This window comes from Hypomesus transpacificus, unplaced genomic scaffold (genome assembly GCF_021917145.1).
Source record: "Hypomesus transpacificus isolate Combined female unplaced genomic scaffold, fHypTra1 scaffold_288, whole genome shotgun sequence".
In the NCBI taxonomy this organism is placed as follows: Eukaryota; Metazoa; Chordata; class Actinopteri; order Osmeriformes; family Osmeridae; genus Hypomesus; species Hypomesus transpacificus.
The window spans coordinates 29,139-91,299 of record NW_025813815.1 but is presented as its reverse complement, the minus strand read 5'-3'; the positions used below and the strand labels follow the sequence as shown (position 1 = coordinate 91,299).

At 48.7% G+C, this 62,161-nt stretch overlaps 4 protein-coding genes across 7 annotated transcripts in view; 1 reads left to right on the top strand and 3 right to left on the bottom strand.

Moving 5' to 3' along the window:
• Positions 1 to 10,157: 10,157 nt before the first annotated feature.
• On the bottom strand, positions 10,158 to 11,799 carry LOC124463498 (P2Y purinoceptor 13-like). Of its 2 annotated transcripts, none has more exons than XM_047015239.1 (2): positions 11,619 to 11,799; positions 10,158 to 11,388 (listed from the first exon to the last, which is right to left on the bottom strand). In XM_047015239.1, the coding sequence occupies exon 2, from the start codon at positions 11,359 to 11,361 to the stop codon at positions 10,387 to 10,389; it is 975 nt and encodes a 324-aa protein (XP_046871195.1). In that variant the 5' UTR covers positions 11,362 to 11,388; positions 11,619 to 11,799; the 3' UTR covers positions 10,158 to 10,386. The 2 variants fall into 2 exon arrangements, with proteins under 2 accessions (XP_046871195.1, XP_046871196.1); XM_047015240.1 differs by having other exon boundaries at positions 11,667 to 11,710.
• Positions 11,800 to 12,208: 409 nt separating this feature from the next.
• p2ry12 (purinergic receptor P2Y12) lies at positions 12,209 to 15,218 on the bottom strand. Its single transcript, XM_047015235.1, has 3 exons — positions 14,592 to 15,218; positions 14,051 to 14,312; positions 12,209 to 13,800 (listed from the first exon to the last, which is right to left on the bottom strand). The coding sequence occupies exons 2-3, from the start codon at positions 14,297 to 14,299 to the stop codon at positions 12,958 to 12,960; spliced, it is 1,092 nt and encodes a 363-aa protein (XP_046871191.1). The 5' UTR covers positions 14,300 to 14,312; positions 14,592 to 15,218; the 3' UTR covers positions 12,209 to 12,957.
• Positions 15,219 to 24,834: 9,616 nt separating this feature from the next.
• On the bottom strand, positions 24,835 to 40,260 carry igsf10 (immunoglobulin superfamily, member 10). 3 transcript variants are annotated; one of them, XM_047015244.1, is made up of 11 exons: positions 40,101 to 40,260; positions 39,152 to 39,426; positions 38,628 to 38,757; positions 37,077 to 37,467; positions 35,594 to 36,376; positions 33,513 to 35,399; positions 32,469 to 33,371; positions 31,677 to 32,345; positions 30,320 to 31,223; positions 28,093 to 28,459; positions 24,835 to 27,542 (listed from the first exon to the last, which is right to left on the bottom strand). In XM_047015244.1, exons 2-11 carry the CDS (start codon positions 39,346 to 39,348, stop codon positions 25,992 to 25,994), a joined length of 7,782 nt encoding a protein of 2,593 aa, XP_046871200.1. In that variant the 5' UTR covers positions 39,349 to 39,426; positions 40,101 to 40,260; the 3' UTR covers positions 24,835 to 25,991. The 3 variants fall into 3 exon arrangements, with proteins under 3 accessions (XP_046871200.1, XP_046871198.1, XP_046871199.1); XM_047015242.1 differs by lacking the exons at positions 31,677 to 32,345; positions 32,469 to 33,371; positions 33,513 to 35,399; ... (3 more) ...; positions 39,152 to 39,426; positions 40,101 to 40,260 and adding an exon at positions 31,600 to 31,607; XM_047015243.1 differs by lacking the exons at positions 31,677 to 32,345; positions 32,469 to 33,371; positions 33,513 to 35,399; ... (3 more) ...; positions 39,152 to 39,426; positions 40,101 to 40,260 and adding an exon at positions 31,440 to 31,453.
• A 21,197-nt stretch (positions 40,261 to 61,457) lies between these two features.
• aadac (arylacetamide deacetylase) overlaps positions 61,458 to 62,161 on the top strand; it is a 6,989-nt gene continuing 6,285 nt past the window's right edge. The window contains exon 1 of the mRNA XM_047015246.1: positions 61,458 to 62,161. This exon is cut by the window's right edge and continues 580 nt beyond it. The gene's annotated coding sequence lies outside the window, so the exon portion shown is untranslated.

The following is a 62,161-nucleotide window of genomic DNA, read 5'->3' as shown; positions in this document are numbered from 1 at the left end:
GGTGAAATAAAATATACATACAGGAAATATTAATCATTCCTTGACCTGTTACATTCACCCCTCTTTAATTTCGCCAAAATCCTTAAAACATAGAATGTAGAAAAAAAACTAAATATAGACAAAACAAAGCTCCTGTTCACATTGTCCAAGATAACCCTGGGAACTCCAATTCCCATACACAGCATTTAAAGCTACTTACAATGTAAGTTAAAAGAAAACAGCAGTTGATCAGGCTACTGCCTCTTCCAGTGTGTACGATGCCTTTTACACCATATAAAACCCTGGAACACATCTCATGACACAAGTCACACTGTACGCATTAAAACAAAATACACCACAGCGCCTAAGTCTCTATAATTTAACTCTCTAAAACAAGTTAAGTAAAGACTGTGACCTTCTATTGACCCCTTCAACAAAACCCTTGGCGAATGGTTTGTGCACCATGTTCTCTATCAGACGATTGACTGCCTTAACAACCCTGCCAGTACGTGTCCTAGCTACCTGTTCCACAGGCCCCAGTGCTTGTGTGGGTATCTGACTATCAAGTTATTGTAACAGGTGAGTTGACATTGGGGGACACTGTCTCGCCTAAATCGATAGCGTCATGTAGGGAGTCAGAGTCAGTCAAGTTTGAGTCGGGAGGCACACTGGAACCAGTTAAGTCTCTCACAGGTGACGATTCGTCTTCCCCTTGACCTCTGACCTCATCAGACTGGTTTCTCGTGGGTGTCAGTTGAACAGAATCCCTGGACAGAGAACGGGGCAGCTCATCCTCCACTTCGCACTCATCAGCATCTCCCATAGACTCACACACAGCATCTGATGACGTGCTTAACCACGAGTAAGTACGGTCCTCAGAAGCGTCTACTGCCAGGCCACTCAAGGCATCAACGGAGGGAGGCTGAAACTCACTGGCCACATCTGAGGCATCTTCATTCAGCTCCTCACTGCTTTGTTCTGGAACAGGTAAGAAGCTCACGTCCAACATCAGGTTCTGATGGACGACTTTGTTTCTTCCACCGTCATCCCTGACTTTGTAAACGTGAGTCCGAGGGTTCCGGTCTATGATGGTATACATCGTGGGCTCCCACTTGTCCGCTAGCTTTCTTTTCCCCCTCTCCGCTTTATTGGCCAGCAAAACTCGGTCGCCAACGTTTAGGTGGGTTCCACGGACTCTCTTGTTGTAGCCATCAGCTTGATGTTGCTGTTCTTTTCTCGTATGCTGCTGAGCTATGCTGACAGCCACATGGAGGTTCGCCATCAACTTCTCAGCATAGGTCTTGTAGTTCACCACGACTGGATCCTTCAGGACTTGTTTAAAGATCATATCTACCGGGAGTCTGGGGACTCGACCGTACATCAAGTAGAATGGAGGATATCCAGTCGTCTCATGTTTGGTGGCATTATAAGCAACGGTCAAAGTCTGTATCTGTTGGGCCCAGTGTTGTTTGGCTGCTAGTGGTAGAGCACGCAACATACTGCCAAGCGTCCTATTGAACCGTTCGGTTTGTCCATTCCCCATGGGATGGTATGCTGTTGTGTGTGTTTTTGTAATTCCTGTGAGGCTGAGGAGTTCGGCAATGAGTTTACTTTCAAAATTGGCTCCCTGATTGGAATGTATTCGCTCTGGGAAACCATAAATGCAAAACACGTTATCCCATAACTTCTTCGCTATTTGCTTTGCAGTTTGGTTGATACAGGGGAACGCATGAGCCAATTTTGTGAAGTGGTCTGTTATGACCAACACATCAACAGATCTTTGCTTACTGTCCTCAGCGCTCCAAAAATCAATGCACACCAGTTCCATGGGTGCTGAAGTGTGAATGCTCTCCAAGGGGGCTCGGGCAGCTGGTTCAGGGGTCTTTGCAAGGATACAGCGTTAGCAGCACTTCACATATTCCTTGATGTCTCTCCCCATTTGCGGCCAGAAAAAAACGCTGTCGAGCAAGGTGTGCTGTTCTAGCTTGCCCTTGATGCCCAGCGAGATCATGCACACCAGCAAGAGCCTTGGTCTTCAAGCTAACAGGCAGCACAAACTGATACCTCTTCTCTTTGCTTAATGGGTCTTTGGTTACCCTGTATAGGACTCCGTCCTGGACTTTCAGGTGATGCCACTGCTTGCACAGTGTCTGAGCCGTAGCTGTTAACTTACTTCTCCCTCGCCTAGGTGGTGGCCCACCCCTCAGAATGAGTGGCAGGACCTCCCTGATAACTGGATCCGTTTCCTGGCTGTGCCTTAGCTCGCCAATGGACAGGGCAGGAGTTGTCTTGTTCTGAGGGTACCGCCTGAGGAAGAGCCTTGAGAAACTGAGTTGCTCTTATCTCTGCTCCTTTTTCCCACTCTACGTGAGCTTCACAAACAGATCTCACATGTGAGGACTCTTGACTACCAGCCAGCATGTCTCGAGTGGAGTCCATGGTCGCGCAGCAGCCTGCATTTTCTGTCCGGAGACACTGGACTTTGCAGCGGAAGAGATCCTGGACTTTCTCCTCCTTTGTTCCCTCTGCTTCGGCCAACAGACCTTCATACGGCTCGCTGATCAACCGTTGGCTCACTGACTTTGCAAAAGGATCTCTACTTAGGGTATCCGCCACGATGTTCTTTATCCCAGGGATGTGTCTGATACTGAATGTGTATGGAGAAAGCTTTGTTACCCACCTTTGTTCGTAAGCGTCAAGTTTTGGTTTTGTCATTATATAAGTTAAAGGATTATTGTCAGTCCAAACTGTAAACGTGTGGCCCTTCAACCAGTGGCTGAATTTTTCACAAACACTCCATTTGAGTGCCAAGAATTCTAAGCGGTGGGCAGGATACCTCTTTTGTGAGCCAGTGAGAGTCTTGCTCGCAAAGGCGATCGGGCGTGCCTTAATTTCCCCCTCTGGTATCTGGGACAGAACTGCTCCAAGGCCGTCAAGAGAAGCGTCAATGGACAGAACCAGTGGCTTAGAGAAGTCTGGATGGGTGAGGACCGCACAGTTCAGGAGCTTCTCCTTGAGGCTGGCGAAGGCAGAGTCGCAGTCAAGGGTCCAGTCTGCAGGTTTGAGCTTTCTGTAAACTCCTGGATTCTGGCTGTACTTTTCAGCCTTTCCTCTCCGTTTCTGGCCAGCTGTGAGAGCAAACAGGGGTTTTGCAATGGAAGAGCAATTTGGTATGAAGTGCTGGTAATAAAATACCATCCCCAGGAACGACTTCACTCTTCGGACAGAAGGAGTGCAGCTATCGTTTTCCATCAAGTCCCTCTTCGACATTTTGACAATGACCTCAACTTTTTCCGGGTCAACAGCTACACCGTCACCGTCCACAATGTGTCCGAGGAACTTCACAGACCTCCGCAAGAGATGGCACTTTTTCGGACTCAACTTCAGGTTATGCTCCCGCAGTCTCTGAAAGACCACCTCCAACCTGCTGAGGGCCTGCTGTTCAGAGGGGGCAAAGACCAAGAGATCATCTAGGTAGCACAGAAGACTGCTGAAGTTTAGATCGCCAAAGATGCTTAACATCATCCTCATGAAGGACGCCGGGCTGTTGCAAAGCCCCTGCGGCATTCTGTTATACTCGTGCAGGCCTAGTGGTGATGTGAAGGCGGTGTATTTTTTGTCCTCCTCATGCATGGGCAGGTTATAAAAACCAGATGTGAGGTCCATGGTACTGAAGACAGTGTTACCACCAAGGGCAGCCAAACAGTCAGATTGATGGGGCAAAGGATGAGCATCCTTGATGGTTCTCGCATTCAGCCATCGGAAGTCTGTGCATATACGAAGATTGCCATTTTTCTTCCAAACCATCACGAGTGGGGAAGCATATTCGCTCATTGATTTCTGTATGATTCCCTGCTCTTCCATCTCAGTGATTGTTTGACGTAGCTTTTGATAGTGGGCTGGCGGCACTCTACGATACGGAAGGCGGAAAGGACGGTCGTCAGTGAGGCGAACTCTATGCACAAAGCCCCTGGCTTTTCCACAGTCTAGATGGTGCTTTGAAAATATGTCCTGATACTTCTCCAACAATGTCACGAGTTGGAGCTTGGTGGAGGGGCTCGCTTCACAATGATCAATGTCAACGTCTCCCAGACCAGACTTCTGCAGTCTGTCTTTTAGATCAGTGTTGTTGTCCTGTTTCACATGAGTCACTTTAACAAAGCCATCATCACTCTGAGAGGAACCCTGGAACAATGTGAAGTCTTCAGCTGCGACACAAGGAGAGACATCTGCCAGCTTGCTGTTCGTTTTAAGGGTGAGTGGTTTGTCGGAGATGTTGGTGATTTTCATAGGTGTCCAGCCATCTCCCCACAGCGGCGTAACCACTCTCCCCCCCATGATGCCCCGAGGCACACACCTGGAAGTGGTAGGCTCCACAATAACCGTGCTCCCAGGGGACTTGGGCACGTTACTCGGCAGTCTACCCCACAGTAGGTACTCTTGTTTGGGGAGGAGAGTCACGGCCTGAGTTAGCTTCACTGTCCCGACTTTTTCCGGCACATCTCCACCCCTCCATCTTGTGAGGCTTGCCATCATCTCCAAAAACTGTTCGCCGTCTGAAGACCCCTGTGTGTTGCGTGAAATAAGTGTCCAATAATTGTTGTCATTTTTCAGCTGATGTAACACGTATTTCAGCATGTTGGTTCCCACTATAACATCATCTTTCTGACCAGTGACCACGAGGACTGGGACCACGCACTTCACCCCATACAGACTCAGTTCCATGTCGTACATGCACTTGGGGCTCACCTGTACTCCTCCACAGCCGACAAGGATGATGCGCTGCGGGAGTTCTTGCTGTTGGTTCAGGACGCTATCTGATGGCAATCGCTGCTCCGCCTCTTCACTTATCGTGCAAGCCATTGATCCTGTATCAAGGAGCCCTTGTAACTGGGCACAGCCATTAACTGTGACTGGTGCGTGAAATAACTCACTGAACGTCTCAACTTTGTGAATATTCTGAACGATTACTGTACAATTATCCGACATTGCTTTACAAACATTGACATACATCTCCTGTAATTCTTCACCTTCTTCGAGGGTTGATGCTTCGATACTCACACATCCCCTCTCCGTATGTGAGCCATCTAGTTTAAACCTGCTCCACCTTGCTCATGTTCAGGCTGTGCTCGCACTAACTGTGGCTGGGTGTTCATTGTTTGCCGGCGCTGTTGGCACTCTCTCTTCCAGTGCCCAGGCTTGTAACAGCCCATACAGAGGTTTGCTTGTCTACAGTGTGCAGTAGTTGAGTGTTCAGCAGACTGACAGACTCTACATCTACTCTGAACAATGGCAACTGGACTTCTGTTCGGCGGCGCGGCTACTGCTGTCTGGGCCTTCTGCTCCAGCACACGGTTCAGCAAGCCAATGAGAGATTGGATACAGACGCTCTCGGTCTGAGTAGAGGATGGGGGCTCCATTGCTTTTGAGTAGCAGGTGAGGTCTGTGGTGTTAATCATAGTGACTGTCTCTATTGCTGATGTCTGAGCATGTGCACCAATGTTCTTTGACCGGTAAGACTTGGCTTGAGACATTGTTCTAGCCTCTCTCTGATGTTCAATGAGATGTTCCTGAATCTCATTTGCTGTCCACTTCTCTGCCGTTTTGCACTTCAGGACACTTGCAAGAGCAGGGTCAGGACAGTGTTTCACCAGCATCATTGTGACCTCGTGAGAGAGGTCGTCGATGTTTCGCCCCTGCCTCCTCAGACACTCATCTGCGACATCCACAGCCTTATTCAAGCGTATCCAGTAGTCCATGGGACTTTCTCCGGCCAGAGGAAGAGTGTTATAAAAATCTGCTAGAGGCATCGAGGAGTAGGTTACCTCACTGAAATGTTGTTTCAGGATATCAAAGACAAGCTTGGAGTCTTCAGCTGGCCGCAGCGATGGCATGCTGCGCAGTGTAACTTTAACGATGTCTCTAGCCTTTCCCATTAGTCTTGACATTATCTCCTGGGACTGTTCTCGTGAGGACACACCCCTCTTCTTCAAGTAGACGCTCATAATTTCTTCCCACTCGTGCGCTGTGTGTTTGTCCGTTCCATCACCCCTGAAGTACGGTGGCTCTTTGACATCTGTCTTCATAACTAACTTTACTCCAGTCATGTTCAAGTCAGACTGTCCATGTCCTAAATTCAGACTAGGTGTAGGAGTGGTTGGGCTATCTGCACTACTAACAGATCTCTTTAGCTGGCTAGCAATGTTCTCTCTGATTTCGTGAGCTAATTGTGTAATGAGATTCCCTAGGTCTGAGGAGCTCACATCTTGACTAGACACTGGCTGACATGGAGAATGCTCATCTGTGTGCGCGTGGGTGTATGAGAATACAGGGCGACCCACTGGACTAACACCACTCTCAATGTCTGAGGCATACCCTAACCCATGCGTGGGCAGTGTGGGGGAATGTGCATCAGTATTTACACGCGTGGACGAGAGCACAGGTTTGCCTAGTGCTCCAGCACCTCTAACTGGCGTGCACCCATCCCTCAAACTGGCCCCTGCCTCGGCTTACCAAACCAACATCCCCCCAACTAATTGGTGTCTCCACACCCTTACCATCAGCCATTTTTGCAAAAGTTGTGATGTATTAGGCTATAGCAATAATATGTGAATTACTAGTCAATGCAAATATGAAGAGAAAAATAAATAAAAGTCACGATGTAAAATGATACTAACTGAGATAGAGGCAATTAAGAGTTACAAATTACACATTAACATTAGCCCGTTTACTTGTCAATGTCCCGAAAAGGTTCTCTCTCGTTACAGCAACCACCGGCGATCACCCTGGCGATGATCTGAAGCGATGTTATCCGGGTCACGGCACCAATGTAGCCGGCTTGGTCTGCCTCTTCGCCGACTACTGCGTTGTGTTCCGGTGCATATATTACAGGACGAACAGAAAACAGAAAATTTCTTTTCGGCACTTTATTTCTCGTCTCTTGCTCAGTCTATGACACAGACTTTGCTCAGCCAAGAACACCGATCTTGCTCAGCCAAGAACACAGACAGAGCAAAAAAAGAAAAGGACAATTGAAACGTGGGCTACAGAATGGCGATTGCTAGCATACAGCAAAACAGTACGTGAAGTTAGCTATGTCGGACATCCCCCAAGCTCCCACAACAGTAAAGTTCCCAAACAACTTGCCCAATTCTGTGTACATTCATACAGAACACATACATAAATACAAGTGTGCACCAAAAAACTTAAGTTCGGACCTATTCATTTAAAATTTGCATTTCACTACAGTGTGAACACGTACCTTGCTCAGCCAAGAACACAGACAGAGCAAGGCGCGCGAAAATGCAGCATATATAGGTATCACCATCCAACAGGGGGCACTCACACAAACAATGCTCTCAACAGCTACCATAAAAGAAACCACAATTTTGGTGAAATAAAATATACATACAGGAAATATTAATCATTCCTTGACCTGTTACAATAGCACACCCAATAATTGCCGCAGGAAGACAAACACGGCAATTTGTCAACAAGTGAGGAACGGTAAAAATCCAAGTGTTGTATTGTCAACTTTAGCGAATGGATTGTATGTAATCTTGCTATATAGTTAGCTAACGCTAGCCAGTGACTTTTGACGTTCCTTGTTATTGCCTTTCAGTCGAAACATCAGTTCAAGTTAAGCTGTACCGCAATTTGCGTCATTTTCGATGTGTCATGAAATTTTGGTGAATTCCGTTTAGTCTAATTTAGTTCATGTAAATTGATCGCTTAAACTGAGTGAATATGTGCCACAAGTGACCCAAACCTTCTAAGATTGTTGTTTGCCAGGCATCAACACAACAGAAGACAAAAAAAACATTATTTGCAGGCGATGGGGGAGTGAATGTGACCGTGCACCGTGTGTGCACCGTTGAACAGGGGGGCGTGGCCAAAGCGTAGTTCAACACAGACTTGACATTTTCTCAGGGATTTTGTTCTTTATTTAATGTTTATTCATCGTTGTGATTATAGTTGTGGTTATTTGAAAGAAATGCAGTCTTGCAGGGCAAAATAGCGTTTGAAAGTTGCAATTCCGGTTCCGTGCAAAATCGTTTAAAACTTTAAACTTTTGAAACTTTCTTTTGGGGGGGGGGGGGGGGGGGGGGGGGGGGGGTTTGTGGGTTAAACGTGAGGATGAATGCTCAAAGTCAAGTCAAATGAAGATGATGTTTACTGTAATAACATAGCAGAAATGGGCAAAGATTTTACATAAGGAAGGTTTAAACCCTACTTAATCTACCATGATCCATGTGTATAAAAAGAGAGAGAGAGAGAGACATAGAGCGAGAGAGAGACATAGAGCGAGAGAGAGACATAGAGCGAGAGAGAGACAGAGAGAGACAGAGAGACCAGAAGAGTAGCCAAGGAGAAGAAACCAAATATCCACATTCTCTTGCATATCATGTATATGATGTAACCATCATCTGTAAGAACCAACGAATAAGACCACATCTGTCCCCTTACTTATCAGCATGGCTGACTGGAAGTCCCAGGGAGGTGATTAGGTTCTGTTGACTGAAGATGCAGAGAGCAGAACATGTGAACGGCTGAACGTATCGAGACAACATCCAATAACATTGTAGTTTAAATGATGCCAATATCAAAACTATAAATATTATTGAATGAACTGTATCATAATAACACATTGAAGAGTCTCCCAGACTGTGTATGGGCTTAGCTCAGTGGGTAGAGTGTTTGATGGCCGCTGTAGAGGTTGCAGGGTCAAGTCCCCCCAAATGTTGTAAAGTCCCCTGTGGGACAGGTTATAACCTGTTTATCAGTTTTCTTGACAAACAGTAAAGGTGACATTGCCTCAGTTGTGTATTAGAAAGTACATTCGAAAGGCATGCTCACAAGCTTTCAAAATATCCTGTTTGGTTAGTTAAGAGATTTTCTATCTCCGCATGAGTCACTGTTTACAGTTTTTCTCGATTGGTTACACACATTGTCTGAAAGCATACCTCATACTCTCAGAACTCTACTCACAAATCAAAAGACACACACAATGGGAAAAAACCCTCACTTCTCCTGCAAAATTAAACTTTACTCTCAAAACAATGTTATTTAATTTCCAAATTGTATTTTGTTTTCAAATGACACACACAAGCCATCATATGAATAGACATTTATAAGAATCAATGTAAAACACTATGATGAATGGAAAACACTTATTTTTCAGTGTTACACTTACTGTTAAGTGTGTTGTAAAATATTTGAGAATATTGTTTTTATACTCAGAACACACAAATACACGGTAACAAATATATTATATTTTACCCACAAATACAATGTACACAATGTACATCCCAACCAACACAAAGTTGCACATACAGTGGTATACATACAAAACTACAGAATAATTTACTGTATACAGTTACATTATTATTATTTTTCTTTGTATTTTCCGTAATATTATGGCGTTATTTTCTAGGACCATGTTCATTATTTCAGTTTCCTGCACAGGAGACAGAAGAAGTTCCCGACCACCTTGTGTTTGTAATCTTTCAGTTCTGCCAAACAAATAGTAAAATACTGTAAATACTGTGTAGGAATACAAAGTAGGAATACATTTCCCAAATACTTTAAACATACTTTTGAAACATACTTTATTTTTACAGTCCTACAGAACAGTCCACAGGCAATACTGTACTACTGTACTCATTGAGTACTGTATTTATATGCAGTAGGCCTACTGTAATTTTGTAGTGAGAGTAGATTTCTTACCTATTCTCATTTCGGAAAGTCCAGCTGATGGTGGTAGAGCGTACCTGCTCAAATTTGGCTGTACTCTTTGCCCAGCCTCCATCATTGTTAGACCATGGTTGACCACATGGTCAACCAAAGCGGCTCGGATCTCATCAGAGATTTTGGTCCTTGGCCATCCTCGTCCTCTTACTCTCACTCCTCTGCCTCTGGCTCTGCCTCTGTTTCCAATGTTGGCATCCATTGCTCCAAAACAGAAGAGGTCACCTGTTGCCCTTTTATGCTAAAGCTCTTATTTCTAAATGTAAAACTGTGTGACAGGTGTTTGCCCATGTGATTAGTCAGTGTGCATATTTGAATGGCAGTGGGGGCATAAAACCTCAAAAGAATCTACTCAGTCAAAATACACATAACCAAGGAGCGCAGAGGATCGAATGCAAAGTGTTTTAATTAGCAGGTTTGATCCAAATCAATGTACAGTTCAGGGGAGATTTGAACTTGTTAAATGCTATGAAATTAGTCATAATAATAAAAATATGTTATACATTTAGCAGACTTTGCCGGGGAGATTCAAGACTTGATCTGCAGCCATTTAAACCTAAAACACATCCATTTAGCAGAAAATGCAATCCTAAACAACAAACCTATTGGATCTGTCAGCAAGTGCTGTAACCACTGAGCTAAACCCAGCCCTTCGGCTTATCAAACTGTGGCTTCGTCATTGTTTGTAGAGGACTGGGAATTGGTCCAATCCCCAATGCGAATCATCTCTCTGAGCTTGTTTCTGAAAGGCTTGCACAGGAAGAAGTATATGAGTGGGTCCAGGCAGACGTTGGTCATTGCCAGCCACACTGAGAACTTCTTGGCGAAGCGTAGTTTGGTCTTGAGGCAGCTGGGCTTGTCAGCCCGGAGCTTCATGTAGAGGATCCGAAGGACGTGGTAGGGAACGAAACACAGCAGGAAAACCATGACAACCACAAACACCCGGACCTTAACCCTCCGGTTCCCTTCATCGTTGTTGCTCCCAGAGTTCTTGTACGACTGGAAAACCTTCCTGGCTATGCAGACGTAGCAGACCCCTATCAGGACGGACACGCACCAGAAGATTGCGTTGTTGATCGACACCACCTTCTGGTGGAGGGCCTTCCCAGTGGGGCTCTTCATCTTCATGCAGAGGTCCCTCGACCCGTTGACAGGGACCTGATTGGTCAGGACGATGGTGGGCAGGATGTTGGAGGTGATGAAGAACAGCCAGGCGGAGGCAGAGATGGTCTTGCTGAGCGTCAGGCTCTGGCAGGGCCTCCTGCCTCTGGGCCTCACCACTTTGAAGAAGCGGTCCAGACTGATGAGGCCCAGCAGGATCACGCTCATGTACATACAGCAGTAGAACACAGGGTCTGACACGCGGCAGGTGAAGGCCCTCAACGCCACGGGACAACCAGGAAGTAGCGCGGTGGCGGACAGAGGCAGGGTGAGGGTCATGAGGAGGTCGGCCACCACCAGGTTCTTGAGGTAGACCATGAAGGTAGAGGAGGAGCGCAGGTGGAGGCACACCCAGGCTGCCACGCTGTTGAGGGCCGTGGCGGGGACGAAAAGGAGAAAGAGGAGGCTGGACAACACCATGTGTGTGGTGAACTCGTCCAAACCACAGTCCAAAACAGGAGAGGAAGACGCCATTTTTGTGAGACTCTTTTTTTGTGGAATCTGTGAATTGGGTTTGCGAGAATAATAGTTTCAATCTTTTTTAAATGTGGTTGCGTTGTTAGAGTTGTAAAAATTACGTCATGTTCATTTTACAGCATGAACGTGTTTTAAAAGCTCTGCAGAAATGACATCTTGTAAACACGATAAAACACAGACACGGGTGACAGAACTTCACAAATGACAAATCAAAGACCCGGATTACATCGGTAGATTAAAAATAAAACACTTACATGTGAAGCTGTTGACTAAATAGGTTAAGAGTATGAATGTAGTCTCACCACACAAAGTGAACTGACAGCCCAGATACTTGTACACACGCTCCTATGAATGGCTTCCTACTGTTCAAGATAAGATCAACCCTCAAAGGGGAAGGAACTGTCACAGGGGGGCAGTCTGCTGCTGAGAAACACTGATGTTATCATCACTCTGTAGCGGAGCTATTATTATTCTCCAGATATTAGTCAGCTAGCTTCTGTTCACCATACATACGCCTGGCTACTGGAATCGAGATGTTCTTGTTGTGCTGAATTTATATACAATTCTGTGATTGAGATGTTGCACTGCAGCATGGTGCACCATGCCTGCTGGCTGAGATAAGGCTGCTTTGCCATGTGGTCATAGTGTGTGCTGACTGGTCCTTGACTCAGACCACCAAAAAACGGTAGAACTACTACTAATACATACACATATATGTTGGTGGCATTTCTACCTTTATTATGTTATGTATGATAGAGAGATACTGTGTTTGGAGAGGACAGGAAATGTGGAGAGAGAGAGAGAGAGACAGAGAGAGAGACAGAGAAAGAGAGAGAGACATACTGTTAGGGTCTTGGGCTGCATTTGAACCCAGGCCGTCGTGAGCCCTCTGCCTACATGGTGCAGTGAGCCGCTGACGCCCACAACTACTTCTGATGCTTTCTACTGTACTTTCTATGTGCCCTGTTTGTACCTGGCCCTGGATAAAAAACTCTTATAAATTAATACAATGTAAAAGTTTGAAATGAAAAAAAAGGATCCAATCATTGTTCAAATGTACATTTATGCAAATGACTGTTTTTAAGGACAGTGGTTTGTTAACGCATGCTAACACAATTATTTGAAAGTTGCCTTCATCTTCTTCTCTGGTTGCATCTGCTTCTGTCTGACATAGTTGCTCTCATTCGCTGCCTGTCTCACAAGACAGGTACAGACACAACTCCTCCCAACACAAAAACAACATTTAGTTGAACACAAGAGTTTGTGTCCATATGTCCAGTATGCCTTCTTCTCAGTTTCAGAACACTTCACCCAGACGCCCTCAAGAGGGCAGTGTGATCACAAGAGAGTAAACCAACTGTCCAAACTTCCTCTCTGATGCTTGATGGATAAAAAGCTAAAAACGCCCATCTCCACTAGACCTGTTAATAATGATTACAATAACATGTTCACAAAGCAGACGATTTAATCCTAAACAATAAACACAATAGGGTTTACAGTTTTAACCCAAAACCTCTCAATCTCTCGGCAAGTGTTCTTAACCACCGAGCAACAACCTTTCCCCCGTCCAGTTTCGAACCTTCTGTTCCACACTCAGCTGCAGGAGCCTCCCACAGGGGTCAGTGCGCCCGTGTTCGAGTCCGACGCCCGGCCGGTCAGCCAGCCGCAGTTCCCGGGCGGGAGACTCAGGGTACGGAACAGCGTGCTCCTGAAGGACTTACACAGGAAGAAGTATATGAGTGGGTCCAGGACAGAGTTGAGCGAGGACAGCCAGAGGGTGCTCTCCTTCAGCTGGAAGAAGAACAGCTTCTGTCCGCAGTGGAAGAGACGCCCGCGGGTCTGGCTCATCGTGTAGGGCACGCGGGCAAAGTGGAACGGCACAAAACACACAAAGAAGACCGCCAGCACGAGGAAGACGTTAGCGTTCACGCTCTTCCTCCTCCGAGCCTGGCGCTGACCCCCAGGGCCCGTGGGGGTCGGCCGGACCCCCTGCCCCGGCCTCGAGGCCCTGGTCCGGGCATACGAGCTGTACAGCTCCTTGGTGATGAGAGTGTAGCAGACCACCACGGTCACCAGATTCCCCCAGAAGATCACCTGGCAGACGTGGTTGACCACCTCATGCCAGACCAGCCCGGGACGGCTCTTCAGGTCACTGCACTTGAAGTGCGCTGAAGTGGGGCTTCGGTTGGTCAGGACCACGTTGGGGAGAGAGAGGCCCAGCAGGGTGACCCAGACCCCCGCAGACAGCAGCTTCCTGGAGGCCAACCGGCCTGCGTTGGTGCCCCTGAAGGGCTGGAGGGTCTTGCGGCAGCGGTCGACACTGATAAGGCCGAAGAACAGGATGCTGATGTACATGGTGAGGTAAAACAGCACGGAGGAGACGCGGCACACAAACACACGCAGGCCCACGGACGCCATGTTGGAATCCGACAGAACCTGGAGGAACACGCTGGCATCAGGAACAGGAAGACGTCTAACGAGGTTGATGTTAGAAGTAAGGTCTAGCTTAGTGGGAGTGCGTGACAGCAGATCAAGAGCACTTACATATCCGCCTCCCACCAAGGTTACAGGTTCAAATTCCCCCTTTGTGTTGTTTTGGATAAAAACATCACCTATACTTTTATATTGACACGTGACGTCACGTTTGTAACAAGTCTTGTTCAATCATTTTTGTCATTGTTTGTACCTTGAACGGGAAGGTGAAGGTCATGAGCACATCTGCCACCACGATGTTCTTCAGGTAGATGATGAAGTGGGAGGAGGAGGGCGTGTGGAGGAACACCCACACAGCCAGGCTGTTGAGTGACAGCCCCAACAGGAAGAGGAGGGAGTACAGGACAGGAAACACCACTGTCTTCAATGCGTTGTCACGGGAACAGCTGCTGCTGTGGTTTGGGCCGGCGGGGGAAACGGGGAAGCTGGTTGTGTTGTCCATGGAGGCAGGAAATCTGTTCAGAAAACATGACACCCAGTGTTTACTAGATCAAATATCAAACATTACTGGAAGTGAGAACGTTGCGTCTCAATGCAGCAGCTCAATAAATATCCAACCTTATTTCACATGCAATTAGTACAAATGCAGACTTTTATCACAGTTCACATGTAGTTTAAAATATAGAACAGAATTTAGAAAAAATTACATTTATACTCCAAAGGCAGTCCAAAAGTTTACTATGAATATATAGATATTTTTTTACGTATCATAGGCAAGGCAGAATGTATTATACCCTCAGGTTGTTGCTGTATCAAGGAAATTCCTAAAATTTGGGTCTGGTAGTTCCTGATGCACTCTCTTCTTTTCTCCTTCGCTCTTTTTCGTCTCTCCGTTCAAGTTTAGGATGGGTAGAGCTCGTTCAGTCAGAATGGAGGACCTTGGACAGTCAGAATGGAGGACCTTGGACAGTCAGAATGGAGGACCTTGGACAGTCAGAATGGAGGACCTTGGACTCCTGCAGGAGATGAAGACCTGTTTTCTTCTCTTCTTAGATCCTGATGTCTGTGCGACCCGCTGAGAGGGGAAAGTGACAGCGTCAGACTCTCTCCCTTCTGCTTTCTACTTCCTGTCACACCATGTTGGCTCGAGGTGCCGTCTGCCCCCCAGGATGCTCAGACCCTGAGACTTTATTAAGCAACTGGGTGGAAGTTCACTTGTGCTACATCTCAGAGTGCCAGAGGATGTGTCCACATGGGGTTCCATGTCAGCAGTGCAGTCCAATATTCAGCCTCCAAAACATTTCGATTTGTTTTATTAGTTTAGCAGGTGGTTTTCTCTTTTTTCGCAGTAGATAAATGCTGCATACAGTATATGAAGTCCAGATGAAGATCTAGGACCAGACGTGCAGAGTTATAACAGCATCTCAGTGGTCAGAGTCAAGGAACGTTCTATCTCAACTTCAGTGCAAGAACATCATTTTAAATCAAACAAATCAAATTCATTTGTATAGCCCTTTTTACAAGCAATGTCACAGAGGGCTTCATTTTAGCCACAACATAACATAATACAGGGAAGCCAAAACTCTGTATCTCAGGTGCAACTACTCCGGTTAAACTATTTCATGGGTGCAGTCTCTTGTCAGACAGCACTACAACAGGAACTCTTACAGAGCGTGCAGAAAAACAGTCTTGGGTAACAGGAAGTAAGTCCTGTGTCCTCAGACCAGGAGCACAGGCTTCCTGTCCTCAGACCAGGAGCACGGGCTTCCTGTCCTCAGACCAGGAGCACGGGCTTCCTGTCCTCAGACCAGGAGCACAGGCTTCCTGTCCTCAGACCAGGAGCACAGGCTTCCTGTCCTCAGACCAGGAGCACAGGCTTCCTGTGTCCTCAGACCAGGAGCACAGGCTTCCTGTCCTCAGACCAGGAGCACAGGCTTCCTGTGTCCTCAGACCAGGAGCACAGGCTTCCTGTCCTCAGACCAGGAGCACAGGCTTCCTGTCCTCAGACCAGGAGCACAGGCTTCCTGTGTCCTCAGACCAGGAGCACAGGCTTCCTGTCCTCAGACCAGGAGCACAGGCTTCCTGTCCTCAGACCAGGAGGAGCTTGAAGAGGTGTCCTGACACCTGATGGAAGATTGGGATCCAGTTGTTGTCGTACATTTTTCTTAGAGCTCATGTCTGGACTTTTGTTTGTCTAGATGGATCTGTCTTGAGTAATGTTTTTGTCGTCCGTTGGCTTGGAGACAACCTGTGTGAGTTGCTAGGAGACGTCTTGGAGGATACTGCAGTCAGCTCTCCCCTGGTCAGAACTTTGGTTCTCTTTCACATGACATCAAGCTGGTTTTACGACGGTGAGCAGAACTTATGGCCGTGATCCATCTATGCTGCGCAGCACGGCTCCTGGAGGACTTCTTCTTAACGGACCATTTCTAATCGTGGAGTCGCAAGTCCATGTGTTTTATTTTTAAAACACAGTCATATTTATTACAGATGTGTCTGCTTACCTCTGGAAGCTGCACTGTACTTAGAGATGAATGAACATACACACACACACACACACACACACACACACACACACAGTCACACACACTCACACACACACACACACACACACACACACACACAGTCACACACACAAGTATGGAAGATGCGGCCCACTCAGCAGACTGGTGTGTTACATGGCCTTGATTGATGAAACACGTCCAAAAGTGTAAAAGCCACTTCTTGTGCTTCTTCTTGTCTGCACTGTTGAAAATCGGGTTTCAAAGACACAAGTCTTTACAGCGCGCTTACATTACAAGTATTTGAATGTTCTCTGCTGCGTTGAACTCCTGAGGTGTTAAGTTCTGATCCTGGTGGATCTCTCCTTCCTGTTATCAACATCCTGAGGTGTTTAGTTCTAATCCTGGTGGATCTTTCCTTCAGGTGTCGTCAACATCTTCTTCATACGTCTTGTGTCCTGTTGACCAGATAAAGTTATACAGATTTAATTTAATATTTATCTGTCACTTGACAAGTGAATGCTAAAATGTAAATAATGGTAATTTCCTGGTTTCTGTGGAGGACTATTTGTGTGTTTCTGTGTGTTGTCTCTTTCCTGTGTTCCAGTGGTGTTGGCATGACAACCCTTGGCTTCCTGGCTGTAGTGTTGTGTTGACTGAGTCAGCTTGTTTCTTCCTGTGTATTTCACTTCCTGTCTGAGGAAACAGCACACACACATACGCACACACACATATATATGAACAGATACACACTCTCACACACACACAAACTCTCATGCACGTATGCACACACACACACACACACAAAGACCTTGGAACATACACACACTTCATCCTACTCAGACAGGAAGAATTACAGTAAAGGTATTCAACACTCCTGTTTTCACCCTCCCTCCCTCCCTCCCAGTAAAAAAATAAGAAATATAAAAAAGTAGGTTGGAAGTAGAAGGTTGATTTTTGGGGGGTAAAAAGGGTTAAGAAATTATAATCGAAAAAGGTTTTTGAAAGGTTGAAACATTGTTTTTGAAAGTAAAGTTTTTAAAAACTAGTTGTGTTATGTTGTGTTTCATGTTCTGAATAAAGGTTAGGGTTAGAAACTGTGTAGGTGTGTGTGCACGTGATTGAAAGAGAGTGTATATGTGTTTGTGTCTGAGCCATGTGGGTATGTGCCTCTGTGTGTGTGTGTGTGTGTGTGCCTCTGTGTGTGTGTGTGTTCTCACTGAGAGGAGGAGCAGCTGTGACCCCCCTGATGTAGACAGGCTCTGATGGGTGGGTCAGGTTTCTCCTGCTACTGTTCCTGGCAGACCCCTCAGAGGACACACACACACTCACACACACACACTCCACACACACTCATGCACACACACACCAACACACACACAGTCACACTCCACACAATATCTTCTATGTTCCACATCCACCCAGTAACACTGTAACTAGGCAACAAAGGAGGCTGCTTCTGGGTGTGTGACTGTTGAGGGAGGCTGCTCCTGGGTGTGTGACTGTTGAGGGGGCTGTTTCTGGGTGTGTGACTGTTGAGGGAGGCTGCTTCTGGGTGTGTGACTGTTGAGGGAGGCTGCTTCTGGGTGTGTGACTGTTGAGGGGGGCTGCTTCTGGGTGTGTGACTGTTGACAGGTTTGTGAGGGTTGCTTACAGCTGACTAAGGTTCATTACTTCGGTCCCCATAAGCCCCAAGTGTCCACTGTTACACTGATGTGGGTCTGCTCAAACATTCATGCAAACACATGTGCACACATACGAATAGACATTCATATTAAAAGGTGTCCAAATAACCTTTCATATACGCTCATATAATGACATGTTTTTATGACAGTCGTCATTTCTTCGCTGGCTTCCAGGCTACAACACAGACTTCAACACAACACAGCTTGGGTAGCAACCACGGAACACTGAGAGGTCGTGAAGAACACAACACAGCTTGGGTAGCAACCACGGAACACTCAGAGGTCGTGAAGCGCATTCTTTCCTGTGATGTCAGAGCGCATTTTATTGTTGCCAGGGAGCTGTGAGGTCATCTTCATGAGACGGCCAGGACAGTGCAGGTAGTCAGGAGGCTGATGTCATGATGAGTATTTAGTACCACAGGCTGTTAAACTGGACTGGGAGGCTGTTTAGAAGGCCTGCGAGTCTCAGTACTGCCAAGCCCTGCTCTCACTGCCTGGCTCACTGGCTGGCTGGCTGGCTGGCTGGCTGGGTGGGTGGGTGGGTGGCTGGATGGCTGAATGGCTGGCTGGATGGCTGGATGGCTGGTTAGCTGGCTGGCTGGCTGGCTGGCTGGCTGGCTGGATGGCTGGCTGGATGGCTGGATGGCTGGATGGCTGGCTGGATGGCTGGATGGATGGCTGGATGGCTGTATGGCTGGTTGGCTGGCTGGCTGGATGGCTGAATGGCTGGCTGGATGGCTGGATGGCTGGTTGGCTGGCTGGCTGGCTGGGTGGCTGGGTGGCTGTACGGCTGGATGGCTGGCTGGATGGCTGGATGGCTGGATGGCTGGATGGCTGGTTGGCTGGCTTTTCAAGGCTGATGAAATAGAAGAGCCCATTTCAGAAAGGGTGCCTTTGGGATGTAAAGGAAACGACACGCAGAGGGAGATTCGAACCTGCAACCTTTTAACCGTAAAGACACAGTAAAGACACAGTAAAGACAGATTAAAGGCACAGTAAAGACACAGTAAAGACACAGTAAAGACACAGTAAAGACAGATTAAAGACACAGTAAAGACACAGTAAAGACACAGTAAAGACAGATTAAAGACGACCCAGTCTTTCTCCCTGTGAGAGGAGGGTTTTGGTCAATGTTTATCAGACGTACAGTAACATTATCATAGTGGGAAGGATTTTCCTCCACATGACTTCCTGTCTGAGCAAGTTCCTCAGTACAAGCACTTCTAAATCCTGACACATTCACTCCAACAGCATGTCTTGTCCAAACACACACACTTTATTTAAGAGACATGAAGCAAATTGTTTCCGTCCTTCAGTGACAGTCACTGCTTCATAGAACGTGGGGGACTGTAACTATGACGAGGTCAACCGGGACACCATGTGGACGCTTGTAAACCTGAATTTTCCCTTTACGGGACAGAGAGGGTCTGAAAATGCCTGTTTGGCAAGAACATGCCATTGAAATCCCACACAATATCAATATCCACTGGGTTTCATTCTCAAGGCTTATACAGCCTGTTAGCTGAGACATGAAGACGACCTGCAGTGATCCGTAAAGAGCTGCCTGTTCTCTAACACAGGGCACGTCCAAGAGAACACAGCTCTTCCTGAAAGGATGTGAGACGTCTACATGCTAACATGCTAGATGACACGCTGAGAAACCCCTGGTGGTATGAACTCTGCTAGACCGAGCCCCTCTCTCTGGCTGAGAAACCGGAGATGTGATTCTGTTGAAAAAAACCACCTCTCCTGCCCCAGGGATACTCTGCATGCATCTCACCCTCCACCTGCTCCTCTCTCCCCTCCCCCACCTACCTCTCCCATCGTTCTGTTTGTCCAGGTGGTGTTGGACAACCTGATCCCATCTTCACTCCCCACAGAGAGCATCATGGTAGCCAGCAGGAGAGGTCCACCACCTCTCTCACGTTGAGCGTGCGTGTGTGTTTATGTGTGTTTGTGTGTGTGTGCATGTGTAGCATTTTAGCATATTTATTATTTTAAGAGACTTTTAAAGGTGTCCGTATGTAATCTGAGGTGTGTGTGTTTGTGTAATCTGAGGTGTGTGTGTTTGTGTAATCTGAGGTGTGTGTGTTTGTGTAATCTGAGGTGTGTGTGTTTGTGTAATCTGAGGTGTGTGTGTTTGTGTAATCTGAGGTGTGTGTGTTTGTGTAATCTGAGGTGTGTGTGTTTGTGTAATCTGAGGTGTGTGTGTTTGTGTAATCTGAGGTGTGTGTGTTTGTGTAATCTGAGGTGTGTGTGTTTGTGTAATCTGAGGTGTGTGTGTTTGTGTAATCTGAGGTGTGTGTGTTTGTGTAATCTGAGGTGTGTGTGTTTGTGTAATCTGAGGTGTGTGTGTTTGTGTAATCTGAGGTGTGTGTGTTTGTGTGAACGCCTGGCCTCAGGATCTGCTTTGATGTCTTTCCTGATCACAGAGTGTGTCTGGGGATCGAAGGAGAAGGCTGTGATTGGCTACGTTGGCCCACCTGTTTATGCTCACAGGACTTGTGACACATCTGGAACCAATCAGATCAGAGACCCCATGAAAGTACTTCCTGTGCCCCTGAGATATGGGCCCATTAAAACTGTCTCACTAGGACTTGAGTGTGATGAGGTACTCAAACAGGACCTTTCAGAGCTCCTGTGTTTGCTTACTCAAGAGGTTGGATGGAATTGTACCTGAACGGTTGTTAGGGGGCTGGAGGATGGGACTGGTCTCTCTGCGTTGGCACAGAGACGGTTCAATCCCAGCTTGAAGACACGGCGAAATTCGACCATGCCAGTTTGAAAATATTCTGTAGTGTCTGTGATGTTTCTCTCTGCTTCTCATGAAGGAGCTGCGAGGCACTGACGTGGGGGTCCCGACCCCAGGAATGAAGAGGTCTGGGTGGGCAGCGGGAAGATGAATATCTCCCTTGTGTCTGGAAGATGGAGGTGTGGATTCTGGGATGCCGATGTGAAATTCTAACATCACCGCAGATTCTGAGGCGGAGATCCGTGAACAAGTGTATGAGTGTGTATTGTGTGAGTGTGTGAGTGTGTATTGTGTGAGTGTGAATACATAGTATGGTTTTCCATCCAAAGGCATTTGCTGGACTGCAGCCCAAACTAAGCGTGTGGTCAACTCTTTTCCTTCTTTGAGTTTCACTCACACTAGTTGTGAAGTTTAAAAATTGTGAGACACAACATGTTTCAGCCCGTATATCCATGACAACAGTGTGGTCATATCAACAGGATCTCGGGCCAATATCTCTCTTGCTCTCACTACGTTCCAACTTTCCATGTTCAGGTTTTCGGAAACTTCTGAAGCTTAAAAGGTTTTGGGATGTTGTTTGTTGAGGAACTGCTGCCAGAGACCAGAAATATGTCTCCCCCCACACTCCCTCCTCCATCTACTTAGACTTGCTCTGTTTTTTCGCCATGATTTCTCAATAACTTCTAAGATCTTTCATTCTCCTTGCCAGCACTGGCGTGCACCCTTAGTCGCTACGGAAACCGCTAAGCACTTCTAGATGTTTCCAACCCTGCTCCTGGAGAGATCCCCTCCTGTAGGGTTACACCCCAACCCTGCTCCTGGAGAGATACCCTCCTGTAGGGTTACACTCCAACCCTGCTCCTGGAGAGATACCCTCCTGTAGGGTTACACTCCAACCCTGCTCCTGGAGAGATACCCTCCTGTAGGGTTACACTCCAACCCTGCTCCTAGAGAGATACCCTCCTGTAGGGTTACACTCCAACCCTGCTCCTGGAGAGATACCCTCCTGTAGGGTTACACTCCAACCCTGCTCCTGGAGAGATACCCTCCTGTAGGGTTACACTCCAACCCTGCACCTAGAGAGATACCCTCCTGTAGGGTTACACTCCAACCCTGCTCCTGGAGAGATACCCTCCAGTAGGGTTACACTCCAACCCTGCTCCTGGAGAGATACCCTCCTGTAGGGTTACACTCATACCCTGCTCCTGGAGAGATACCCTCCTGTAGGGTTACACCCCAACCCTGCTCCTGGAGAGATACCCTCCTGTAGGGTTACACTCCAACCCTGCTCCTGGAGAGATCCCCTCCTGTAGGGTTACACTCCAACCCTGCTCCTGGAAATCTGTGTAATCTCGTCCATAAACAGCCGAGGACCGCTGAGGGTGTAATGAGGTCACATGGGTCACCATCCAGGGGTCGATGATGAGCGTTTGAACTGAGGCCGGGTTCGTCCAGGGTTCAGCTCATCAATCACCCAGGCCCTGCAGGCATCACCCAGCCCCTGCAGGCTGCTCTGCAGGTTGCTCTGCAGGCTTCTCCAGGGACCAGGATGGAAAACAAACAGACGTGGGATCATACAGGAGGGCTGCCGTGAGGAGGGGGAGCATGGGCCAGGCTGCCCTGCCTTTGGTGTACCGGGCCTGGGGTGTAGATCTCCCGATGAGGCCCCTGCCCTGGAGACTGGTAGGTTGAAAGTGCAAATAAACTCCTAAATAAAAGTTTGGAAACGTTATTTCGGTCGATTATTCCTCCCCTTCAATAATACCAATTGGTATTGTATTTTATATAGTTGGAAAGCCTGATTAGTCACCTTCACAACGAGGTACAACTTGTAGGATCGTGCATTCATCGAATGAGCAACACAGCTAACTGTTTGGGTAGCGGCCCAAAAAAATGAGCCAAAATCCCCTGCAATATTCTTCTGTTAGTGTTTACTCTCATTTTGAGTTGCTTGGTGGATTGGATGATCGCAATCTCCCACAGTAATATGGAAAAAACAACACATATTGGCAATTTTTACACTGTCAGGGACCTCAGTAGCGTGTGGAAGATCCATACGCAGCCACACGAGCTTGGCACCTCCTCCTCATGCTGGTCACCAGCCTGGTCACAAACTGCTGTGGGATGGCATCCCATTCCTCAACCAGGATTTGTTGCAAGTCAGCCAACATGTTTGCGTTGGTCACTCTGGCACATACAGCACGCCCAAGCTGATCCCACTTGAAGCTCAAAACGAGAATGAATATCAACAGAGGAATATTGCAGGGGATTTTGGCAAATTATTTTGGGCCGCTACCCACACGGTTAGCCGTGTTGCTCATTCCACGAATACACGATCCTTACAAGTTGTACCTCGTTGTGAAGGTGACTAATCAGGCTTTCCAACGATATAAAATACAATACCAATTGGTATTATTAAAGGGGAGGATTAATCGACGGAAATAATGTTTCAGAACTTTTTTGAGGAGTTTATGTTAGAATCATGGATTTTTCTTTACATTTACATTTAGTCATTTAGCAGACGCTCTTATCCAGAGCGACTTACAGTAAGTACAGGGACAATCCCCCCGAGACAAGTAGGGTGAAGTGCCTTGACCAAGGACACAACATCATTTGACACAGCGGGGAATCAATCCGGTAACCTTCTGAGTACTAGCCCGACTCCCTCACCGCTCAGCCATCTGACTCCCTTTTTAATGAATTATTTAAAAGCAAATACATAAAATGAAATGTGACTTACATAACAATGAATCTTTCTTACAGTGGGCACACACGCACACACACACACATACAAACACACACTCATATACATTCTTGCCTGGTTGTAAATTAAAATTTTTAAGTATTTATTTGACAGGCCCTTTTCACTGTGGCAATCAGGGACACGAGGGTAGAGGGATGAGGATGAGAAAATCCCATGTTTAGGTTTGAGCCGCCACTGGAAGATTAACTCCTTCAGCTCTCACAACTACAACCCCAAACTGAAACAACATACAAACCCAGATCATCCTCAGGTCAAGGTCTCCATGAATAATCAGTCACATACAACTGTTTGCTTTGTTCTGGGCGCCATTTTGCCATACTGGTTAATTGCGTGTGATTTGTCTTCCCTCGTTCCCATGACAGCGGTTTCTCCTAACCCGGGCCCATGGCCCACATCTTTATAGAAGAGAATTCCTCTCCTTCTCCTTCCTGTCTGGGCCATATGGCACCACTCTGGACTAAGTCCTGTCTACAAAGTGAAGACAAAAAATTATAATACATGTATATATACATGTATATATATATAGATCTGTTGGGGAACAACCAACTCCCAAGTGACCACTAGTGTCGCTTGGTCTCACTGCTCAGGACTGAGTCCTGAGTTGTAAGAAAATACAGAAATATTAAATATACATTTTCATGTATTTATATAATGTTGTCAGTTGAAATTTGAGCCGCCTAGTCCGCCTGATGATTGTTTTGGACAGACAGCGTTGTCATGATGATGGAAGGTCACATTTAAGTCAACAGGAGCAACAAGGTTCTTTTCCTGCGTATTCTAGATGAGCGTCATTAAAACGAGACCCTAAATAGTTGCAATTTACTCTCAAAATTGTTTCCAGTTGTTGGCTTCTTCTTTACAGATGGAATATTCCTGTTAAGACGTAAGCTGGTTTGGAATGATTGTTCTTAATGTAGGAGACTTGCTGGAGTGTGTGTGTGTGTGTGTGTGTGTGTGTGTGTGTGTGTGTGTGTGTGTGTGTGTGTGTGTGCGTGCGTGCGTGTGTGAGAGAGCGAGTGTGTGTGAGTGTGTGTGTCAGAGTGCTTGAGTGTGTGTGGTCTCTGCTCCAACTCATCATTCTGTCACCCTGGCAACATAAGCAACCTGACCTCTCCACCTCCAGCCCAACCAGTGTTCACCTCTGCCTTCTGTTCTTCCCCTGCTCCCTCCTCTCCAGTCTGACCTCTGGTCCTCCCCTGCTCCCTCCTCTCCATTCTGACCCAAACAAGCCTGAACACAAACAGCTCGACTCCTTAGGGATTCTGCAGATTTATATTTTCAAAACACAAAGAAAAAAGCTACATGCAGAATTCAAAGACATGACACAAATTCCACTGTGTTTAATTTATTTTCCTGGGTATCACAAATTGCATATATACATTTCCGTAAAGTAAATATTTTCTACAAAATATATTATTAAATGAAGGGGATACTGAGTAGTTGTATGAAGTCTGAACATGAACAGTGTCAAATGAACACCCATGCCAGTGAGAATACATACCAAGAGAAAGGCAGGACATTCAGTTTATCATGGTGAAGAAAGAAAAAAAGCAATTACCAGACAGAGTTCATTGCAGAAAAACCAAATAAAGAAATGTGAAGACACTGCATACTGGTCCAGTGTAAAATTGATGCTAATATTTATATTGTGTCTTTTACTATTCAAGCTCTGTTCATATGTAAAGGAAAGTTTGATTTCTGACGGAGAGAAAAATTGCTTTCTCCTTCTATGAACGTGTCTATTGTCCCTGTTTCACTGCAGCGGTTTCGGTCACAAAACCTTGAGTCACGAGACGTAAACATGCCGAGTCTGTGGGGGTGGAATCCCCCAGAGAGCGCCTCTCTTTCTCCCTCTCACTTCTTCGTGGGCTGTAATTTCATCCGTGTTTGCAGCAGTGTCTGGAAGAAAACGCGAGGTAACTTGGCCGTCCGGCCCTCCTCTTAATAAACAGTCCAAATGAAAACCACTCGGAGATTTCCAGACCCCTGACTTCCACCTTATGACAAGAATAACACCTCTCTCCTTCCCAGAGTTCCTGGCAGAGAACAGGGCCTTCTCTGTACAGCTTCTCCTCCGCCTCTTCCCTCGTGCCTTTGTTCATTCCTTTCGTTCGCCGGGAGAGTAGAAGCGATCCAGTCCAACTGTTCCACAAGCTCTGATCTTCACAGATCCACACACGGAAAACAAGTTCACTCTGGTGACATAGTGTATAATACAGGAGGCGCTGAAAGATAAGCACTGGAGCAGGTTCTTGACTGTTCATAGTTTTTATACTGGCGTATCCATACTGGCGTATCCACACTCCTAATCCACACTCTATATCCACCCTCCTAATCCACACTCTATATCCACCCTCCTAATCCACACTCTATATACACACTATATATCCACACTCATTATCCATACTCCTTTCTCCACACTCCTTTCTCCACACTCCTCATCTACACGCATGATCCATACTTTGTATCCACCCTCCTCCTCAGCCTGTCTCTCACAGCACCCTCAGGTATGTGACCCGTGTGTCTGAGCCCAGGTGATTCTTGGCCAGGCACTTGTAGGTGCCGGAGTCTGAGGGGGTGGGCCTCTGGATGATGAGGGTTCCCTGGGGGTGTAGCAGCTCGCTGCCCCGCGGACGCCCCTGGCTCGCGGCCGACAGCACCGACTGATCAGGAAGCTCCCAGGACACCTCCGGCTTGGGAATCCCAATGGCGGCGCAGATGAGCTGGACAGGCACCCCAACCGCCCCCCTTACGGTGGGGGGAGGGCCCGTGGTGATGCGGGGCGGGTAGGCGATGATGATGACCGGGACGGTGAGGACAGCCTCACCGGCTTCGTTCCTCGCTCGGCAGACGTAGTTCCCCCGGTCGTGGAGGGTGGTGTCCTTCACCACCAGGGTGCCGTTCTCCATCAGCTGGTGCCGGCCCTGGACCTGCGGCCGGGCCAGAGTGTGGCCTCCTGGGACCGTCCACAAGATGCTGGGCCTGGGACTGCCGTCTGCCAGACAGTGCAGGAAGAGGGGATCCCCGGACACGCTGCGGATGATTCCCCGGGGGCGGGTGAGGATGTACGGCTTCTGGCCCACCTCCAGGACAATCAGCTTCTCAATGTAGCCCATGGAGTTCTTGGCGGAGCAACGATACTTCCCAGCATCCTCCTTGCTGGGGTTGTAGATGACGAAAGTGCCGTCGTTGCCCTGACGATGCCGCGGGCCGCGTTCGGGGCCGGGGGCGAAGCGGCTTCCGTTGGGCAGCAGCCAGGTGATCTCCGGGGCAGGGTGTCCGTCGGCGGAGCAGTTGAGCACGGTGGCTTTCCCCGTGCGGGTCACAACGCGCTCGTTGAAGGGGTTCTTGAAGATGGGCCGTCTGAGCGAGGTTGTGACCTCCAGCTGCACTGCCATCACTGCCTCCCCACCATCATTCCTCGCCATGCAGATGAACTCCGCCGTGTCTGTCGGACGCACGTTCCGGAACTCCAGCGTCCCATTGGGGTGCACGACGATCCTGCTGCCATAGTAGGGAGCCGTGAGGAAGATGTTGTCCGGCATGATCCAGGTGATCTTTGGAGGCGGCTCTCCCTCGGCTTTGCAGTCGATTAGCTTCCTGGAGTATTTGGCGGCGGTGTCCTTCACCACCGTCCTGTTCCGGTAGTATCCGTTAATCACCGGAGGGTTTCCGTCAACGTCCAGCTTATACACCTTGCTGTCGTCCCCGGCTGTGTTGCGGGCCATACACACGTACTCGCCAGCGTCCACCGGCTTGACGTCTCTGATGTCCAGCGAGCCGTTCACATGCATGAGGTAGCGCTCGTTGGAGGCTGCGATCATGTCGTTGTTCGGCAGCATCCACAGGATCTTGGGTTTGGGCTCGCCGGCCGCCTCGCAGTCGAAGCGAATGTTGTCCCCGGGCACCACCTTGGCGTAGGTCCTGATGGGTGTGCGTATCCGCGGGGAGGCCGTGAGCACGGTGATGTGGACCAGCATCTCGTCCTTCCCCAGACGGTTCTCGGCGTAGCAGGTGTAGTCGCCCTCCTCCGAGATGCCCACCTGAAAGGGAAGTACAAGTTACTGACTGGAAGCTGTTAGCAACAGACAGGAAGTAAGCTGTCACTGACAGGAAGCTGCTTGGTGAAAACAAGGTTAGAAAAAAACGTTTGGAAAGGTAGAAAGATATGTATTTTTTTTTTACGTAAAAAAACATGTTTCTGAAAGATCAATTTTTTTGGGGGGGGGGGGGGGGGAGGGAGGTGGACTTTTTTGGGGGACTTTGGAAAGGTTGAAAAAATATGTTTGAATAAAAAGTTTGAAAAAAAAAGTTTGGAAAGGTTGATTATTTGGGGGGGGGATACACACTCACACATTCATGCACACACACACAAACACCTTGGAACATACACGCACTTCACCCTATCAGACAGGAATAATTAAAGGGATTCAACACTCTTACACGCCTGCCCTAACTCCCTCTTTCAGTTAAAATTTTCTTTGAAAAAAATGTTTTCTCAAAAACTATAGATGAATTTGGAGGGAGGGAGGAGTGTAAGGTTTCTAGCATGACTTCCTGACTCCCCTGGTCTAGCTGCCTTCCCTGACTCACCTGGTTCAGGTAGAGAGTCCCGTTATCAAACAGGATGAAGCGCTTTGAGCGCCCTCCTCTCCCGCTGCTGTCGGACTGCAGGGCGCTGTTGACCAGTGTGCCGTCGGGGAGCCCCCAGGAGATCTCTGGCTCTGGTGCTCCGGAAGCCTTGCAGTCCACCCTCAGGTCGTTCCCATACGGCACCTGCTTCTTGCCGTACACCTTGGGCTCGATCCTGGCAGGCTTCATGGCCACATAGACCTTCATCAGCTGGAAGTCGTCCCCCATGGCGTTGCGGGCCACGCACAGGTAGTCTCCGGAGTCCTTGTCGTTGACAGTGTTGATGATCAGGGTGCCGTTGTCCAGGACCTGGATCCTGCTACCCATTCTGGGGAACGAGAAAAGGAAACCATGCAATCATTCTTATGAAAGCAACAAACCACAACCACACAAAAAAGGAATGAGTCTGCGGTTCTCGTTAACTCTGTATTCTTAACCAGCGCAGTGCTTTTCTTAAACAATCATCAGCATTTTGTTCTGTGGAGCTGTGCCATGTGTAGAACTGAAACCGGGGAACAAACTTTCTGTTTTGATTTAACATTCTGCTGAGTCAGCAGCCGTCATGTCATCACATGTAGCCTGTGAAATGAGTTTTCCTCATGTAGAGCTCATGTGAAGACGCTTTGTGCTTCTCTTCATGTCCACGAAGCACAGAGGGAGTGTGTCACTCTGTCTCAACCTGTCAGCCTCAGAGCACATCAACAGCAGCATGGATCATCTGCGGCTGTCTCGCATCAAGGCCACCAGCATCTCATTATAAGGCTTACTGTGGAACTCTCACACTCACCCCTGAATGAGTTGTTACTGTAATAAAAACAGATTTGAAATGTCGCCATCTTGTTTCTTGGGCAAATGCAATGTTTCATGTTCTGGCTTGTTGAGAATCATTAGTAAGTGAGAAGAGATGGAGTGAGAAGAGTTGGCCAGGAAACCTGTACTACTTTTCACTGTGAGCTCTGACTCGTCATTAAAATACAGCATGTGCTAGGATGTCATCTGGAGTTTGTTGGAATGTTTGAATCCACAGGGTTATCACAGTTCATTGACATGCAGCCTGTTGATTTGCTGGAAAAGCATCTGCTTAAAGCTAATACCAGGCGCTCTCTGAATGACAATCACAAGGGGAGATTTACATTAGACTGTTTCTAAAAGCCATTGTTGAATCTTGTACGCAATACTGAAATTAATGAACGGAAATACATTTTTCAGAATAAAAAGCAGATTGAAAATGTCTTCTAAAGTATTCTGTATAGGCATAATGATGGTAATAACTGGAATATCCACAACGATGGACCTAAAATCAACAGTTAGGATTGTAAACTAACAGAAATTCATCAAAAAGAAGAAAAAAAGTTCCATCCTTCACAACAACCCCCAGTGTTTAGGTTGTTAAGTTTTAAAGATCCAGTTTCTATTCCAATGGCTGCTTTAATCACCCTAAGCCTGCTTCCATTGGGATCCAATCTGATTTGATTGAGCGCTAAATCTGTGAATTCAAGGAGCACCGTATCTCATTGTGCCCCCTCCGATTTGGAGAGCAGGGCTTTGACTAATCCTAAGATATAAAAACTAACACCATTATCCCGTACCTCAGGGAATCACCAACAGGGCAGGAAACAGAAAATGAGGGAAAATAGAAACTTGAAACCCAAACTTCACTATGAAAACTGGGATACTTCTGCGGTTTAAATAATGGTGCAGTTATCCCAAGAGATCCCAAGATATATTTCCACGCAATGTGTTCAGTTTATGCCAGAGAGATTGAGTGCAATTCAAAGAAGGGTTTTGTTTTTAAAGTCTCTCTGTCTCCATTCCAGGTTTCTCAACTCTATGTTCCTGTTAAACTGTGTCCCCATGGCCTAAACAGAGACTGGGCCCAGCCTGCTCAGAAGAAGCAGAGATCCCTCTGGAGACACAACCTCAGCTATTTGAGGGCTGCTCACCATTAATACACCACAGTCCTGAGCTAATACTTTACACATGGTTTCCTGTGTGTGTTTTTGGTGAATGTGTTTTTGTCTGGTACCCTACATGTGTGATTGAGTGTCGGGTAACTGTATGACAGTGTGTGTGTATGTGTGTGTCTGGGACAGTAAGTCTGTGAGTGTGTGTGCCGTGTCATGCACAGTGAGTGTGTGTGTTATATACGGTAAATATGTGAGTGTGTGTATGCCGTGTGTCTCAGTACCTGTGCTTCTGTTGCACCACAGCCTTGGAGGGCAGTCTCCAGATGATGGAGGGTTTGGGGTCCCCGCTGGCCAAGCAGTTCATCCTCAGCTGGTCTCCGTACTCCAGCTCCGTCCTGCGCCGCGACGCCTCCACGATACGGGGCGCCGCCTCCCTCTCCTCTATCGCCAGGGTAACCACGCGACGTTCCGAGCCCGTGGAGCTGGTGGCGATGCACTCGTACGTCCCGCCGTCCGTGACCGCCACGTCCTCCAATAGGAGGGTCCCGTTTAGGAACACAGACACCCTGGGGTCAGGAGATGTCCTTCGGGGGCGGACCACAGAGCCGTCAAACAGCACCCAGTGCACCGTGGGCTGAGGGCTGCCCTGGCCGGTGCAGGCCAGCCACAGGTCCTGGCCCGCCTCTGCCTTCACCTGCTGCCGCTTGTCCTCCAGGATGCCAGGGGGCGCTGCCACCACCTGCAGTCTGACCGTGGCCGTGTCTGCCCCTGCCGGGTTGCTCGCGATGCACTTGTAGTGACCCCGATCGTAGACGGTCACATGCTGGATGACCAGGGTGCCGTCAGGGGTCACCCACACCCGGTCTTGGTTAGAGTGGTGACCTCTGACCTGCGTGCGGTTAGCGAGGATCCAGGACACCAGCGGAGAGGGCCGACCCTCGGCCTTGCACGTCATCTCCACCTTCCCCCCCGAGTGGGACTGGATCTCCCTCAAGTGGGGATCCAGGATACGTGAGGGGTAGGCCACCACCGACAGCATGACCAGGAGCTTGGCGGAGCCCTGGGGGTTCTCCGCCAAGCACAGGTACTGACCGCGGTCCTTGATGTTGGCGTTCTGGATGGACAGGGTGCCATTCTTGAACACTTCAAACTTTCCCATCCGCCCTGTGATTGTTATAGTGCTCCCTGTCAGAGACAGAGAGACAGAGAGAGAGAGAGAGAGAGAGAGAGACAGAGAGAGAGAGAGAGACAGAGAGAGAGAGACAGAGAGAGAGACAGGGAACAGAGAAACATACATTGACAGAAATTCATAGATATAAACAAACTATTAGATACCATTTATGCATTCTTTTTTTCAAGATACATTTTCAGTCAGGCCCCAGCAACGTGTCTCCTCCCTACCTGTGCTTGAGGAGAACCTCTCCTACCTGTGCTTGAGGACGATCTCTCTCTACCTGTGCTTGAGGAGAACCTCTCCTACCTGTGCTTGAGGACGATCTCTCTCTACCTGTGCTTGAGGACGATCTCTCTCTACCTGTGCTTGAGGACGATCTCTCTCTACCTGTGCTTGAGGAGAACCTCTCCTACCTGTGCTTGAGGACGCTCTCCCTACCTGTGCTTGAGGACAACCTCTCCTACCTGTGCTTGAGGAGAACCTCTTCCAGCTGATGGATGGCTCAGGGTTGCCTGTCGTCTCACAGGGCAGGAAGGCGTTGGAGTTGGAGAGGACGGTGTAACTGGCAGCGTTGCCCCCCACTATCCTGGGCTTGCTGAGCAGGCTGTCCGTGGAAGGCTCGAAGCCCACGATGTTAGACGTGGTGGTGTCGTATCCAGTGATGTGGTTGTAGGCCTTGGAGATGGCGTTGTCTATGTCCTGCCTGCTGTAGGGTCCCTGGGTGCTGCTGTGGCCCTGCTCAGCTGTCAGGACCGTCAGGGTGTCAAAGGTCAGGGTCTTTTCTTCTTGTCCTCTTGGTCTAATGGACATGGTGGGCCTGGGTCTTTGGGTCAGGGTCCTCTGTGTGGGCCGGCCGCCCTCTCTGCCTGGGGGTGGCCTGGCGTTGCTGTTCCCCCTGATGGTGTTGCTGTACGTTCTGGTGGTGGTGTAGGGCCTGTATGGGGTGGTGGGGTGGGGCGTAGTAGAGGTGGTTGGGAGTCTGGTGTAGGCTGGTGGTCGGCTGGTTGAGGGCTCCCTCCAGTTGTCGTAGTAGGGGTCAGTGGACACGGTCACGGCTGACCGCTCAGCCTCTCTGGAGGGCGTGTACAGGGGCTTGGACAAAGAGACAGTGTGCTGAGGCATTCTAGTGGTGATCTCCATGGTGGTCTCCATGGTGGTTTCCATGGTGGTTTCCATGGTGGTTTCCATGGTGGTTTCCATGGTGGTCTCCATGGTGGTCTCCATGGTAGTCTCCATGGTGGTTTCCATGGTAGTCTCCATGGTGGTTTCCATGGTGGTTTCCATGGTGGTTGCAGCTTCTGTTGTGCTGGTGGGAGCTTTAGTGGTTGTGGTGGACTTCCTGAAAGGCCTCCTACCCCTGAATCCCCTCCTCGTCCACCCTGACCCTCCTCCTTTGGGTCTACGATTACCCCCAAACCGGCGCGAGGGGGACCGCCCCGACACCTCTGATTCCAACCCAGAGGAGGAGGCCTCGTCGGGGGCCTCTCCAGGGGGGGGCTGGGCGGTGGGCGGGGAGGGGATGGTGTGAGTCTCCAGGGAGGTGCTGGCTGAAGGAGTCGTGGTCTTCCAGTGAGAGGGAGGCTTGGATGTGGTCGAATGGAGAGTCTCCGGGTCCGAGGAGAAGGAGTCTTCGTAGTCGTCGCCAGAGGAGGCATCTGGGTTCCCCACACCTCTCCCTGGGGGAGCCGCGGTCACAGGTTCGGACAGGGCATCGACCGTGGGAAGCTCGGTTGTGGATGTGGTCGTTGTTGCGGCCGTTGGTTTGACCGTTCTTGAGCTCCCTGTGGCGGTCGTTGGTCTGACTGGCTTGCGTAACCTGTCCAGTATCTCCTTTTTCCTGTCCCTGCCACCAAACAGCCTGTCCCAGGGTATTCGACCCCGGATCACCTTAGAGACAGCGGTGGTGGTTGTGGTGATTCTGGAGGTCCCGGGCTCATCTGTCATGTAAGGATCTGGTGTGGGGTCGACCTCCGGGGCGTCAGCTGAGGTAATGTAGTCACTGGAGACCTCGAGCCTGGCCTGGGGCTGGTTGGAGGGAAGGTGGGTGGAGGGGGGCTGGGGGGTGGAGGGCTCAGAGTATGGAGAAGTGACAGTGGATGATGTCACCTCCGTCAGGCCACTAGTCTTCCTCTTTCCATCCTCATCACATTCACCACACTCTGAAAGAAAAATACACTTTCATTAAAACTTTTCCCAATTAATTCCCAATTTACTGCGCTGCAAATCACTTCAGACTGGCATGATAACAGAAATCATAAATCAAACATATTCATCCCAGTCACAAACGCCGTTCAGCCTACCTGTAGTGAGCTCCACGCTAAACGGCACCGTTCTGTTGCCTTGCTTCTTCCCGGACGGCTGCTTGAGCTTGTCCAGGAATGATTGGATGTCAGTGATCCTGTTGGGCTTGATGATCCTCCTCCTCCCGGGGCCCCTCCTGCGGCCCCCTCCCTGAGCCCCCTTCTTGGGGGGGATGATGTGTATCTGCTGGCGGGAGATGATGGTGGACCCGGCTGGCAGGCGTGGGGACTTGATTCTCTGGGTGGTGTGGAAGGTGATCTCATCCTGCTGCCTCTCGGTGGTCGTTACGGCCGTGAAGGTGGTCTGGCTGTCGGGGTCCGTCGACGAGTGGACAATGGGGTCCGAGGGGAGCCCAGGGCCGTCCATCATGGGGGTGACGTTGGGGTCAGTGAGGAAGGTCAGGATGGTTCCGCTGCCGGAGATGGAGGTGGAGGTTTCGGGGTCAGTGTGGGGGCCTCCTGAGAACAGGAGCTGGGTGATGTCGGAGGTGTTGGTCACGGTGAGGCGGAGGGTGACGGGGCGCTTGCTGCTCGTATTCCTCTCCAGAGCATAGCTCTCGCTGGCTTCTCTGTGGTGTGGACTGGTGGCATGTGAAGTGACTGCATCATTCACACTCCTTGTGGCATCCCCCGGTGGAAGGGTAAATGTAGACTTGATGGGTGTGGCATCAGACTGAGTTTGCGACTCTGTTGTCTGAGTGTATGCGGTGTCCGTTGACGTGGTAAAGCTCGGCTGATGGCTGTCTGGATCCCTGAATGTTGCCGTGACACTGGTTTGACTGTTTTCTGTGTCTGGCGTAACATGATTCTGACTGCTCTCTGTGGTTGCCATGGATTCAGTCTGACTGTAGAATTGCTGTGTGCTCACAGCCTCGGTCGATGTTGCTATGGTGCTATCGTGAGTGTTTTCCATAGTTGGCTTGATGGTTCTGAGTGGCATAACAGGCTCTCCCTGAAGTAGACCCTCCGCAGAGCCTTCCTCCCCGTCCCCAGACATCCCAGGGTCGGACTCATTTCCATCCCTGTCAGTCTTGGCCAGGGTTCCACTTTGGGCCTTTTTCATGAACTCCGCAAACATCCGGGGGTCCACTTTCCTGGAGGTTTTGTCAAAGACCCTCCTGTAGCTCCCAGTCCGCCTGCTGCTGCCGGAACCTTTCCTCCGTCCTCCCATTCTGCCCCCAGACTCCCTGCCGTGGGACCTGTGTCTGGGATAGGGCCGATCTGAGGTGAGAGTCCTGGACTCCTGACTGGTCCTGTCAGAGGGCGTCTCACTGAGAGACATGCCAGCCTCCTCCTGCACACTGGGATCAACCTCCACCCCAGAGCCCTCCCCGTCCCCCTCCGCCCCTTCATGCAATTCCTGACCCGTCACGGTGACCTGCGACACCAGCAGGTCCGCTCCCAGGTGATTGGCTGCCAAGCACCTGTAGAACCCTCGGTCCTGGCCAGTCAGCTGCTGGATCCCCAGGGTTCCGTTTTCGTACAGCTTCCGGTTCTTGTGGGACTTATCAAGCACCGTGTTGTCGGGTAGAACCCACTGGATGGAGGCCTCGGGGCTTCCTGAGGACCCGCAGTCCAGAACCAGGCCTTGACCCAGCGGCCGTGCAAGCTGAGCCCCGTTCACCTCTGCCTCCTCCACGTCAGACGACAGCACCGTGACCCGGAAGCTGAGCATGTCGGCGTCCAGGTAGTTGGTGGCGATGCAGCGGTAGAGGCCGGAGTCTGAGACGTCCGCCCCACGGAGGATGAGCCTCCCGTCGGCCGTGATCACCACGCGGTGGTCCTCGCTGGTGTAAGGCGCCCGCACCTTGGTGCCGTCCGCCAGGATCCACTCCACTGAGGGCCTGGGCTCCCCCAGGGTCACACACTTCAGCTCCACAATGCCCCCTGGAGACACAACAGCATTCACGGTTTTGTTTTGTTCAATTAGCTTTACGGTTTTATCCAAATTGACATACAAATATTAAGTATTAAGTAAAAAAATAGCATGTATGCAACAGCAAGGAGACTTTCCGGTAGAGACTTGAACGACAAGGTAAAATCTGTCTTCTAAACAGAGACACTTAAAAACCAAAACAAACCTATGAGGACAGCGTGTTCCGTCTTGGTCAGGTTGTCTCGCCTGATCATGGTCCAGCTGTAGCGATCCTTCTTTGGGGGTCCGCTCTCCACCCTCAGGTTGACCACTGACTGGTACTTTATATGCAGGGTGGAGAATGTGGTTGTGCTGCGGTCCAGCTGAAAGCTGACCTCTCCTTGCATCAGCCAGGCTGGAGAAGCCTTGACCTCAGCCTCAACGTCAGTATGGATGTCCTCGCCTCCCTGGTCGGGCCTCACCTGGTCGGGCCTCACCTGCCTGTAGCGGTACACCATCTCCGGGCTCCTGGCCAGCATCAGGCCCCGCTCCAGCCTCAAGGCCGTGTCACTGTAGGTGGCCAGGATGCGCCACAGAGGCTGAATGTGTTCATGATCGATGTTGCAGACCAGATATGTGGAGATGCTAGCAGTTAGCATGGTGACATTAGCCTCTCCCTCCTCCTCCATGGTCAAAGCCAGGTCCTCCATGGCTGAGGGCCTCTGGACGGTGCAGGACAGGCTGGCGTCGTTCTGGAACTGGTCTGTCAGGTTCATATGGAGGGACCCGATGGGGGCGATGAAGTCCCGTGAGGAGACAAAGTTGTAGTCGCCCTCCTCCAGGGTGAAGTTGCTCAGCTTCAGATGGGACTGAATCCAGGGCTTGGAGCAGGAGAAGGCCTCGCTGGGGAGCTGGGCCATGACTCTGCCCTGGGAGGGGGTCGGGGTGTCACAGAGAGGGCAGAGCTGGCCCCGGGGGTATTTCCTGTCCCGTTTGCATTTCAGCACACCTGGGGAAACATTCAAGACATGATGTCTGAGAGAGAGGGAGCAGAGGAAACTACAGAGAGGGAGGGCGAGGGAGGGAGGGAGATTGAGATGATCCTTCAAACAAGTCGAGCCCTGTCTTCACTCAGGATTTATCTGTCGTTTTTGGACAGGCATGCATTTCCTGCTGGACTCCTTCCCACGCAACATTAGCTTACAGACAAATAGAGTTTTGTGTTGAGTAAGATGCTAGTGGTGAGGTAGAGGCATCTTCATTCCATGCGTGTGGAGATTCCACCCAGTGAGGCACGTTGCCAGTAAACCTGCCAACGTGCCTGTGCCCGGTCGTATAAAACATCTAAAGGACTTTACACGAGGGAGGAATCCTTCATGCCTATCCTGGAACACAGTATGACTCAAAGCTTTCCATTCCTCCACAGGTTTGGGGAGAGGGAACATCCTGATGCTAAGCAAAGGCAATCCCCTGTAATCATGTCAGGTCGGCTAACTCTCCCATCCTGTTGCTGGCAGTTGCTCAACTTACGGGAGTTCAATCCTGTTCTTGGAGAGACAACTTCCTTTAGGTTTTGTTGATAAATACTAACTTCTATTTCCTGTGTAACTACAATGTTATTGCTATAGCTATGTAGTTATGTGGTTGTTATAATCATCTTCATGCAAAGTATTTCTCAACGTAAAATGGAACCAAACGTGTTCCCTCACCTGCGTTCCTCTGCACCCAGACGGGGAACCATTCCATACGGCAGTCACATGACCATGGGTTGCCATGGAGAAAGACGTTCTCCAACTGAGCGCATCCGGAGAACACGTCGGCAGGGAGGCTGGAGAGCGCGTTGTCCGAGAGGTGGATGTTCCTGACGGAGGACACCTTGAACACCTGGCTGTGTCTCAGGGTCACAAAGGTGTCAGGGTGGAGCTGCTGGAGGAGGTTCCCCTCCAGGTGAACCAGCTGCAGTGCGGTCAGGCCGTAGAAGGCCTCGGGGTGGAGGAACTCGATGCGGTTGTGATCCATGTGGAGTCTGATCAGGCTCTGCAGGCCTCTGAACGTCTCCTTGCGTATCTCCTTTACCTGGTTGTAGCTCATCTTCAGGACCTGAGAGACGTGAAAGAGGAATCACAGTCACAACAGAAGAGGTTTGTCTGAGGAGAGAGAGCGAGAGAGAGCGAGGTAGAGCGAGGGAGAGCGAGGGAGAGAGAGGGAGAGCGAGGGAGAGAGAGGGAGAGCGAGGGAGGGAGAGCAAAGGAGAGAAAGGGAGAGAGAAGGAGAGAGAAGGAAAGAGATTGAGAACGAGGGAGAGCGAGGGAGAGAGAGGGGTTTTCATTAACGGCCTCTAGGATTTAAGAGGAAAAACAAACCTCATTTTCAGCTCAAATTGGTTTCTGGTCAAAAATTGAGGGTGAAGGATTTTTTTTAATAATTATACATTTGAAGCTCCCTCAAACGCTTGAGGTGGTACATGAACACAAACCTGTTCTCACTCACGACCTACACTCATTAGTCACAAATTCCTGTAAAGGTTTTTGAGGAGAAAAAAGAGTTGGGATTTACAACCAAATGTTCTTTGACTCAAACATATATCTTTGTGTGTGTATACGTGGCCCATAAAGCTGATGCTGATTTTGATTCAAACAAGGCATGCTGAGTTTAGCCATGTGTGAGTAATGATCGTAGGGGTATAACAAAAAAATAAAGGTTTTGGAGTTCAGTTACACTTTAAAGAAGAGATTTATGGGTCACAGTTAACACCCTTGGAGTGAAAGTGTGTCGCTAACGACGGTGTTTCAGTCAGGCCCGTCACTGCTGAGAGACATTTCTCCTGTAACGTCTGTCTGGAAACATGGCTAGGGTTGAGCGGAGGGGAGCCATCTGGGAGTGCTTCATATATCAGATGTTGTGAAAAGTACAAAGCTGGTCTACGCAAAAGTGTTGTAAAGAAACGCTGTCCAAGTTTTTTCTTTTTCTTATGAATTTCCCCAACTGTCTTCAGAGCCTACAACTGTCTTTGAAGAGAAAAGCATGTACATGCATTAGCACCGTGAACAACCCCATGCAGTGAATGAGCTCATCTTCACAGTTTCCTAGATGGATTTCTGTGACGTTCTCTAACAACATTCACACCTTGGCACCCCAAGCCTGGAGACAATTCTCTCTCCGCAAGGAACCTTTCACATGCTCCACGGCGAGAGGAGAGGATGATTCACCTTGGCGGATGATCGGAGGATGGTTTGGTCATGTCTGGGAGGGTTATGTACCTGTAAGGACCGGAGGTCTTGGAAGGCCCTGTCTTGGATGCTGTGGATGGTGTTGCTGTGGAGCATGAGAAGCTCCAGGTGGACCAGCCCAGACAGATCACTCTCTCTCAGCTCAGTTATGCTGTTGTAGCTGCAGACAGGACAGAAACTGTGTCAGAGCTCATCACTCTACTCACTGAGACTGCAGGGGAAAGTCTTTTCATTCCTCATGGAGATGAAAATAGAGAGGGGGGGGGGGAGAGAGAGTGAGGAGGAGAGGGGGTGGGGGTGGGGGGTGGGCATGAGTTTTAGAGAGTGTGCGTGTGTTTGAGAAAGAGTGTGTGTGTGTGTCTGTGAGAGGGAGAGAGGGAGGGAGGGAAGGAAAGAGAATGAGAGGGGGACCATGAGTTTGAGAGAGAGAGAGAGAGAGAGAGAGAGAGAGAGAGAGAGAGAGAGAGAGAGAGAGAGAGAGAGAGAGAGAGAAAGAGAGAGAGAGAGACAGAGAGAGAGACAGAGACAGATTAGAGAGAGACTATTTCCCTTACCCTAGGTTAATTCGTTCCACAGCCGGCTGGATCTGGCGCGGTATTGCGGTCAGGTATCTGAAGGTACAATGCACTTCGCTGGGAACGTAACACGCGCATGGTTTCGGGCAGGCGCAACTTCCCGGTAGCAAAGAGGCCAAGACAAACAGAGCGTTCAGCAGCGACCGCCGCAGGTATGAGGAGCCGCCAGCGCTCATTCTGGAGAAGAAAGGCTTCTCACTCGGTTATGGTCGAGGGGGGGCTGCGTCTCTTTTCCTCTCATTAACGAGAACCTGCTGGTAAGAACGACATGGATCAGCAGAGAAGAACGGATGTTTTATACAAACTCAAACCCGATACAAATACTAAAATATTTATCCCATAAATAATTAATTTAATTTCAAAACAAAGCAGGGACTGCCATACGTGGATAACAACTTTAGCCCGATACCCGTCGGAGATCAAATCAATAATATCAGTCCAGTTCAAAGTTATCTTACTTGAACAAAACTAAAAAGTTCCACTTAATTTAAGGCAGGCAACTGAAAAGAAAAACCGAACGAATGCAGGTGAAGCCAGCAGTGTGATTGTGTTAAACTTATCTACTCATAATAACAATTAACCGTGTTTCAGAGATCATCACTGTCCAAGAGCATCTAGATACGCAAAAAATGAAGCAAATATTATTATAGTCTAAAACGTCCTTACATTAGAGTTGTTAACCCGTAACACCATGCAGACTTTGTCAGGTGAAAAGTAAATACATACAGTATTTATTGAAAATTGGAGATGAGAGTTTATGATCATCTTCTCCAATATGATCGTTTATTAACAATTGCTAATTTGATAAAAGCACGTTGCACCAAAGTATCATTAGGCGGTTAAAAAATAACCTACAGATTGTTGTTGGACATTCATTAAGTGAATCTATAAAATTACTAAAGGGTACATTAAGTGAAACTGTCCTTACTGTTCTTCAGTCTCGGGAATAGATTGAAATGCCAATAGTCCATATCTTGGAGAAAAAAACAAAGTGACGGTCGACCAACCACGGAATCAAGAAATAATTAAAAAAGAAAAATATATATACGTTAGGCCTATAGATTCCAAATAATTGCAGTGCCAGTCCATCCACTCCAGGCTGACCAAAGGACAGACCAGTATAAGTAGAGGAGGAGGAGAGCATGAATGGTCTCCTTCCCGCCCTACCGCCCCTTCCCGCCCTACCGCCCCTTATCCTTCCATGCGCTTTGCTCCATGCTGTTTCCAGACTCAGTAAAACACCACTGCCGCGCACAACGTCTGCCGCGCGCAGGAGCGTGCCGCTGATTGAAGTGTTTTTGCTACGAGCCCAGCTGCCGCGCGCACTGATTACAACTGGTAAGGATGCTTATGATGACGTCTATAGGGAGCTAGAAACGAAGGCTAACCGTGTTTATGTCGTGTTTTGCCAGTGGTGCAAGCAGAGGAGAGTGGTGGTAGTGAACAGGAAAAGTATCTCAAGTAAGTTATATCCCCTCCCGCTCCACTTAAATGACATACTTTATTATCATCCATGTACACAGAGGGAAGGGAAGGCCTTTGGATACTATAGTTTAAAAAGTTTCACTATCAGGCTAGCTCCAAATGAACGTGACTATTAAATGGCACCCAATTTACTTATGCGTTGTGTGCTACACAGTGTGAACATTTGGAAACGGTCCTATTCATGCATATTTTCAATTGATGGCTTTACTCGGTATGGTGTTACAATACAACCATGAACTTAACGGTTAACCCTGCAATTACCAAGCGGTTTCTGTTCAGTGTTTCTGTTCAGTTCCGCCTGTACCCTGAGTTCCAAGTATTCCTTTATTACCCACAATTGAACACACATGTTGTGACCAAGGCCACAGTCATCCATGCTAGTCTGGAAAAAACATACTGTCATTAATGTCTGCCTGGTCACCAAGGAGGCATTCTGTCGATGATAGCATCTTCTCACCCCAGGTGTATATTTGTAAAGACTGGTATTGTTGCACCGTGTCCGGTAGTAACTAATAAGTTGTCATGTGTGCCTTGTCATTTAGTCCTGGTATGAGGACAACATTAGCCTGGTAAACACAGACCGTTCCTGGACTCTAACCTCTGAAATACTGTGATCACTGTGATTTCTCGACACCTTTGCACTTTAGATCCTTGATTTTATTATTTACCTTCTATATGCACGGTTGCTTTGGCGAGTGCCAGCTAAGTGCCTGCTAAATAAATGAAATGTATATTTTAATGCACTCCAACAACTCTTGCGTTGCTGCAGAGTCACCGTGGCCTCTTGTTTTGTGAACTGAGACACCTCTCCTTTGAGGACTGTGTGGTGGGAAAACGGGAGGGTTATCTGGGGAGCATGTTGCAGATTGAATGCCTACTGGTGTTGGGCTGGGGATAGGTAGAGCTCGGTGGTAGAGCTTGCAGATCTGGGGATTACAGTTTGAGTCCCTCACCCAGGGGCGCTGCCAGGAATTTAGGGCCCCATGAAAAAAAGGTTATAATTTCTATTCGTTTTTCCATTTTTGGGGGCCCCTGTCAGTCAGGGGCCCTTAGAATCGTCATAACTTTCGCCCCTATACGGCGCCCCTGCCCTCACCTGTTTGGCAGTTTGGATAAAAGTTTCTGCCAAATAAATGTTTGTTTTTATTTCATAGTTGTATCATGTTGGAGGTGGGTTTAGCTCAGTAACTCATGTAACTGTGGATAAAGAGGTTGCAGGTTCAAGAGGTTATTCTGGATACAAGTCTCTGCTAAATGAACTCTTATTATTTATGTTCTTTTTCCTAAATATAGCCTCTATATAGCTTCGGGTCATACGGAGTAGAGATGACAGGGAACCATCATGTCGCCAGATGTGTGTGCACGTCTGTTTTCATGTGTTAGTGTGTGAGTCTGTGTGAGTTTGTTTGTGTGTGTGTATGTGTGAGAGAGAGCTGAGGCCTGTTCCATAAAGGCCGCTCAAAAAAGTTGGACTTAAAGTCCCAAACCTGACTTGCATTAGATTAATTAATCAAGCGGGGCTAAAGCGGTTCCACAAAGGCCAATTTCAGCTCACGCCCTCTTACTAATTCAAGTCAGATTTAAGGAGTCAAACTAATTGCGCGTGCACCCTATTCTTAAACAGCCCGAGAGGTAAAACATGGATTATACAATCCACCACGGCAAAAGCAATGCACATGTATGATGTATGCAAGCAATGCAAGTATGATGACATCATCCTTGTAACTTAAAAGGATGCTGACCGGAAGTCTTTATATTTGGGGAAAATCATGGCTCTAAATCAGCCTTGCTATTTGGACATGGAGAATAGACTTTCTTTTGAATCCAAACATGGAACTGTGTTAATGAGGTAGATAGCTGGAGGCAAGGGAGAGAGGGAGGTGCTGTGTAGGAATGTGCTGGGCTGTGTGGTGATGTGCTGCTGTGTAGTGATGTGATGGGCAGTGTAGTGATGTAATGTGCTGTGTAGTGATGTAATGCGCTGTGTAGTGATGTGATGTAATGTGCTGTGTAGTGATGTGATGTGTAGTGATGTAATGTGCTGTGTACGGTTGTGTCTGTGCTAAAAAATGACATTAGAATATTCCCTTTAAAAAACTGTGTGCTTGTATAAGTGTGTATCTTATATTGACGTGTGTGTGTTCATGCTGGTGTAGACGTGTGTGTGTGTGTGTTCATGCTGGTGTAGACGTGTTAAGAGGTTTGTGTCCCTAAGGAGCAGAGAACGTTGGGTCTGTTTAATTTTTCTAATGAGAGAACTCACTCTGGCTGCTTCTGTTGAAAGATGACTCGTTTCCTGTTGGAAGATGACTCGTTTCCTGTTGGAAGATGACTTGCTTTCCTGTTGGCTCTGAGCCTCTCCAGATGATGGGCTGCTTCAAGCACGTCTGGCGGATGGGGCAGCAGGCCTCCTTCCTTCAGGGCAGGGAGACGGATGGACCCGTGTGTTGTGCTGTGGCCCCGGCTGTAACACCCACAGTCAGGTCTGTGTCCCGGGCTGTAACACCCACAGTCAGGTCTGTGGCCTGGACTGTAACCCCCACAGTCAGGTCTGTGGCCCGGGCTGTAACACCCACAGTCAGGTCTGTGGCCTGGACTGTAACCCCCACAGTCAGGTCTGTGGCCCGGGCTGTAACACCCACAGTCAGGTCTGTGGCCCGGACTGTAACACCCACAGTCAGCTCTGTGGCCTGGGCTGTAACCCCCACAGTCAGGTCTGTGGCCTGGGCTGTAACACCCACAGTCAGGTCTGTGGCCCCGCTGTAACACCCACGGTCAGGTCTGTGTCCCGGGCTGTAACACCCACAGTCAGGTCTGTGGCCCGGGCTGTAACACCCACGGTCAGGTCTGTGGCCTGGGCTGTAACACCCACGGTCAGGTCTGTGTCCTGGGCTGTAACACCCACAGTCAGGTCTGTGGCCCGGACTGTTACACCCACGGTCAGGTTCGGTTGGCATCCTTAACAAGAACAGGAACTAGGAATTCTTTGGTACTGCTCCCCTTGACAGCTTCCTAGAGGCCTGTCTAAACCTGTAAGAAATCATCTAAACCTGTAATAATTCATGAGTGAACCCCAATCACTCACAATGATCCTCCATATTATTGAGGGATCTATAGTCTAGGAATACTTACGTGTTCAGTTAACAGTAGATTTGAGCCAAAGCAACATACACGATGGAAAATCGAACCTGCAATCTCTTGATCCCCAGTCAAATGCTCTAACCACTGAGCTTTATCTAAAGTTGGTGCCAGACTCAGTCAGGGTGTTTGTAGGTAATTCAGCTTCCAAACACTCCTGGCCAAGCAGTCGTCATGACGATGCTTTGAAATCCTTAGTTTATCCGACATCTGGCCCTCTGCTTTTCCAGGTTTCAGAGAACAGTGGTGTGTGTGTGTGTGTGTGTGTGGGGTGGGGCTAGGGTGTGTGTGTGGCGGGGTGCGGCTACTGTTAAAAGTCACAGCTGACTGGTAGGCTGTGAGGAATCTGTAGGCACACATATACACACATATATATATATATATACACATACACACACACAGCACTGGGCTGTGCCCCACAAGGGGGGTGTAAATTGTGGTTTAGGAAAAATATCGACTTTAAAAAAACAACACTTCTCCTGTTGTAGTAGACATGTTATCCTGCCCCTCCCCCAGCACATTCCTCCAGCTCTGCTGGTCCAGGGGGGTACAGACCAGCCCTGCTGGTCCAGGGGGGTACAGACCAGCCCTGCTGGTCCGGGGGGGTACAGACCAGCCCTGCTGGTCCGGGGGGGTACAGACCAGCCCTGCTGGTCCGGGGGGGTACAGACCAGCCCTGCTGGTCCGGGGGGGTACAGACCAGCCCTGCTGGTCCGGGGGGGTACAGACCAGCCCTGCTGGTCCAGGGGGGTACAGACCAGCCCTGCTGGTCGAGGGGGGGGGTACAGACCAGCCCTGCTGGTCCGGGGGGGTACAGACCAGCCCTGCTGGTCCGGGGGGGTACAGACCAGCCCTGCTGGTCCGGGGGGGTACAGACCAGCCCTGCTCCAACACACCTGATTTATATGAATGGGTCGTTACCAGGCTTCTGCTGAGCTAGATAACGACCCATTCATTAGAATCAGGTGTGTTGGAGCAGGGCTGGTCTGTACCCCATCTCTAGAAGAAAAACATCCGAGAAACATCTCTAGAACATGCAGGGCAGGGGGTCTGTGAGCACCAGCGGTGAGAGAGGCTGCATCAGACAGTAGAGTCTATAATGAGCACCAGCTTGTCTGCTCTGGTGTTCAGTCTGTTCTCCTCTGCAGTAGATGGATGATGGGTCTGATGGTTATGGTGATGATGTGTTTTACTAGTCATATCCTTCCCATCAGCGTGTACAGCATATCCTGGTAGTGGAGCAGTCATCTTCATACTTGCAAGGGCCATTCTTCAACCCTTGTCTTGCCTGAAACACAAACACACACACACACACATACAAGCGCACTCTGATTATACTGTAAACCAGCTGTGAGACACCTATTATTATAACCTTTATTTAACCTAGTGTTTATGTTTGTGGTAGAATTGATGTAAGTGCACCTTTTGAGTCAATGTATGATTGAAGCGCCCTTGTCAAGCCACGCCCTCGTCAAGCCACGCCCTCGTCAAGCCACGCCCTCGTCAAGCCACGCCCTCGTCAAGCCACGCCCTCGTCAAGCCACGCCGTCAGCAACTGTCCGTCATGTGATCACCTCCCTGACCTTTGCCCTCTCGGGGTTGGGTCCCTGAGTGGCTTGTGTATGTGTGAGAGGGAGAGAGGTCAGAGGAGTGGGCCAGGAGTGCGTGTGCGTGTGAGCGTGTGTGCGCCTGTTCGTCTCCACCGCCCCCACCTGGTGGAGAGTCTCAGCCCACACAAGGCCTCTCTGTTGGGGCTGGATTGCTCAGCGCTCCTGTCATGGGTGAGAGATACCCAGGGCACGAGTCGATGCACCTCACCTACCACTCACTTCCTGTCCTGGGGAGGGGCCTGAGGACCCTCACTTCCTGTCCTGTGGAGGGGCTAGCAGGCCCTCACTTCCTGTCCTTGTTAGGGACTAGAGGGCCTCATTTCCTGTCCTGGGGAGGGGCTAGAGGGCCTCACTTCCTGTCCTGGGGAGGGGCTAAAGGGCCTCACTTCCTGTCCTGGGGAGGGGCTAGAGGGCCTCACTTCCTGTCCTGGGGAGGGGCCAGAGGGCCTCACTTCCTGTCCTAGGGAGGGGCTAGAGGGCCCACTAGATGTCCACTCTCTGAAGGAAGTTAATCAGTGTTAAAAAATAATTCAAGCTGCAGTTCTTTTATGTTACAGTTGTCTTGTAGTTTAGATGTTGTTGTTGTTGTTTATCCCTGTCCACCCACAGACCCTGTGTGTGTGTGTGTGTGTGTGTGTGTGTGTGAGCTCCAGAGACCCTAACAGCAGCTATGACAGTGTTGTGGAGCTGTGTGTTAGCCCTGGAGCTGTCAGGCCTGTCTCAGCAGGGCCGCGGCCGGCAGCCTCTGATGGAGCTCCAGCAGGAGCTCTGGAACAGGTTATCTTCTAGTGCAGTCCAAGTGTTTATAGTAGCCAAGCATACTTACTGGCTGACTCTGTTCCAACATATTTGACTCATTTAAAGCCACATGCGGGCCTGACCTGAAGGAGGACTAGTGTGTGATTAAGACGTCTAATTGGGAAATAGTTTTATCTTTAGGGAACTAAAGATGGAACATGTTATTAACATTCAGGTCATTGTGACCCACCATCATGTTGCGACAACTGTACCTGATACAAAAGTAAAGTGAAGCATTTGCTTTTAACCGTCGCGCTGTGGGGGGTCTGGGACAGCGCGATGGTTAAAAGAAAATGCTTCACTTTATTTTTGTATAGGGTAAAGTTGTCGCTACACGACGGTGGGTCACAATGACCCGAAGGCAGCACAAGTGTTAAGTTAGCTTGCTTTGCTAGCACTTTTATCCATTTGCCCTTTCTCTGTACATCTGCAGATCAGCCGCCCGCTTGTCTTGGACGCTACTGAAGCTAACATGATAAACATGTGAAGGTGTGTACTGCGTGTGTGAATGTGGGGCCCTGCTTGCAGAGCGCTAACGCTAGCTGTCTGGCATGCTACAGGGTGCTAGCGTGGTGGTAAGGCTCTGCTGGGGGGCTCAGAGCAGGTGTGTGGTGTTGCAGAGAGGGTAGGTGGGGCTCAGAGCAGGTGTGTGGTGTTGCAGAGAGGGTAGGTGGGGCTCAGAGCAGGTGTGTGGTGTTGCAGAGAGGGCAGGTGGAGACACTGCTTGGAGATTAACAAGATCAAATCCTTCCTGAGAAGAAACAAAAATCGATGAAAAACACATCTCTATCCCTCTCCCTCCTGCTATTACACATGATACAGCATGTAGCTATGCTGGTTTACTAAACTTCAAACAGCATCGACTTGGAAAGGTTGTGGTGGTCATTTGAATTTAGTTTTTGAGGGTTTTCACAAATCACGATTCACCCCATAAAACTACCGTCCTTTTGCTTTGAATTAAATAAACATTTAGTATAGAGCACAGGATAGAGGTACTAAAATAGTTCCTTATGGATAAAAACAATCTAAGTATCCCGAAGGATAAAATGTGGACACAGTTTTGTTTTAGAATAAAATGGAGCCAGATGAGTAAGCAAAACTCAACCATTCACCTCCTCTCTTCCTCTTCCTTCTCCTTCTCCTCTGCTCTTCCTCCCCTCATCCTCCTTTCATCCTCTCTTCTCCTCTCTTTCCCTCCTCCTTTCATCCTCTCTTTCCCTCCTCCTCCTCTCCTCCTCTCTTCCTATCCTACACTTGTGGTTTTGTGCCGAGTTATCACGTTGATTGGTGTCAGATGGCTGAGCGGTTAGGGAATCGGGCTACCACTCAGAAGGTTGCCGGTTCGATTCCCAGGCTTTTTGCTGCATGAACACTACATGACATTGTTATATAAGGCCTGAGGAGAGAGCACAGCTTCATCATCTGGGGGTTAAGAGATGTGCTCTTCAAGCCACAGGGAGCAGGACCGAAGCAGAGAGACTGCACACTGGACCTGGACCGAGGCAGAGAGACTGCAGACAGGACCGAGGCAGAGAGACTGCAGACAGGGACCTGGACCGAGGCAGAGAGACTGCAGACAGGACCGAGGCAGAGAGACTGCAGACAGGGACCTGGACCGAGGCAGAGAGACTGCAGACAGGGACCTGGACCGAGGCAGAGAGACTGCACACAGGAGCAGGACAGCAGAGCCAGGACAAATATATGGCCCCTCTGTTGCGTAACTTGTACGAAAGTAAATCGCTGCTGAACACTGTGCCGTATGTTATTCTCCCTCAAAGTCCTGAGAGCGATGGAAAAAACCTGAGTCTGTGATTTATCAAAGATGTCCGACCGTTCAAAACTTTCCTTTCATCCTGGCATGGTCGCTAAGACTTGATACGCCACAGTGTGTGTGTGTGTGTGTGCCCACCGCTCTGCAGAGATCCTCTACAGGACAGGCTGAGAGGAACCTGCAACATCATGTAACACTTTAACAACATGCAGTCATGTTGCAGTGGGCACTCTGGGGAGCTGGGAACTGAAATGCTGATCAGCTTTAAACCCTGAAACTCTCTCTGTGGGGTCAGTACTCAAACTCTTTCCCTGTTTGCTCTAACTGGCCCGTGTGTGTGGTGGTGAACCCCTCTCCTCCCCCCTCTCCTCCCCAGACCCCTAGCTTCCCAGGCCATGCTCAGCAGAGCGTAGACGGTTCAATAGCACAAGGAACAAACCCCTGGTTTCACATGGTAAACTAGTTTCTCCCGCCTTCTCTTCTCCCTCCCTTCTATTCTCCCTCCCTCTTCTCCCTCCCTTCTATTCTCCCTCCCTCTTCTCCCTCCCCCCTCTTCTCCCTCCTCTTCTCCCGCCTCCTCTTCTCCCTCCCCCCTCTTCTCCCGCCTCCTCTTCTCCCTCTCCCCTCTTCTCCCTCTCCCCTCTTCTCCTTCTCCCCTCTTCTCCCTCTCCCCTCTTCTCCCTGCCTCCTCTTCTCCCCCCCTCTTCTCCCTGCCTCCTCTTCTCCCTGCCTCCTCTTCTCCCCCCCTCTTCTCCCTCCGTCCTCTTCTCCCTCCTTCCTCTTCTCCCCCCGCTCTTCATCCCTCTGGCTTTTTACTGCTCCTGGAACTAGCGAGTCACTTCTGATCAGCTGCACGGTGTTATTACAGCCTCCTTCATCAGACCCGGCCGGCTTTCCCTCTTTATCAGATCCATATCACCGCTTGATCTCTCTCTCTCTCTCTCTCTGTCTCTCTCTGTCTCTCTCTGTCTATCTTGCTGTCTCTCTCTCTGTCTCTCTCTCTGTTTCTCTCTCTCTTTTCTTACCTTCTTGTCATCTCTCCCTCCTTCCTCTCACGTCAAAATACATTGACATCTGAGTCTTGGGATGTGGTGTTACTGTACGCACGTGTGTGTTTGTCTGTGTGGGTGTGTGTGTATGTGCTGCAGTGTGTGCGTGTGTGTATGTTCTGCAGTGTGTGTGTGTGTGTGTATGTGCTGCAGTTTGTGTGTACACAAGAGGATCTTTCCGGGACATGGACAGGGTAGTAGCTCAGACTCAATAATTGACTGTACCCTCCTATTAAAGACTGTTGCCAGAGCAACCACGGTAACTCCTATCACAAAGTGACCTCAGGACAACCCAGGTCAGAGGCCATGGATGATTAGGGTCTGCAAACCAGCTGTGTTCCTGACCCAGGAGGTCTGGCTGGTAGCAGGAGAAGCAGGTCTCCTTCGTGTCCCTGGTTAGCACCCAGCGTCTGTTACCCTGGTAACTGTAGGTGTGATGTTACAACTGAACTGGCAGATGGGTGCAAGTCATCAGATGCAAGTCATGTAGACATGTGGTGTTAGCATGAGCAGCAGAAGAGTTTGAGCACGTGGGTGGGGGGGGGGGGAGTGGGGGAGTGGGAGGGAGGAGAGCGTCCTGGTCTGCTCTCTGTGGAACCCAGAGGAACATGTGTTTCTGATCTGATTTCGCATGAATGTGGGCGCAGTAACCCAGAACCCTCAACCCTCCTCTCCCTCCTCCTCTCCACCTCTTCCTCCTATCTCTACTATCCTCCTCTCCCTCCTCCTCTCCCCCTCTTCCTCCTTCTCTACCATCCTCCTCTCCCCATCTTCCCCTCCTTCTCTACTATCCTACTCTCCCTCCTCCTCTCCCCCTCTTCCTTCTTCTATACTATCCTACTCTCCCCTCCTCTCCCCCTCTTCCTCCTTCTCTACTATCCTCCTCTCCCTCCTCCTCTCCCCCTCTTCCTCCTTCTCTACCATCCTCCTCTCCCCATCTTCCCCTCCTTCTCTACTATCCTACTCTCCCTCCTCCTCTCCCCCTCTTCCTTCTTCTATACTATCCTACTCTCCCCTCCTCTCCCCCTCTTCCTCCTTCTCTACTATCCTCCTATCCCTCCTCCTCTTCCCCTCTTCCTCCTTCTCTACTATCCTCCTATCCCTCCTCCTCTTCCCCTCTTCCTCCTTCTCTACTATCCTCCTATCCCTCCTCCTCTCCCCCTCTTCCTCCTTCTCTACTATCCTCCTATCCCTCCTCCTCTCCCCCTCTTCCTCCTTCTCTACTATCCTCCTATCCCTCCTCCTCTCCCCCTCTTCCTCCTTCTCTACTATCCTACTCTCCCTCCTCCCCCATCCTTCCTCCTTCCTATCCCTCCTCAGGGAAGGCCCCAGACACCTAATGGCCAATAGAAACATCCCATTCTATTACAGGACGTAAAGGACATGCTGGTAGAACAGAGCTGCCTCTGATACTGACTGCTGCTAGAACACAACTGCCTCTGATACTGACTCTGCTGGTAGAACAGAGCTGCCTCTGATACTGACTCTGCTGGTAGAACAGAGCTGCCTCTGATACTGACTCTGCTGGTAGAACATAACTGCCTCTGATACTGACTCTGCTGGTAGAACAGAGCTGCCTCTGATACTGACTCTGCTGGTAGAACAGAGCTGCCTCTGATACTGACTCTGCTAGAACAGAGCTGCCTCTGATACTGACTCTGCTGGTAGAACAGAGCTGCCTCTGATACTGACTCTGCTGGTAGAACAGAGCTGCCTCTGATACTGACTGCTGCTAGAACAGAGCTGCCTCTGATACTGACTGCTGCTAGAACAGAGCTGCCTCTGATACTGACTCTGCTAGAACAGAGCTGCCTCTGATACTGACTCTGCTAGAACAGAGCTGCCTCTGATACTGACTCTGCTAGAACAGAGCTGCCTCTGATACTGACTCTGCTAGAACAGAGCTGCCTCTGATACTGACTCTGCTGGTAGAACAGAGCTGCCTCTGATACTGACTCTGCTGGTAGAACAGAGCTGCCTCTGATACTGACTCTGCTGGTAGAACAGAGCTGCCTCTGATACTGACTCTACTGCTTTCTCTTCCTCTCTCCTTGCTCTCTACACAAAACACCTGCAGGTTTAAGTGTTTTCTAAGATCGTTAACAACACACCCATGCTTCCATTAAGAGCCCTGACTGATCCCCTAATGGGAGCGGACCTCGAAAGGCTGTCAGGAAAAGTTACAACGTCCCATCTCTGCGCCCCCGACAACATTCCTAACACCCCACACATGGCCCTGTTACAGATGTTGCTCTGAGAAGTAGACACACTTCCCTGTGATGGTCACATTACGTCCAGTGAGATGCACTTTTTCAGCATCGACGCCCAGCCTTGTTCTCAGCGAGTGCTCCCTGTCTGACCTCTGTCTGTCTGTCTGCCTGTCTGTCAGCAAGTGCTCCCTGTCTGACCTCTCTGTCTGTCTGCCTGTCTGCCTGCCTGTCTCTCTGCCTGCCTGCCTGTCTGTCTTGTCTGTCTTGTCTGTCTGCCTGTCAGCAAGTGCTCCCTGTCTGACCTCTCTCTCTCCCTGTCTCTCTGTCTGTCTATCTGCCTGCGTGCCTGTCTCTCTGCCTGCCTGCCTGCCTGCCTGCCTGCCTGCCTGCCTGCCTGCCTGCCCTGCCTGTCTCTCTGCCTGTCTGCCTGCCTGTCTGTCTGCGAGTGCTCCCTGTCTGACCTCTCTGGTGGAGCTCCTGTGAGGGAGAGTGTTGACGCTGTTAGCACGTCCTCTAAGTGATACCACAGGTGATGCTGGCATCTCCCCACCCTGCGGACACAATCTTTAATATGTTCTGCTGAGTGGAATCTCCAGTGCTCACTTTATGGACTTTTATGATCCAGGGGAGAGAACTTTCCACCTCCCTCCCCCTCGCACTCCCCCTATCTCCGACCCAACAGCTGACACACGGCTGAAAGTGTGTTTGCTTAGAGGGAAAAAAATCTGAATTGCTGAGATTTGCATGGTAGATGAGTTTTCAATGCTCTGTCTCTAAGCCTGGCTGAGAACCAGCCTCTTATTGGTTGGAGACAGAAGGCTGTGATCACCTCATGCTGGATTACACCACAGACACACACACACACACACACTGGGTTCAAACACATTCACTGTCCGGGGGATCACTGTGAAGGGGCGAATCTAGGTTCCCACTTTTGGGGGGGGCTGAGCCCCTAGATAAAACCTATTATTTTTCCTGTGACTTTTTAAATATACTTTTAAATTGTGTCCTCTAGTGGGTTTTAGGAAGAGAAATTATCAAATTGAGATTAGAAAAAAAAAATATATATATATATAATTTTTTTATTAGGGCTGTGAAATGATTTTAATCAAATTAATCACAGGTTTCTGTGGATTAATCATGATTAATTACATATTACCGATTTTCCAAATTTTTATCATTAGTGTGCGTCTTTGATTTTGCGGTACCTTGATGCTCGAGTCACCCGTTGCCACTCGCAAAACTTTGGTGAACCCCTCGTCCTCAACAATATCAATCGGTCTACAGCTTTCTGCAATACATTTGGCAACTGTGCTAGTCACCTTGTCACAGGCAGACTTAGTGAGGGCCCTACGCTGTTCAGTGAGGGTGGTTTGGCACATTCTACTTGAACTCCCCTCGCCGACCAACGCATGCTTCGCGTTGAGGTGGTATAGGTTACTTTAGGTTGGTATTGCTTCGGTGAAACGATAACATGCAGTCATTTAGCATTCAGTCACTTCCTGTTAAGACACAAACACAAACACTGTCACTTCTTGTTCCGACACAAACACAAACACTGCCAAACACAAACACTGCCACTTCCTGTTCCGACACAAACAAACACTGCCACTTCCTGTTCAGACTCAAACACAAACACTGCCAAACACAAACCCTGCCACTTCCTGTTCCGACACAAACACAAACACTTCTTGTTCCGACACAAACACAAACACAAACACTGCCACTTCCTTTTCCGACACGAACACAAACACTGCCACTTCCTGTTCCGACACAAACACAAACACTGCCACTTCCTGTTCCAACACAAACACAAACACTGCCACTTCCTGTTCCGACACAAACACTGCCAAACACAAACACTGCCACTTCCTTTTCCAACACAAACACTGCCACTTCCTGTTCCGACACAAACACTGCCACTTCCTGTTCTGACACAAACACAAACATTGCCACTTCCTGTTCCGACACGAACAAACACTGCCACTTCCTGTTCCGACACAAACACAAACACTGCCACTTCCTGTTCCGACACAAACACAAATACTGCCACTAACTTCCGACACAAACATTGCCACTTCCTGTTCCGACACAAACACAAACACTGCCACTTCCTTTTCCAACACAAACACTGCCAAACACAAACATTGCCACTTCCTGTTCCGACACGAACAAACACTGCCACTTCCTGTTCCGACACAAACACAAACATGCCACTTCCTGTTCCGACACAAACACTTCCTGTTCCGACACAAACACAAACACTGCCACTTCCTGTTCCGACACAAACACCGACACAAACGGAGTCAGATGGCTGAGCAGTGAGGGAGTCGGGCTAGAAATCAGAAGGTTGCCGGATCGATTCCCCGCAATGCCAAATGACGTTGTGTCCTTGGGCAAGGCACTTCACCCTACTTGCCTCGGGGGGAATGTCCCTGTACTTACTGTAAGTCGCTCTGGATAAGAGTGTCTGCTAAATGACTAAATGTAAACACAAACACTTCCTGTTCCGACACAAACACAAACACTGCCAAACACAAACATTGCCACTTCCTGTTCCGACACAAACAAATACTGCCACTTCCTGTTCCGACACAAACACAAACACTGCCACTTCCGTTTCCGACACAAACACAAACACTGCCACTTCCTGTTCCAACACAAACACTGCCACTTCCTATTCCGACACAAACACAAACACTGCCACTTCCTGTTCCAACACAAACACTGCCACTTCCTGTTCCTACACAAACACAAACACTGCCAAACACAAACACTGCCACTTCCTGTTCCAACACAAACACTGCCACTTCCTATTCCGACACAAACACAAACACTGCCACTTCCTGTTCCAACACAAACACAAACACTGCCAAACACAAACACTGCCACTTCCAACACAAAAACTGCCAAACGCAAACACTGCCACTTCCTGTTCCGACACAAACACTTCCTGTTCCGACACAAACACAAACACTGCCACTTCCTGTTCCGACACAAACACAAACACTGCAACTCACATCCGACACAAACACTGCCACTTCCTGTCCCGACACAAACACAAACACTGCCACTTCCTGTTCCGACACAAACTCATACTGCCAAACACAAACACTGCCACTTCCTGTTGCGACACAAACACAAACATTGCCACTTTTTGCACCGACACAAAGACAAACACTGCCAAACACTTCCAATCCTGTTCCGACACAAACACAAACATTGCCAAACACTGCCACCTCCTGTTCTGACACAAACACTGTCACTTCCTGTTCTGACACAAACACAAAGACTGCCAAACACAAACACTGCCACTTCCTGGGGGGTTTTCCAGGTAGCGGGTTTAGTGAAAACTCTGAGTTGTTTAACCCTGAAAAGAGGCTTATTCCAAGGTTTCCGTTTCAGAAAGAGAGGTAACGAAACCTTTTGGTAAGTTTCCATGGTAACTTACTCCGTGACACTAACCTGCTCGCTAGCAGCTTTTCCATGCCAAACACTTTCTGAGCTTGCTAGCGTTGGCAGACATGGGATATCCTTTCCTGGTTCAGCCGAGCGATCTCGAACAACATTTAATTCGCTTAATGATACGCTGGGAGACGATTTTAAGAATGCAATTTGATGTGCTTTAATTCCCTGATGAATACCTAAGTTAACGTTACCATTTCCCGTCACAATCTGTAATTTATTTTAGTAACATTCCAAGCCCTTGGGCCATCGCTAAAGTTACTGACCAAATGCTTTTTGGCACTGAAATAAAGACAAATAATTGAAATTGTATTTGGTCTTCCTCATTGCCTACAAATAGAAATCTAATTAGTATTTTTATTGGCTATTGTTCCAACTTCCTACAATTTACATGATTCACCATGTACCGTCCTGTAACTGGTGTTTCAGCAAATCGATTTCAAGATTTTAGTGGGTCAATATTAGCCAAACAACTGAAACGAATTCCCCTATGGTTTGAAGGAAGATGGGGAAACTGAATAGTGTATTAACATGAACCAAATAATGCCAATACCAATGGAATTACAGTTATTTGACACTATGGGTTAAATCAGAGCAAGAATGGTAAAATTAAGGTTAAATAATATAATAATTTAATCATATTGCAAATGAATGAAATCAATGAAGGTTAACTCTTCCTACTCTACCATGATATTTGCAAACCAGAGATTTTACATTTAGTCATTTAGCAGACGCTCTTATCCAGAGCGACTTACAGTAAGTACAGAGACATTCCCCCCGAGGCAAGTAGGGTGAAGTGCCTTGCCCAAGGACACAACGTCATTTGGCATGGCCAGGAATCGATCTGGCAACCTTCAGATTACTAGTCCAATTTCCTAACCGCTCAGCCATCTGACTCAAATCTCCTGTACTTGCTTAGGATTAAAGTGTTAAGTGAATATGTAAGTGTATTTTACTAAAAGCTGTATCTTGCTTAGGTAGGATAGAAGTTCATTCGTTATTTTGGACTTTGGCCACTAGATGACAGCAAAGGTCATTAAATATAGTTATCGGTTATCGGTGTCTTGGAGAAAATTCAGAGTACATTTTCATATCGGGATTTAGTATAAGAGAGGAACATGGAATGTTGTTTGAAAATGATGAATATAGAAGAGATATTGAGTCGGAGAAAGGAATCAATATCCTACATGCAGATATGTTATGATTCCATAACCATTGGAAGTGTAAAAGACGACATTCGTCTGGTGCATCAATTCGTTTTCTACAAGATTTGCTGATACTGTAATACTTTATGGTTATATCAATTACCATTTCATTTCCTTAAAGGTCAACCAATCACTTTTATATCTTATAAAAAAACATTTTAAAGCTTTCTTTCTGGGTCAAACATGAATTTACACACAATACAAATCGAAACCTCAAACTCCAGCATTCATTGACTGGGATTGCAGCGCTACCTGCTGGTTAAGTGAGCATTGACAGGTAGCTTGTCCATCACGTAATAACCTCTGCCCTCCAAGGTAACAATGATAGCAAGGTTAATTATTCCTCTGTCATCAATAAACACAATGGGCTTTCCCCTGTACAGTCTTGTGGACTAACTTACATTTAGTCATTTAGCAGACGCGACTTACAGTAAGTACAGGGTGACCCCGAGGCAAGTAGGGTGAAGTGCCTTGCCCAGGGACACAACGTCTCTTGGCTCAGCCGGGAATCGAACTGGGACCTTCAGATTACTAGCCCGATTCTCCACCGCTCAGCCACCTAACTCCCATAATCCATTAATCCTCCTTCATGACTGTTGAATCATTAACGCTGTTCCAACACGTTACCGTGGTGATGTTAACGTCGTTCTGTCTTTGTGTCATTGTGACCCACCTTCTGCACCACGACGGTGGCTCACCATGACCCTAAGGCAGCACAAGAGTTAAGTGGCTCTGGGCAGATAATCCAGGAGGAATTCGGTCAGAGGCCAACATTCCTCTGAGGAAGAAATGTTTTCACCATGAGTGTGTGTATGAAGATGGGGAGCTGTGTGTGTGTATGAAGATGGGGAGCTGTGTGTGTGTGTATGTGTGTGTGTGTGTGTGTGAGAGAGAGTGTGTGTGTGTGTGTGACAGCAGAGGACGTACCTGCAGGGTAGCCCCCTGCCAGTCCTGTGACCTTGGTGCTGAGAGGGAAACAAGAACTAAGCACGCATGACCCCAGTGTGTGTGTGTGTGAGAGAGTCTGTGTGTGTGAGAGAGTCTGTGTGCTAACTGTTACTCCAACCCAGCAATAAAAAAGTCTGGTACAAGGTGCGTCTGTTGGAACATATTTACTAACTTCAACGGTTTACAAGCCATTTATTAAAACTGTCTTCATAACTCCCCCCTCCCCTCTGCCTCTCCTCTTTCTATATCTCCCCTCCTCCCCCTCCTCCTCTCCCCCCATCTCCTCATGTACCCTCCCCTCCTCCCCCTCCTCCTCTCCCCCCATCTCCTCATGCACCTTCCCCTCCTCCCCCTCCTCCTCTCCCCCCATCTCCTCATGTACCCTCCCCTCCTTCCCCTCCTCCTCTCCCCCCATTCCTCATGCACCTTCCTCTCCTCCCCCTCCTCTTCTCCCCCCATCTCCTCATGTACCCTCCCCTCCTCCCCCTCCTCCTCTCCCCCCATCTCCTCATGTACCCTCCCCTCCTTCCCCTGCTCCTCTCCCCCCATCTCCTCATGTACCCTCCCCTCCTTCCCCTCCTCCTCTCCCCCATCTCCTCATGTACCCTCCCCTCCTCCCCCTCCTCCTCTCCCCCCATCTCCTCATGTAGCCTCCCCTCCTTCCCCTCCTCCTCTCCCCCCATCTCCTCATGTACCCTCCCCTCCTTCCCCTCCTCCTCTCCCCCCATCTCCTCATGCACCTTCCCCTCCTCCTCTCCCCCATCTCCTCATCTACCCTCCCCTCCTCCCCCTCTTCTTTCTCCTCCCTACGCTCCTTTCATCCCCATGTCAAACCAGATAGGAACTGAAGTCAGCGACGCAACGCAGCAACGCAGGGACGCCACGCTTCCATCATTGACTGCTGTGTTCAGAGAAAGCAGGATTCCTCTAATAAGATCAGTGATGCAGTGCAGCTCCAGTGGGGTCTAAGGACATGTGGAGGATAGTATTGTTTGGAGTGTGTGTGTGTGTCGGTATGTGCACCAGTGTGTGAATGTGTGTGTGGATAGGGAGCTGAGTATGAGGTCAGGGAGAAGTGTGTGTGTGTAACAGGATCCTACTACCCTGCTGGCACATCTCCAGCAACCTGACAGGCTTCACACACACTGGCAGTCTCTCGACCTCTCCTCTGTTTCTCCACTCCCATCTCCCCTGCCAAAACCTTCAACTGCTCCTTTACTACATCCACTTCCCCCTCACAGCCCTCCCTGATCTGGGCAAGGGTTCTGCTGGCACAGCTGCGGTCTGTTTGTGTGCGTTTGGTGCACAGACAGAGAGAGGCAGGTGTTATAGTGGTACTATGATCTGTGTGTGTTGTCTTCCCACATTGTTTTATCTTGAATATGTCGTCAGAATGATAAAGGAATGAGAGAGGGAGGGGGGAAAGAGAGGGGACGGAAGGAAGAGAGGGGAGGAGGGGAGGAAGAGAGGAGAGGGGAGGAAGAGGGTAGGGGAGGAAGAGAGGGGAGGGGAGGAAGAGAGGGGAGGGGAGGAGAGGGGAAGGAGAGAGGAGAGGAAGATGGGGAAGGGGAGGAAGAGAGGAGGGGAGGAAGAGAGGGGAGGAAGAGAGGAGAGACTAATGATGAGAACAACAGTGTATGTAGGCCAGACTCCACCAGGTGCAGCACCATGCCAGGCACTTAATTACTCCACACACACACACACCTCAACACACTTCGTCCTGGGACAGAACCACACACACACACACATTAACACACACACTCTCTGGCTTGTGGTTCTGCATCCTGACAGCTCTCAGCCCCAGAAAGCCAAACAGAGGCTGTTACTCCAGAGACAAAGAGCTGAGGCAGAACCAGATTAGGAGCAGGTGGAACGATCTTTTACAGTGGCCATGTCAGGACAGCATGGTCTTAACCTGCATGTGTAAGGTTTTGTGTGTGTGTGAGAGTGTGTTTCAGTGTGTGTGTTTGAGAGAGAGTGTGTGGCGTGATCCAGGGAAGTCTGTAGATGGGATGTGACCCTGGTCCTAGAGTCAGGAGAGTTATAGAGAGACAGATTAACATTCCAGACCCCAGACCCAGACCGCATGTGACTCACCCACGCTAGGACACGGTACCACAGACCCTGACCCTACACACATGCACACACACACACATGCATAATACCTTACAAGCACACAATAACTTACACACATGCACACAGACACACATGCATACGTGTGTGTGTGGTTGTGTGTTGTGTGTTGTCCTTCTACATCTCCTTAACCCTACTATCATCCCCTCTACTGGATCTGCTTTAAAGGGGTCATTTACTGATTTGATAGGGTATTTCACACTGTGCCTTAAGGTCTCCAAATAGGGTATGTAACATTGGTTGGGCTGAAAAGGGCCTGGGTGCTGTTCTATGCGCCCTAGTGCACCCTGCGAAATAGCCCTGGAATAAAACGAGATGTTTTCTCCTTTTATGGTATGCTCATGAATATATAGATGAGCTGCACGCTGATGGGTTGGTTTACAACGAGTGAAGCTACGGAGCAAAGACGCAACACGGCCAAAAGCACTCACTGAAACATTGAAGGTGGAGACTTTAAATAAAAACTTACAAATAAATCTATTGTGTCTACACAATACTGTTTTCAACAGATTGACTAAATATCATTTGAAATGATAACGTTAGTGGTTTCCATTTCTGTTGTTGAAGCAAACTGGATCGACTTAGGTGGGTAGAACGTTACAGCTTAGCAACCAAACTATCGTGATTGAACTCAGCTTCACTTGCAAACTAATAAAAATAAACAGACAAAGATCTGGACAAACGTGCATCGTGAATTGTAGATTTACATGACAATACGAGTTATTTATTTGAATGAAACACAGTCAGGAACATGAAATGCAGTTAGTCCCATTGCCACAGATCTAAATCATCACACATTATACCCATGCTAGATACAGGATACGTTAGCATTGCTAATAACTGTTAGCAACTAAATCATACTACAGCTTGCGGTTGTGATGAACATAGGTTCGGAACAGCACCTCTTTTCAACAAAAACTTCATAGCAAATCCTGCTTACATTGTCCCAGGTTTTCAAAACTGTCCTCGGTGAAATGGTTGGAGCAAATGTGTTAGCTAATTGAGGGTCGAACTGCAGGGATCTTCTCATAGACAAACATGACGCAGCCCGTCGAGAGTTTGGTTCCTTAGGAAGACATGAAAAGTGGAAGCATTCCCTGTACAGTCTGGAACACTGCATTTACGACCGTAGTCCATTTTCAATATCCTTGAAAAACGTTCTTCTTTGTAATTCCGTGGAAGTACACAGAGCAGCGCTCAGCAAATTTTGGGGCGTGTCAAAGGTACAGACCAGAGCCAAAAAAGGTGGAGCCACATTTGTGACGTCACAAATGTAGCTTTCTCGAAACAGATCGTTTTACAGTTGCAGTTTCAAATTGTGAGATTTAGATAGGAAAGAGGTGTCAATGGACTTTGAGATTCAGTGTATGTCCATTTTACCCACAAACTGTCATTATTCAACTATGACAAGGTAAACTCGGTTTTGCAGTCAATGACTCCTTTAAGGAACCATAATCATACCACGCTAGAAGAACAGATATACCCTCAATGCTCTGGCCTGTATTGCAGATTCATAATAAATTCAAACTTTTTCACAGTTTTCTATAAAGGTTTCCTATAGTGGAGCTGAGATTTAAATAGAATCTTTTAAGCAAGGTATGCCTGTCAAGATATACACACACACACTAACACTCCAACTTACTCACACACAGAATCAAAATACTGCCTTAATGAAGACAGTACCCCCCCCCCCCCCACACACACACACACACACACACACACTCCCCAGCTCCTGGAGAGGCCTGTCAACAACATGAAAGTTTCATTATACACTTCAGGAGGTCTTTCCCGGGGAGGGGAGGCGGGGAACTGAGGCAGAGGGGAGGTGGGGGAGGAGGGGTGGTGAGGAGGGAGTCGGGGGAAGGAGGTGGGGTGGTGAAGTGGCAACCGTTTGTCATTGTAAGCATTTCTAGCTTTCACATCTGTGTGGCGGCATACCCACCCAGCCATGTTCCATACGTCTCTGTATTCGTACAAAACAAATTAGGCATGGCGCAGGGTCGCCGATGTTGTCAGTGCTCCTGGTTGAGTTTTTGTACTTTTAAATTCAGTCTTGTAACAAAACATCACTTTGCACTGCTAGCGCTAGCATCACTGGCTGGTTACCCTGAGTGCACGGTGGCATGTAACATTTAATCTTCCACTCTGAATAAAATACTCAACAAAAAAATTAGTGTGAGCCTAGTGGATAGGATCATGCTACATCTAGCTTGGGGATTTTATTGATTGAATCATGTATGTATTTCGATCGGTATTGTGAGACTGCGTTGCACATCATAGTGGCATTTGCGTGCGGTCGCGTACTGTAAAATTACATTTTCTCTTAATTTAATTGAATTCTTTCTCTGAATAAAAAACTACACAATACTACTAATACTAAAACTCCCTAAATATACAGATAACAATAAATAATACTAACCCTAAATGCACATAATACCTATTACAACCCTATAACATATTCTAACCTAGGGGGAGTACAGTACAATACAGCGTACAGTACAGTGCTGTTTACATTTCAATATTAAGGATTCAATGCCTTTTTTAAATTCCAAACATTATATCACGGATTTGCTTCCATAAGTGGGCCGCAAAGTGGAAAAGGTCGGGAATGGCTGGTCTACACCATATCCACCTCAACTGTGGTTTAGCTTTTCCACAAGCTCGCGCTGGACACTTTCTCAACACGAGCCACAAAAGTGTCATGTTGCGCCTTGAGCCTGCTAAATGTTTCATGCTCCCTGGCTCGTGAAAGTACTTTGTACCACTCACATTAGTCACAAACTCGTTCTGAAGTGCGGCTGTTTGGGTGAGCTGGTGAATAACGGGTCGCTGTGCTGGTGTGGTGTCACGTAGCTGAGACATGACAGTGCACGGGGTTATCCTGAGGTCTCCGGCGGATATTGAAGTGTGTGTGTGTATATATAGCAAGTGAAGATGTTACCGACCAACCACTTTTAGTGCAGCTCTCTGTTAAGTACTGACTGAGGTTGCCTGACACCTCGTCTCCATGAATAGACAACGCTGACAACGTCGTTGCTCTTCGAGTTTGAGGGGTGACAAGACTCCGGTGATAAGACTTTATGTAGAGCACGCCGCCTTTGGCGGGCCTGCGGCAGATCCTACTGATATAGAAAACAAAGTTCAGTGTAGCCAACACACTGTGGAAGAAACATACAC

Excerpts from the sequence above, each read along its gene's own strand:
- p2ry12 (XM_047015235.1), bottom strand. The coding sequence starts at position 14,299 with ATGGACAACACAACCAGCTTCCCCGTTTCCCCCGCCGGCCCAAACCAC. Across the intron at positions 13,801-14,050 it reads CCTTCACCTTCCCGTTCAAG|GTTCTGTCGGATTCCAACAT; the intron begins GTACAAACAATG and ends GTGTTCCTCCAG.
- LOC124463498 (XM_047015239.1), bottom strand. The coding sequence starts at position 11,361 with ATGGCGTCTTCCTCTCCTGTTTTGGACTGTGGTTTGGACGAGTTCACC.
- igsf10 (XM_047015244.1), bottom strand. The coding sequence starts at position 39,348 with ATGAGCGCTGGCGGCTCCTCATACCTGCGGCGGTCGCTGCTGAACGCT. Across the intron at positions 35,400-35,593 it reads GGAACACGCTGTCCTCATAG|GGGGCATTGTGGAGCTGAAG; the intron begins GTTTGTTTTGGT and ends TTGTGTCTCCAG. Across the intron at positions 31,224-31,676 it reads GAGGTTCTCCTCAAGCACAG|GGAGCACTATAACAATCACA; the intron begins GTAGGAGAGGTT and ends TGTCTCTGACAG.